This window comes from Dermacentor andersoni, chromosome 3, assembly GCF_023375885.2.
Source record: "Dermacentor andersoni chromosome 3, qqDerAnde1_hic_scaffold, whole genome shotgun sequence".
Lineage (NCBI taxonomy): Eukaryota > Metazoa > Arthropoda > Arachnida > Ixodida > Ixodidae > Dermacentor > Dermacentor andersoni.
In genome coordinates, this window is record NC_092816.1 from 126,521,717 (window position 1) to 126,593,805 (window position 72,089).

At 45.5% G+C, this 72,089-nt stretch overlaps 3 protein-coding genes across 3 annotated transcripts in view; all 3 read right to left on the bottom strand.

Annotated features, from left to right (window-relative positions):
• Window positions 1–14,426: 14,426 nt before the first annotated feature.
• Window positions 14,427–20,907, bottom strand: LOC140216401 (neprilysin-1-like). The gene is made up of 2 exons (XM_072286755.1): window positions 20,749–20,907; window positions 14,427–15,164 (listed from the first exon to the last, which is right to left on the bottom strand). Exons 1-2 carry the CDS (start codon window positions 20,890–20,892, stop codon window positions 14,826–14,828), a joined length of 483 nt encoding a protein of 160 aa, XP_072142856.1. The 5' UTR covers window positions 20,893–20,907; the 3' UTR covers window positions 14,427–14,825.
• Window positions 20,908–25,768: 4,861 nt separating this feature from the next.
• LOC129386194 (uncharacterized) lies at window positions 25,769–33,252 on the bottom strand. The gene is made up of 4 exons (XM_055073736.2): window positions 32,968–33,252; window positions 31,651–31,749; window positions 29,032–29,316; window positions 25,769–25,989 (listed from the first exon to the last, which is right to left on the bottom strand). The coding sequence occupies exons 1-4, from the start codon at window positions 33,095–33,097 to the stop codon at window positions 25,769–25,771; spliced, it is 735 nt and encodes a 244-aa protein (XP_054929711.2). The 5' UTR covers window positions 33,098–33,252.
• A 32,271-nt stretch (window positions 33,253–65,523) lies between these two features.
• The window catches only part of LOC126537904 (membrane metallo-endopeptidase-like 1), a 7,368-nt gene continuing 802 nt past the window's right edge, over window positions 65,524–72,089 (bottom strand). The window contains exons 2-3 of the mRNA XM_050185012.3: window positions 67,362–67,508; window positions 65,524–67,184 (exon numbers count right to left, since the gene is read on the bottom strand). Of these exons, the coding sequence (XP_050040969.2) occupies window positions 66,840–67,184; window positions 67,362–67,508 (492 nt within the window). The 3' untranslated portion in view covers window positions 65,524–66,839. The remainder of the gene's footprint in view (window positions 67,185–67,361; window positions 67,509–72,089) is intronic.

A 72,089-nucleotide genomic window follows, 5' to 3' on the forward strand; every position in this document is an offset into this window, starting at 1 on the left:
GGCCTCTCCAAGTTACCCCTGACCTACGCTAGTTGATTCCAAGCTATGCCTGCAAATTTCCTTTTTTTCATTACTCCACCTATTTTTCGGCCATCCTTGACAGAGCTTTTTTGTTTCCCCCTAGCACCTTCTCTGTATTCCTAATGGATCGCCGATTATCTGCCCTCCGAACTACATGGCCTGCCCAGCTACATATTTTCCTTTAAATTGCAACTACCACTACTCCTGTTTGCACGCTGATGCACACCGCTTTCTTCTTCTCTGTTAACGTCAGCCCTGACATTTTTCGCTCCATTCATTGCTTGAGCACTACTCAAGTTGTTCTCAAGTTTCATTGTTAACGTCCTCATTTCTACTCCATGTGACAGCACTGGAAGAATGGAATGAATGTAGGCTTTCGTTTTTAATGACCGAGGTGAGCTCCCAGTCAATATTTGGTAATGCCGGCCGTGTGTGTTCCGGCCCACTTTCATTCTTCGGTAAATTTCCTTCTTATGAACAGGATTCCGTGTGCGTAATTGACATAGCCAAACCTACTCCTGCACACACTCTAAGGGTGACTGCCCATCAGAAGCGCTAGTTCACTTGACAGATTATTCAACATTACCTTGGTGTTCAGCATAGTGTTACTCTTAAACTAACTCGGTTAAGGCTATCATTCAATTGTTGCAGTATGTCGCCAGCGTGGCTGAACAGGTCAATGTCATCGGTAAGCAGAAGGTTGTTGAGATATTTGGAGTTGATCGTCGCTCTTAATCTTCCCCAGTGTAACAGTTTGAATATTTCTTCTTAGCATGCAGAAAAACATGGAAAAACTTGTCTCTGCGCCCGACCACGTTCTCAATAAGTATATGTCTACTTTTCTTGTAGATAATTAAAAAGCTCTGAAGCCAGAACAATCACTGAGGCAGAGTCGAAGCCTGGGGACTTGCTTATACGCGCGCTGTGGCTGAACGTATAAATGAAATAAGTTTTGAGTTACGAATGGAATGCCGCCATTACCACGTCCTTGATTACAATCCATACGATATGCAGTTGTACCGGTGATTATACGCAAATTTCGTAGCTTTGTCCACGCGCGCTGAATTAAGCGATGGAATTTTGCACCACCTGGGGAGCAGGCAGGGAAGCATAGTTCGAGCGACGCAAACGCACATCATACTGATACGAAGCGCTGTAGGGACCGCGGTTATCGTCATTCACGCTTCACATTGCATGGAATTACTACCGACAAAGCAGATTGGTTGGAGTAATTTCGGTGTTTACTCACAATGTACCTCGCAACTATCACAGCCACCTTACAACCATCCGCGGCGCGTCGGAAGCTGCCGATCTGGTCAAGCAGCGTGTTGCCATCTCTCGAAGGAGGCGGCGCAAAAGCGAAACCCACACTGTGGAACTCGCGGACGCTGGCTTTGAAAGGAGCTCGAGCAACCTTGTTTCAGAGCCAAGATATGATAGCGAAGTGTTGCCTTTTTAACGTCACCTATTGGAAATGAAAAAATAAAACTTCAGCGTACTAGAAGTTGTAGCTTGAGTGATATTGTGAACAAGCATTACGAAGAACTCTGAAGCAATATCTTTTCATAACTTGTTTGGGCAGTAAGTATAGCCTATGTAGTGCTGTCCACAAACTGTTGGGGGCCAGAGACCGCATTTTCTTAAGTTTTGACTGATTGCCGGATGATCTCATTCTCTTCTCGTAACGTTGCCCGAATGTTCTCGTCTGAATGCCCGCATACAATTGTGGCCTTTGGCTCAAGGCTATTCGATGCTCATTTCATGCTTATTAGAAGAACGCGCCATCCTCGGCTATCGGTAGTGGCCTCTGGCCAATCAGCCGCAACAGCGTGTTCCCATGCTTACCCACGTCAGCTCGAGCGGCGTAAACAGACATGATTAGGTTCGTCAAACTGCTACCGTCCTGTTGTAGAAATTGCGCCTGATGTCGGCAGCTGCGGTGGCTGTTTAGGTTCTGTGAATTGACAAAAGCTTATAATTGGCGCATGTACCGAAATTCCCACCTGCGCTTTATTATTACAACAGGCCTTTTTCGACTGCGGCGCCCGTCTTTGCAGCGGCCGGCATCGCAAGCTTGCTGACCTTACTAACAGTTTTAGCTTCGTGAATACGCTTTTACAGACGATTTTCCTAACGCCAAAAATTCATCGTAAGTTTGTTCAGTGAATTCCGCACCACGTCTTCGATGATGACCTACTGTGTTCGCCGCTGCGGTTGTGGTTTGAATGGCACTTTCTTTCAGGGGCACAAGTTCGCCCAATAAAAAGTTATTTTCATCATTAAAAGTTTTGATACTGTGTCCTTGACCGTCACTACTACGTGCAAAAATATTTTATCACGTTCAAGTCCACGAATCCGAGACATCAAGCACTGCGGCGAAGCCGGCCATTGCGTCATGCGGTCCGCGTAAATCTATCGAAATCATTTTTCAGAGATTTGATTGGTGAGCAATGCCTCGTTGTTCGCAAATTGGACTTTCGGAACTTAATACCAAGAACTGTCCCTCGCTATATGTCCCGTCTAGTTGAGTACCGCAAGTTGGATTTTTTCCTAAGACTCTTTTGTAGACCCGTTGAATATGTATGGAGGGATTTGTGAAATGCTGATCGTAGCGCAGCGCGACTTCATCCGCTAATTGCACTCTAGAGGTATAAGCGCTTTGGCTCACTTTATACGCAGGCCCACCTTGGTTTTATTCCGCTCGTTATTTTTTTTTTTATGCCGCGTTTTCTTCAACCACTGTGCTGGAAAGCAGTACTACAGGGGCAAAATATTCGTCTTTCGTTGAATTGAGGGGAAAGAGCTTGTCCATCATGTTAGGCTCACGGACTCGAATGTGCAGCTTTGATGCAGATTTTCGCCTTGATGTATAGGAACAATGACACTCTCATATTCGGCAAGCAGCAGCACACGAAATGGCTCTACGGAGGGACATTCAGGCATTAAACCCGGCGACGCGCGCCAAATTTTTCTCAAGTTTCGACGCATGGTAAAATATTTTCGGTAATATTTGGAAACAATTATTAAGTAGGAGGTTAACTCATGAAAGCCAATCAGTAGCTCCAAAGGATTATTGAGCAATTAACTAAGTAAGTACACAAAAATGCTAAATAATAGGACTATATTAGAGGTCACTAGTTACTAAGGCACTATACTAAGTTCTCTCGGTTTTGCACACCACTAATGTCATGGGTGTGAATGAAATTTCATGAAAGCAGTGGTTTAACCATGAGACCGGCTGGTAACTGGCATGAAGACGCCAATAGTTGTATTGAATCATGTATTTAACTGGTTACGATGGTAGTTTTGATTCGTATTCGTCATCATTGGTATCATACGCGCTGTAATTAAATGAGCGTTTTAGAATACCCTTGCCAAGTGATAACGCCGAATCTAACTTTCATAGAGCATTGCGTTGTGAATATCAAATTAAAAGGCATTGAAGCAGTGACTCATTTATGTTAACTAGGAGTGGAAGGACTAAGTTACTAGCGATCATGAATCACTTTGTTTAGTATGAGGATGGTAACCTTTATTCATATACGTCGTCATTTATATCAATACGAATGTCATTAAATGACTATTTCTTCGGGTAATGCTGCGCGGATTGATCATGCCCGCTTATTAGTAATCACTAGTGACACGCTCAGTATGATGTTCTCGCATTTTATACAATGTGCACGTAATTAATACCAAATGGAAAGTCATACTAGCAATGACTCAGTATATTAACTAGGAGATGCGAGGACCGATTCACTAGTGAAAACAAATCCCCGTGTTTACTGTGACAGTCGTAACCTTCATTCGTGCAAGTCGTCAATGGTGTCAATAAAAGGTGCATGAGTATGTGCGTCACCATTGTTATTTGGTGATGCCAAGTCAATAATGGTAAACAGTGATATGTTCTTTTGAATGGGCTCGTACTTATAAGCAGATTAGGGTCATAGATGTCAAATAAAAGGTCATAAATATGATGATTCACATATTATAACCAGAAGATGATAGGGATGAGTCACTAGTGGTCGCGACTTAGTTTGCTTCAATATGAGAGTGGTAGTCTCCATTCATTCATATTCATTTCTTTGAATCAGTTTCTATGCAGTCACTCGTACTGGGAATAAATCGGCTGGCGTTTGCATTAACGTCGGCTGGAAAACCTGCAGTTTGCATAAACGAAACCGAATGTCGCTTCAAACTCACCCTCAGTAGTCCATCTGTTTATGCTTCGCAGAATTTAGCCAAAGGTATGGTTCCTAGCAAAGGTCTGCCGTTTCGTCTCAAGTGAGGCGGTGGAGGCACTCCTATGAATACCTAGATGTGGCTAGTCATGGTGGAAAAGGGGAAAGGAAAAAAGCACACCTAGCGCACTCGGGAACTGCGTAGGTTTCTGGCGACGGGGAAAACGCACCGCGCGCAGTGACGGAGGGGGCGCTTCAAGCAGTGACAGTGCTGGCTGCAGCACGCGGCCGGCCGACGTACGTGCGCTGGGGGTGCATCTTGGACGTGGCGAGGGACGCACGCCGTGCCGTTTCTATCGTCTAGGTATTGCTTCATGCCACACGCTTTGTTTATTTCATGTGAATACCTAAATCTGTATGCAAAAGCTTTTAAGGTGAATAGTTCTATTTGTCTCTCACCCACGGTTTCGTGCTGGTTGATAGTGGTTCTAACGTTTATTTATTTAATTTTATGCATTTATTTATTCACCATTTATGTTCTCATTTTTTAAAGAATGACTTAATTTGATTTGATGACGACACGGTGAAAGTTAACGAGCCAATGCGACATGGCGTAAGTTGCGATTACGCTCCTCAAACAGTTGCACCCTTTGGGGAGTATGCTTGTCCAACAAAACAAATCGTCATTCTCTTCGCTTGCGTTGCCATTCTTCAAAACACTTCGTTCACTAATTTCCTGCCGAGAATTCTGTGTCGCGCTGATAACGCGCATGCCGTTTTTCGCTAAGAAATACCGGGCTCGCAGCGTTACACAAAGGAAATGTGGGCAAGAAAGATCACGAATATTGTTGAGGAAGAAGATACGTCCCAAAGGGTGCCAACTTTTTTAATCGTGGATAGTTTGCACTAGAAAATATCATTGGTGCAAATCCGTGCGAGAAACTCATTAAACTTTCATTCCATAGTTGTCACTTTGTGTTTGAGCGTATGGTTATGTTGATGCTTCTGTTAAGGGTCGCGAATCTTAATGGGCGCTTCCGCTGCGATGCGACGGTTACTGTATATGACGGAGGTTGGCGCCGAAACGTTTGATTTGAAGTACGGTCAATTTTAAAGCGACTGCTGCGCTCTATGACATAGCGTAAACGGATTTTGAAGTTTCACTGTGAACCCTATTACAACGAAGGTCTACTCCGAAGATAAGTAAGCGAGTAGAGGAACAGTAGGTTTTAAAGCGATGGCTCTGTCACGGCTATGAGAAATAACTGTTGTAGACGACAACGGTCCGTCCGCAAGGCATGGAGTAAAAAGCTTTCGCGCTTTTGGCGCTCTCAGTGCAACATAGAGTAACATAGTGAAAGATAAGAGTGGACACTCGAGCCGTTTCGCTGCCGAGCTATGGAGCTTTGCCGATTCCGCTAGGTGACAGAGCACATCAAGAAAAATGTGGCTGTGGCTGCGGCTGGCAGATTGACAGGCGGCACGACCCAACACCTGCGAAGCCTAGTCAGGCTCTGTCGCCGGGCTCGCGGCGTCGGTATTCTGTAAAATACGCCCAAATATCATTGTTGGGTTCTTCTGCCAGAGTCTGGCATCACTGCTTCGTCACGTTTCATAGTAAGACAACAAGAAGTTCTTTTGCACGTTGTTAAATACGTATTTTCTTCGTATTTCATTATGTCACTGTTAGCCGTATGAACGAGTGACAGCGGCCTTGAAGCCGTAAACAGATGTTGCCGATTTGCAACGCTGAATTTTATTTCGCATTCTTTTTTTTTTATCATGCGCAGCAATGAGTGGTGATGCTAGCGATAACAGCGACGGGGCCGCGTCCGAGCTATGAGACACGTCCGATACAATTACGAAGTTAGAAAATAAAATAAGATGGATCGTTAAGAAATGCTGCCCATGAACACATGCCGTTCGGTGCACATATCTTTATGTTACGCGCAGCGGCTTCGGAAAAAGTATGATGCTCGACTTTTGCAAATGAAATGTAGCTATTTCTAATGAGGTACACGTGCAATATTTGCAGTATGGCAATAATGCGCGCTCTCTCAACCTCTGTAATAGGCTATGTGCTCTGGAACGTTGTTAGCTGTTTTGCATTGGGCTGAAGACAATTGTTATATGTTTCAATTGTGTATGGAGTCCGTACCGTGAAAGGTTTCTTGTTTTTTTAGAATTTATAACAGTGCTTCCTTGACCTTAGGTCAGAAAAATACGCATTACACGAAGTAACGCAGCATCTCCATGCTAAAGCTTCCAAGGCTCCAGTATAGCTTATACGAAGGAAGGTAGCTTCTACTTTCAATCGCTTTGAAGCCTCCAACAATGCTTACGTTCTGCTTGTCAGTGTTTACTCAAGATACTATTTACTCAAGATACACTCCACAGCCAAAGGATATCTTGCATATTCAAGGGCAAGTTTTCAAGCATCAGAAGACGATTGCAAGGCTTCGAAGACAGCAAGTGAGGATCCCCAACACAAAGTGCTTAATTGATTGAGATGCCAATATCTTGTAGGTGTTTAATGAAGGACGTACTGACTTACACTTTCGAGACTAGGATGCTGGTGCGTACCCAATTATTTTTGTAGCAATGATCTTTTGGCACCCAATCATTCACATAATTGTGTTACCTTATACCACCCTCCTTCACAGAAGTACAAGGAAAATCATAATATTTTTTTTTACGTGTAAAACTCTATTTTGAGCAAATTAATTGCTAGCGTGTATGTGCAGTTCTTTTTTCATTATCTGGATAGGCGCAACATGTGTTACATGTGTTTTGCTAGTGTGAGGTTATTGCAATCACGCCATTCATTTTGGACTATTCTCCTTTATACCGGTGTCACACGCCCAATTTTGATCGCTATCAATCCCCATCCCCATCGAAATTCTCAACTGTTATTGGCTCCCTCGCGTAGCGTGCGCAAAAGAGCCAATCGTGACCGGGAAAGTACTTGCATTTAACAGTTTCTTCACGTTTTCAGGTATTTGCCTATTACAATCTTGCAGCAATAAATTGTTGTCTGATATTATTGTGTTCTTGCCTGTGCAGCAAATTGATTTATATTGAAGGCACATGACACATGCAATTACGATACTCCTTTTGGCGTGAGTTTCTGCACGTACAATATCTCAAACGACGAAGTTCTACTTCCTCAACAGTTGGGATGATTTCGGCGCAAAGTGACAGTTTGAAACTGAAAGTATGAATTTAAATAAGACTAATGAAGTGAAGCACCTTTGCGCACTCGTCGTCGCAACATATAAACAGCAGCGCAAGTGCCTGCATGAAATCACTCGATTTAAGGAAGGTTATGGGTCACACGCACAAAACAATAATAATAAAACAAACGAAACTTAAATCATGGCCTCCGAGATTCGGCGGCGTGGGGCGACCATCTTGGTGGCTGGTGATTCTGCTTGGTGGGCTGAGAGGCAAAATCGGCCTCAGGCGCCTACGGGAGGGTCCACTCTTTACGTTTACTATATTATTCTATGAGTGTAATTCGTGCAGCCCCGGTACGCGGCACCCCATCGCGCTCAGAGATGCTGCAGACACGGTATAGCGCGGCGACGAGGGTGAGCGTGTATGCTGCTCCAGTGCACACGATAAAGTCAGACCACTGCTCGGGAGGGAGCGGTCAAAAGTGCTACGGTACGCACAAGCCTTTGCCGATACAGATGGCATAAGCGCTGAAGCAAGTGGTGTGAAGGCGTTGCTTCCGTCTGGTTGGCTTCTCTCTATTGAGTAGAATGATCGATATCACTTTTCAGGACGTGCTGACGCTCGGCCAGCGGTGGTGTGAGTGGCGCGAGGAAAAGAAAGACCATGCGATGGCATTTAAACGGACACTATCCTCCAGTATGCGTAAGACCAAGTCAAAAGTACTCTAGCTCGCATAGGAGATTTGAGATTGGACATTCGGTTTATGGTAAATGAAAAAGAAAAGGAACTGAGTGCCCTTCCACTCTGTGAAGAAGGATGACAAGCGAAGCTCTGTATGTGGGTCGCTAATGGCAGCCTGCACTGCCGGCGCGGCAAGACCCGCCAATGCACTATGTTCGGGATCGGCGCACGTATGGGGAGTGCTTAACGCCTGCTTCACTTTCTCCGCGGGTCGGCTCGGTATTGCACTATATTCGAGATCGGCCTCCGTATGGGTAGTTTTGTGTCTACACGCGCACACGATCCTGGGGAACTAGCCCTCAACAGCTTCGCTGTAAAATTGGTTTTGCCTTTGTGTTTCCTAATTAATGTATAACTATTTAATTAATGACGACAACGAATGCGGCAGCACTGTCACGAGCGCGTACGCACGGTAGCGCCGATGGGCGCCAACGAGCCAGCAACGACGGAGTTGGAGCCATCCTGATGATGGCAGTTTTGTATTAACACACAGACACGATCCTGCGGAACCCAGCCCTTAACAGCTTCGCTGTAAAATATGCACGATAAGTAAGTCACAGAATTTGGATTCTACGGCCAATCCCCATCAAATCGACAGCCGTGCCACATATTCAAGAGATGAAACGTTTTCTATAAATGTGAAGGAACATTCGCGTCCTTTGTATTCAAACACTGCGTTGTATCTTACGTAAAGTTTCATCGTTGTTCATCGTTATTCATCGTTATATAATAATAATAATAATCGTTAGTAGTAGTACTAGTAAATATTGTTGTCACCTTCATTTATGACATGATCATGGAAATGGTCAGTGGTTGTTGGTCAGCGAAGCGATAGACCGTTGAGGTTTTTTCAAGAAAACCTCAACGTGCTTTCAATTATATTTGATCACGTTGATCAATGATATGCAATACGTCTTTATGAACTTATTTTCCAAGGTATGTGCCTAATCAGTCGATATCATTGAACGAAGTTTGCGAAAATTACCTTTACGGATAACTTCAAATGAGAATTTTGTCGATCGTTCTAGGAAGCATTTATTTCTGCACTTTCCAACTTGTTACTTGATACATATTCATCTTTTTCTTTGCCGTGTAGAAATGGTGCGATATATGAAACAAAACCTGGCAGATCCCACGCCCTGCGCAAAACGATGTTATACGAAGCAGTTACTAAAGAAAAAATCAGACATTCACTCGTTCATAGCAGTTGCTACAAAGAAAACCCATACGGGTTCCTCGAAATAAAAGCCTCGTAGTTGAAGAAAAATTCATCGTCGTCCAGGACTCGAACCCAAGAGCACCGCCTTTGCGGGGCAGCCGCTCTAACATCTCAGCTAACCAGGCGGCTAGCAGATGGCAGGGCGAAGTCGAATTTGTCGACAACACGAAGCAAAGGCAAGAGCTTACGAAGCAGTATCTGGGTCTATCGTCTTCTCGGACTTGCGCACGGTGGTTAGGTCCTTCTCGTCCGCCCTCGTGTCTGAACAGGCCAACGGTGTTGCGAACAAAGAACTTCAAAGAACTAGGGAGAGCAGCGGAGCAGGATACTACATCTCGTGGTTCCCCGCCCATCTAGATGGCAAGGTGCGCTGCAGTGACCATAGGATGGTAAGAACTCGAATTAGCCTAGACCTCAGGACGGAACGGAAGAAACTGGTACATAAGAAGCCGATCAATGAGTTAGTGGTAAGAGGGAAAATAGAGGAATTCCAGATCAGGCTACAGAATAGGTATTCGGCTTTAACTCAGGAAGAGGACCTTAGTGTTGAAGCAATGAACGACAATCTTGTGGACATCATTAAGGAGTGTGCAATAGAAGTCGGCGGTAACTCCGTTAGACAGGATACCAGTAAGCTATCGCAGGTGACGAAAGATCTGATCAAGAAACGCCAATGTATGACAGCCTCTAACCCTACAGCTAGAATAGAACTGGCAGAACTTTCGAAGGTAATCAACAAGCATAAGACAGCTGACATGAGGAACTATAATATGGATAGAATTGAACAATCTCTCAGGAACGGAGGAAGCCTAAAAGCAGTGAAGAAGAAACTAGCAATTGGCAAGAATCAGATGTATGCCTTCAGAGACAAAGCCGGCAATATCATCACTAATATGGATGAGAACGTTCAAGTGGCTGAGGAGTTCTATAGAGATTTATACAGTACGAGTGGCACCCACGACGATATCGCAAGAGAGAATAGTCTAGAGAAATTCGAAATCCCACAGGTAACGCCGAAAGAAGTAAAGAAAGCCTTGGGGGCTATGCAAAGGGGGAAGGCAGCTGGGGAGAATCAAGTAACAGCAGATTTGTTGAAGGACGGTGGGCAGATTGTTCTAGAAAGACTGGCCACCCTGTATACACAATGCCTCAGGACCTCGAGCGTACCGGAATCTTGGAAGAACGCTAACATAATTCTAATCCATAAGAAAGGGGACGCCAAAGACTGGAAAAATTTTAGACCGATCAGCTTACTGTCCGTTGCCTACAAAGTATTTACTAAGGTAATTCCAAATACAATCAGGAACACCTTAGACTTCCGTCAACCAAAGGACCAGGCAGGATTCCGTAAAGGCTATTCAACAATAGATCTATTCACACTATCAAACAGGTGATAGAGAAATGTGCGGAATATAACCAACCATTACATACAGCTTTCATTGATTACGAGAAAGCGTTTGATTCAGCCGAAACCTCAGCAGTGATGGAGGCATTGCGGAATCAGGGTGTAGACGAGCCGTATGTAAAAATACTGAAAGATATCTATAGCGGCTCCACAGCCACCGTAGTCCTCCATAAAAAAAGCAACAAAATCCCAATAAAGAAAGGCGTCAGGCAGGGAGATACGATCTCTCCAATGTTTACTGGAGTTATTCAGAGACCTGGATTGTGAAGAATTTGGGATAAGAGTAAATGGAGAATACCTTAGTAACTTGCGCTTCGCTGATGATATTGCCTTGCTCAGTAACTCAGTTAACCCGCTTGGATGTAATCCAAAGGAGCAGGCCCGCCGGAGTGCGCGCGATTTCACGTACCGCACTGTCTCGGGTAACCAGGCTTGGAACGAGGTCCAGATCAACAAAGATCCATTATGTACTTTCCACGAAATTGTTTCCCATTATCGACTGGGCTGGAGGACACTTCCACCCCCTCACCCCAAATTGAACAAACCTCAGGCTAGCGCACTCAGACTTCGTATGCCACCCGTCGGTGCGTTAACAGGATAGATCCTGACCACTCACAGTCGTGCCCCGAATGTGGTCATGACTCATGCGCTTTTGAACAAATGCTAAGGCTGTGCCCAGCCCTTAACGCCTTTCCACACATCACGAAAGAACAGTGGCAGGAATCCCTCAAGAGTAGCGATATCCCCATTCAACTCCAGGCTGTCCAGAGGGCCCACGACATTGCGGCGGGTCTTCATCTCCTGGTCCCATCGTGAGCGGAGCCACCGACTTGATCTTCGGCTTTGGCTCCCCAAGATCTCAGTCCCTCATGACTCAAATGAAGTTCTTGTCATCTCATATGCGGGAATCCTGCCGGGGTAACGAAACCACCATTAGAGCACTAAAACGTAGGCGGCTCCTTTATGACCTACATGACACGCATTTCATGTGCGTCATGACTGTTTTACGACCTCTGATTTATGTTCATCACGCAGCCTTGTGCATACTGTTCTAATTTTCCCCCATACCAAGTTAACGCAACGACCATAAGAACCCAAAGACGTAGGTGGCTGTTTCATGAACTACATGACACTCATGTTACGACATTCATGTCACAACTTATCATTTATGTTCTTCATACACTCTTGTCCTACTATATCAGTTTTGCTACATACCCAGACGTATAGAGTTGTTTGAAGACGTACATAACACGCATGTCATGGCATTCATGTCATGACCTATCATTTATGTTCGTCATACACTCTTGTCATACTATGGCCATTTTGGTACATACGAAGACGTAGGCGGCTGTTTGAAAGCCTACATGACATGCATGTTATGACATTCATGTCATGATCTATCATTTATGTTCCTCATGCACTCTTGTCATACTATCACAATTGTTATACGTACCAAGTTAACGGAACTACCATGAGAGTGCCAAGATGTAGGCGGCTGTTTCATGACCTGCATGGCACATTTGATGATATTCATGTCATGGCCTATCATTTATGTTATTCATACGCCCTTGTCATACTACGCCAATTTACGTAGATACCAATTTAATGAAACGACCATGCGAGCACCAAGACGTAGGCGGCTAGAACGATACTGCCAAAGTGGCAAATGTTTGCCAAGAAATTCTTCGCATTTAAAAGCTCGTGACATGCTCTCATGCGCGACGCAATTGGGGCCTTTCATCAACGAACAGGGAATTCAACTTGGTGCGCTGACGCCTTAAAGTGACAGGGCAGTGACGCAGGCTTTGGCCGCGGGATTTACGTGCTTTCTCCGCATTAGTTCATGGTACCACAAAGAAAACCAGGTCGCAGACGAAGATAAAATGGATGTTCGTTTGTACGTGGTACGTTTCAGAGCACTGCCACCAGGGTGCGCAAGTGGACATGCGATATTTTTTTTTTTTTTGGTACTACGCTGGCTTACTTTAGAATGGCGATAAAGGGATTAGGTATGAGGTACGAAGATAGAAAGTGCTTAATTACGTGCTTGTTAGGACGCTCTAGAAATTTCTCGTTTACCCGGTGCGGTGGCTTAGTGGCTATGGTGTTGCGCTGCTAAGCACGACCTCGCGGAATCAAATTCCGGTCGCGGCGGCCCCATTTCGATGGGGGCGAAATGCAAAGACGCCCCCATCCAATTGCCGTGCATTAGGGGCACGTTGGAAAACCCCAGGTGGTCAAAAAGTTTCCGGTGTCCCTCACTACGGCGTGCCTCATAATGACAATGTGGTTTTGGCACGTGAAACCCCATAATTTAACAAATGTCTATATGGAAATTTCGCGTGAAACTTTTCTATGTGCAAATTTCTATGTGGAAAGACAACATCAGTGCGTTGGCACCCGAAATTCTGTGCGGCACTTTCATCGTACTGGGAAGTGTTTTTAGAAGGTCAAGCCCGTCGTGTCTTGTCGTTGAACACGCTTTGATGCCGAATAAAAGTACCACCTTCTCTGCAAAGTGCGTCATGGCAGCTGAGGGACGCATTCACCCCCAAAATCGGCAATGCCTCCCTTCTCGCTTTACGCAAGCTTTGATTTACAATGAAGTGAACCAAATGCTCCTTCTGCAAGCCCTTTTTAACCACATCACAATCACAACTTCCTTGCCCCCCTTTTTTTTGTGCTTACATCATTGATCTGTTTGCTCCCTTTTCATTTACTCTGCCTTGTTTTTATGCTGTGTTGGTGCTATTTCCTTAAAAATTAGGGAGATAGAATCATATCAGGATGGTTCCACGCGTAACCTAGTCCAATTCACACTCGTGTTCACGTGTCGAAATAAAAGGCCGCCCCAAAACTCAAAACTAAGCACAGAAGCTGAATATGTTGCTTCTCCCCAGCTTACAGAAGCTAATGAGCACTGTGCGCATAAACCTTGTGGTCGCAGGGTGTGGACCTCTTCTGTTGGATTCGAAATAAATTATTGGTGAAAGATTTTAGGCTCGAGGCTCTAAAACTGTTGCGCAACGATGTTTAGGTATTTGAGTTTTCTCCAAAAGCGACTATAGTAAAGTAGACTGTCAATATTTTTTAGTACACATGGCTATGAGAAGCCCACAAAGGTTTCTAATATGCTTAAAGGGCGTCTCGCAAGTATAACCGTATAGGAAACAAAAGCGCAGGCAACGCTAGCCCAAAGTTTTTGCATACAGGGTCTTCTACTGTGGTAATGCTGTTGAAAAAGATCATTCGCCGAACGGAAGCTGTTTTGCTAGCTGTAATGCGTGTGCCACGGGCGGGAATTCTTTAAAAAACTGAATTAGTACTTCCAACTCTCACGACTTTCCACATGACTCCAGCTAATCTAGGGCGTGGTGCACCTTCATGTGGGTCGCTGGTGACGGTTATTTGTAGGCCGTTTGTAATTTGTGAGCTTGATTTTGAAAAAGAAATTCATACCCTAAATGCACAAGCACTTTTTCATTAGTTATAAAAAAATCGTACGGGGAAGGCTGTAAATATTGTTGTTTGAAAGAAATCAGCTTTGCAAGAATTGAGATATCGTGCGATTTCTTAGGAACTGCAAGCACGCTTATTGTACTTTACAATTTAGCGTCTCTCGAAGCATGGAGAATGTGGCAACAAAAATTACAGAAAACTGGATCTTCAATAGAGGTGTTTTAATACTTCGAAAAAATACATATCAGACGCATAGTCTGGGTTTGCTAGTGCTTTGAAGGCATCGTTAACCAACTCGTGGGGAGTTACATAGTTGGCAGGTTAATAGCTGCTTGGTGCATGTACTGAGACGTCATAAGCGGGCTAAGAACATCTTTACTGCATTTTCACGCTTCAGTTTTACCTACACGTGACCGACCATCTAGTCTTGAGCGATCACGCGAATATGCGGCAATGCTCTTTGTTGTCGGAATTCCCGAAAATAAAACTATGCTTGTTGAAACGTTCGTCAGAGATAAGGAAGCGATCACCGTGTAGCCAACAATATTACTACCGCTCGTGTCGGCGCAATTGAAAAATTTAAGATAACCAAATATATTCACAATAAACATCGATACCGCTTCCACTACCAAAAACTGCACTTCTCTTGCGGGTTCATGGGCGTCCCTGGAGCGCAGTCGAACGCGGCCGCGAATTGGGGCATGTTCACCAGGGGTACGAGGCAGCGGGAACGACTCGGCGAATACCGCCCTCCCGTTAAGGACTCGTCATCGCACCACTTGACGCAGCTATTGATGAAGAAGAGGCGCTCGGCCGTCATGTTGAGACCGGAAAGCACCATGTCGCGCTCCTGACGGGGCAACGAAGCGTAGGCCGCGTACGTGCTCACGGTGCCCACGAAGTCGGCCAAGTTCTCCGAGTCCAGCGTGTCGTCAACCATCTCCAGACGAGGCAACCTCCTCATCTGCGAGTGACGTGGCGGGAAGCGTTAATGGGTGAGTTCCCGAGCGCAACTTCCTTTGTGATTGAGTCTACACAAATGAAATTGTGACGTTTAGCATCCCGAGCTAACTCGTGGGCCATGGGAGTCCCCGGATTCACTTTGCCGCTCTAGGGCTTTTCAAATGTGACAGAAAGATGGTAAAGGAAGCAGAAACAGAGGGGGGTCATTGCGCGTGCACAGATGAATGCGCATAGTGAGCGCTTAACTTTGCCAGTCCACAACCAAACTCACCTGCAGGCACTCCCGTACTGTGTCACCACTGCAGTAAACGAGAACAGGCTGGTGGGCTAGTTGGTACGGCATAACTTGAGGCATAGGGCAAGATAGAACAATAGCTAAATAGTGCTTCCTTCTGTTGTTCCACGTGCTATTTAGCGCTTTGGCGCAAGTTCAGCACAACACGCAAGCGCCGCCGGCTATTTTTTCTGGTACGCCTTAGCACTACAGCTATTCGTCAAGCGAACGCGTGCCGTCTCCCTTGACATCCCTATAAATACATAATAAACGGTGTATGTTCGACAGCTCAGCACTTCTTATTTTGGGGGCTCAGGCCGGTCAGGTACGCTAACAAGGCACATATGCGGTCTTTATGGAATGGCAGATAGTAGCAAACATAGCCTCGTTCTGTCTTACGCAGAAGCAGAGTACTTGAAAGGTCATTTCTTCGGCGCTGCTTGGCACCAGAACAAAAATCCCGCTAGATCTGTCGCGTGGACACCCACAGCCGACTATAGCTTGCAAGCGCGAAATTTCTTACCATTTGTTTCCTATGGAACGGTTGGCGAAGAGTGTCGTTGGTTCAGGTTTTTGCATAACTCATAATCTGCTCCTGTGGTGCACTTACAAAAAAAATGAATCGGCTCCACGCGCAATATCTCTTGTCAGAAAACTATCCGGTCCTGACGATAACCTCGAAGCAGTCGTGCTTTACTTTCACCACACAAATGTATTATCGTAAAACGTAGTTTACGGGGCCATCAACAATGAAACGGTCTAAACGCGTACTTCCATTTACTACGCATAGAGAAGCATGCGCCCTTACTTGCGCCCAAGCAGTTCAAAAGCACGCCAAAAATGCTACTGTCGCGCGCACCTGCCTAGCACTGAAGGCACAGTTGCGGAACGCTTGACGGAGAGATTGGATGTGGACTGCAACATTACTTAAAGCGAAGCTTTATATGGCTAGGCAAAACGAAAACGCGTCTGTCCGCCCCTGTGTACAGAATATTCTCATCGTCAGCGATTGATCGAGTATCGGCATCTTCTCGCACAGCTAGGTCGTTGGCTACCTTCGGCGCAACCTCACGAACGCGCTCGTGCCACTGCTCCCGCGTTCCTTGTCGTCGTCGTCCTCTTTCACAGCTGGCTCCGATGACGCTTATCATTCCAACGCAGAACTTCACTTCTGTCATCGTCACAGGGAGGCCGCGTTTATGGAGTTATGAGCCATTGCTTAAGGGAGTACGAGCCATTCATTGTCTTACGGCCTTATTCTATTTTGAAGCAATGTAATTTTGAGGAGTCCCAAGCGCCAATGGCGGGCGGACGCTGCTAATCAGGCCGCCGAACAAACTGGAGACATCGAACGTAAGCGACAACGGAGGACTGTGGGCATACCGTCACCGACGTCGTTCTCTCCGTCACAGCCGAACGTGTGTGTAATCTCATTATGAAACATACAGACGTAAGAATAATTCAAAAATACTTCAATGAACATTCGGGATTAAACCAATGACAAACACCGGAGTCGCACGCCTCAGCTTCACTGGCTAACCATCTGCACGGAGTGCTTGGGCCGTGATTTCTTTTTTCTCCCCTCAAACAAAATTGACTGACATTCAATGTTATTTGTCGATTGAAAGGGTAGAGCCGTTTAACGAGCTATTTCACATATTTTGACCGAAAGGGCCTTAATGCTTAACTTAGGTCTGAAACATCGTGAAAAAGTGGATATTTGCGAAATTCGGAAGTAATTTCATGGCAAAGTACTTCACTTAAAAGTCGAAAATTATTTTATCATGAATAATAGCAACGGCTAAGAAGCAGCGGAAAAATATTATGGCTGGAAGGCTACCGACGTTTATGCAAAAAAATTTTGTGAACGCATTCTTTGTTCATTTGTTGTTTTACTGAGCCAATAAACACAGAAAATTCATAAACGTGTTCACCGCTAACATCGCATAAAATAACTAAGTCGGTATAATATTAAAAATCAGATTTTTGATTTAACCTAGTTTCACACTGAAGAAAATTTAACTCCTATCAACTTCTGCTTCTTCACCAGAAACGTCAAAGTGCGCTCACGTCACAAACACATCTTTTTCGGGAACAATACTTTGGTGGAACCTTAGTAATAAGTGCCAACCAGCCCAAATGTTTTCAAGATAATGGACGTTGATCATTTTTGTGGCGTAGAACGTTTCGCATGGAGCGACCCAAGGACCTAAAATGTTCGATTATAAGGGGTACTTTTTTCGTTAGAATGCAGATATTTTAAAAACAAACCTATTTCCGTAGGGAATGTGGCGTTTAGGCAGATGAGTTACTGGAGAGGTGAGCATGCTTTTATCCAAAAAGATTAGTTTGAGAAGACGAATGAATGAAAATCTGTTAATTAACTTTGTATCAGAATCTTGAGAGCGCTTCTTTGAAAGACGAACTTGGCGGCAATCATATTTTACTGCACCCTTATGTTTGAAAAGCGGACCGGGCTGGGAAATAAACGGAGGACGCTTGTGCTTCGCTTTTAACAGTGGAACGCGACAGACTTCAATGATAATAATAATAATAATATTTGGGGTTTTACGTGCCAAAACCACTTTCTGATTATGAGGCACGCCGTAGTGGAGGACTCCGGAAATTTCGACCACCTGGGGTTCTTTAACGTGCACCTAAATCTAAGCACACGGGTGTTTTCAGATTTCGCCCCCATCGAAATGCGGCCGCCGTGGCCGGGATTTGATCCCGCGACCTCGTGCTCAGCAGCCCAACACCATAGCCACTGAGCACTGAGCCACTGATGCCCGACTGCTTGTCACGCCTCCCGGCAACCGCAGCTTCCTTGCGGATGCGCGGAGCCGGGCACGATGTTGTTGTTCCAAGAAACCTAGCGGGCCACGATGCTCAGAAAGGGGGTTTGTGTTTGCGCTTCCGCGCAACCGAATTTCGTTTCCTGGTATATTCAAATTAAACTGCGACGCTATCATGTCTGTAGGTTGTGTTTAGATCCTACTTTCCAATTTTTCTACGTACTTTGAGGAACTCAATTTGTTCAATTGCGCATTCGCGCCACGAAGAGGGCCTGCGTGGTTGTGGTTCGGTATGATTTTTCGCCAAGCGACGTCCGACACCGACATCGGCTTTGTTGCGGCACGAAACCCTTAACGCTATCGGGTTAATATTGGCGCTCCGCTTTCTACGCTCAATAGAGACAATTTTGGAACCAAGTGTCGGGACGTGCTTCATCATTATTTGTGGTCACATGCCATCATTCAAATTTCGTCACAGACTTCGTCACAGACAGAAGCGGCGTTTCCTTCTGGCGTAGCAACCGAGACGCGCTCGGTTTCAATATTGCCGGGATGGAGTGTAGAGATTCGATTGTGAATATTTCCGATTAGGTGCAATTTTCAAAAGAAAAAATTTTGAGGCGGACTAAAATTTGACAGCCTCCAAATTTTCCTTTAAGTAACTGCCACGAAGGTTCTCATCAAAAATGTATTTCGATGAATTTTTCGCAATTAGTCTTCTGAAACTCACGCTGTGGCGACGAAGTCTGGCGCCTTCGCATGGGAACGCCTATACCAAAACGCCACTTCCGCTACGCTCTCAGCCTTTTTATAAACATCTCTAACTTTGAACGAGTGATTCCCAAAGTATAATGCATGTTACGCTGAGTTTCATACCTCGAATTACCGATTCAGACGGGAAATACTTATTGCAATGCCCATAGTTGCGTTATTGATACGCTGGAGCATTGTTTCGGCATTGCATAGTTTAGCAAACCAATCAGTAATCATTTGATTATTGCAGTAATGTAATAACAAAAAAACTTATTTGCTCTGTTTCCGCGAGTGTACTCCCCACGGAGGGAAATAAATACCGACAATTTGTCGCAATTTTCGTTGACGCGAAAATATGTTTGGGTATTACGGGGCTAAAAAAAAGTTAAAGAACACGTTGCATACATACGCGCATATAATTATGTACCGAGGATGATAAGCAAGTATTTTACGATTACACGAGCATGATGTCAGGCGCGCACCGGCAAACACGAAGAGTTCTCAATCGACGATAGCGATCGCTCGCTTTCACAACGCTGGCGTAAAGATTGCTGGCAGCCGCGATCACGCGTGCTTGTCTCAAAGCTGGAGCTTCGGGATACAGCTGCTCGCTTCACTGCATCCAGCAACCATTCTGCGAACGCTCCGTGCGCAGCATCCGGACCAGCGCGTCGCCGCGGGTGCGTCACTTCGACTCCTCCCCCGCGTGGGCTTCTCCCGGGCGGACCGCTCTTTCCTGCTTCGCCTGCGCGTCGGCTGCTACAGGACGGCTGCTAGAACGCACAGGCTGCAGGGAATCGGCGACCCCGCGTGCAGCAACTGCGCCGATTTGGAGACGTTCGACCACTTGCTACTTCGCTGCCCTGCCTTCGATGTGGAGCGCACGGACTTGTGTACAGTCTATCGGCGACTGGGACTGACTTACGATACGACGACCGCGCTGCTATTCCCTGCAGCCCACTCGTCCATCGTGAAGCACGCTCTTTCGGCACTGCTAGACTACTGTAATGCGACGCACTTGAGAGCGCGGCTCTGAGCCCCGCACTCACATTTTTTTTCCCCCTTGCCACGTTCGACCTGTCTTTCTCTCCTTCATCTTTTTCTTCCCATTCCCCCTTCCCCGTGCAGTGCTGTTGAGGTGTCCTCCTGTGAGAGACAGTTACGGCGCTGCACTCATCTCTTCCGTTTCCTTTCCTAAAATCACTTCACACACACACACACACACACTGCATCCAGCGCGTCCGTTTCGAAAACTGAGATTGCTGAGACTGAGAAAGAGGTGAAACACCGCGCAGCGCCATGCTTAAGCTGTGTATTCTGCTGTCGCCGGCGCCAAGCTGTCCTTTCTTCCAAGGTAATTTAACTTTTCATTATTACTCTTAAACTTCGATGAACGAAGAAAATCGATTTCACAACCGTTTTACTTGGCTTTGTACTCAGTTGGCTTGTGTGGTTGCCCCTTTTAAAGCGTAATGGAATAAGGATGAGAAATTCAGCACTAGGCATGACGTGCAATGCAATACGCTTTTGCTTTAGTCGATCACATGCTGCGCCCTTTGCGCAGACTTCTTCAAAACTTTAGTAAGCGCGGTAGTTTAACGTAAAACGTCGATCGTCGTCGCAGAACTCCCCATTGGAAGGTTAAGGCTGCTTGCGGATAAGACAAGCGGCTCTCACTTGAGCGTGAATTTTTTTAGAAGACCTTTTGATCTGACTTCAGGAAAATTCTTCCTACTTCAAAACGTGAAGACGCATCTACTCACGACTTTCTTGTGTGATTTTCGTAGGCATAAGGTTCGCTTCGCGTACTCCTCTCCAAACTTCTTCGTTCTCCAGGGTTCGAAATGGCTTCTGTCGTCGTAATTCGAACCCACTATGTCGTAAGCGTGCATTATTTCGTGGCCCATTATCTGCGAGCAAAAAAGAAAGAGAGAGAGAGAGATAGAACGTCGTGAACTACATAGAGGAAAAAGGAACGCGATGCATTCCAGAAAAAAGGAAATAAGTAAGCGCCGTCATTGCAAAGGATTTCACCGCTTTCGGTTTCACTGGTTGAGCCATGTGCATTCGCTATGAATGCACTAAACATACATTTTTACAGCACAAATGATGGCGAGAGGGCAACTGAAGCGCAAATTTTTGTCCTTCACAATCGTATGACGCCAACAGAAGCAAAAGGTAGCTTTGATGCCTTAAGTTATTATACGCAGATTTTTTGGCCTGTGCGCTTCTCCCAAGTTGACGTGCTACGTGACCGCTGCGGCGGACAATATTTCGTAGATTCGATGCATTGACCGTGACTGTGCAATACCACCTAGATAGCACAAGGCCTGCTCACTCCGATACCTGGCCCGACTGTCATAGAATCTGATGGGGATGCTCCCGAGAAAGCCGCGGCGAATTTGACGTCACCGATTTCGTCACGCCTGCCTTGGCAAGGGAAATTTCGGGCCAGGTAGCATGACGTCGATTGGAGTGGACAGGCCTTGTGCTATCTAGGTGGTGTTGGACTGTGGCGCGCACTAACACTTCAAGAACCAGACTTATTACAGTGGCACCAGTTCCCAAGAAAGTGGATGGGAAATCGGCACCGCAGTAGCAGTACTATAAGAACATTAGTATGAATTAGTAATGCGAAGACGCAGGCTTGAATCCCGCCTGCGGGAAGTAGTTTCTCGGACTCTTCCGTTAACCTTTAGTCATCATTTGTACCTTTCAGTTAAAAAGAATCAACTGATTTGCCCAATGTTTTCCATTTTCTCATTGTTTTTGTATGATTGTGGCTACATATGGAGAAAAACAGCATACCTTAGCAATTCGATCACTTCTAAACTGAATCACGGAACCATTATTCCGCAATGGAAACATCCACCTCGTTTCTTTGCTTGCTTGTTTGTTAGGTAATTACATTCACACCTGACGGGCTAAGAAGGCGGAGCCCCTTTACCGTGTGGTGGTCGTGGTGAGAGAGTCGGTATTGAGGGTGGGGGCGATACGCAGCTGCGAAAGGTTAAAGTAAGTAGTGTTTGCAACATTTCTGCACTTCCCGGTGCTAGTGTAGCAATAGAAATTCATTCGAAAGCGCATAGTCACTAACGCGCATGGATACATGAACACTGGTATTACTGGGGAAGCACGGCGAATATGCGCGAGATGCAAATTCAAGAGGACGAGCAAAACGAGAACAAGGTGAAAAAAAAAAACAGGAGTCATCGTTTCAGCAAGCGGTCTTGTCTTCGGACAAGTGGATATGTCGCCTTGCAAATGACAAGTCCACTTGCCGAAACGTTGGCTCCTGCTTTCACCTTGTTCTCATTTCGCCTAACACTGGTATTGAATTACGGGCGAAAACGGGTTCCCAGCATTTCCGATTGCCTCAAGAAATCGTTGTACAAGCATGTGGTTCATGTACGTGCTGTCCAGTGCTTACCGTGCCAATGCCACCGTAGTTGAGGGCGGCCGGAAAACCGTAGTAAAAGAAGGGTCGCTGCAATATCGCTGTCGGGACGATAATGGCGTTCAAATGCACTGTGTATTGCGCGTTCACGTCTGCCTCGTCGTACAGCCAGGTCGATTGGTCAGCCCACATTTGGTGACGTGAAAATGAGAGCGCCGTCCTCCACGAGGTGAAGAATCCATCCAAGAGCACGTCTGGGAAGGAAGCTGTAGCACGTAATACAAATAAAAAAAATACGCCACTTAAATCAAATTACCCCGCAATCTTACATCGGAAGCTAGCATACGCAGTCTCCGACGGATTGTATACAGGTCAGTGGCATGGGCTTGTGAGCTACGCTAGGTGGAGGGAGGAGGAAGAAAACATCATCCAGTGACACAGATGCTTAATTGAAAGAGGAAGGACACAAATTAAGAAAAAAAAAACATGTAAAGATTCCATAAGTGTGTGCTTAGGTACGAACAAACGTTTGAAGAACGGAACGTGAGTAAAAATTGTAGTCATGAAAATCAAGAACTGGGAAGACAGAGAGGTTAGGTTGGGATGCGAAATCACGCCATCTACAGCAAAAGAAAGAGTGAACCGTTGAGCATTTTTACGGATATAGTTTTTTTCTATGTGCATTCACTCTTAGTTGTTTGGAACTGCTCCGCCTGTTCGTAATAAGTTCTTAATATTAGGTTTCCCCTTTGAAGCTCTTCTGCAAAGTCCGCACCTATTATTGTTCAATTCACAGCTCATTGAAAGACTAGTGTAGTAATTTTGGAGTGTGATAAGAGTTTTATCAAGGTGTTAGCTCATATTTTGTTGCGTGTTGCGGTGGTGAACGAGTTGGTTAGCCGTTAAGCTGATCGGCGTGGAGGAAAGACATCAAAAATGAGGGTGGATAAAGGTAAGGGTTGCTACGGTTGACTTAGTTGCTGCGTATTCTGGTTTTTGTTGTAGAACATGGAGAAGAGTAATTGGAATTTTTTTTTTTTTTTGCACCCGATTTCTTTAGGCTGTCTTATTTTCTTCCCTTCTTTTAAAATAATTTGCGACTTTGCATATATTATATCTTTAAATATTTGTGTTTTTCATTTGCAAGTCTCTGAAGATTCATTGTGTTAGATAATGATTACAGTTTTCATTGAACATTTTCCATATGCGCAATATTATTATGCGCAACATGCGCAATATTATTTCCCCTAGATTACCATTGCTGCCTTCACAATGGCCGGTTATTGTCGGTTTGCATGGTAGGACGACGAAAAATATTTTAGAATACCTTTGGTGCTTCTTATCTATTGATATGTATTAAAACTTCTATTGTGCGTATAGCGTGCGGGTCACGTACGTTGATGCCTTATTTCAATGAATATTATTTGATGAAATTTGTTATGAGTAGGTTGATTTATGGGCGGTGATGTGGTGCTTCCTCAGCTAAGGCATCGATTATTTCCTTTTATTTTATTCCACTGCACACTGTAGCATAGTGGATGGTGATTCTAGGCGTTCGTGATATATTACACGTTGCATTTCTGATGTTTATCAGTAATAAAATAAAATTATTGCGATATCTTATCGTTTTTAATAAGCCTACCATATCGGTAGTGTTGAAATGTCCCTTGCTTTAAGTTTACATATGAATCAAATGCTATTTTATTTGCCGCTATTTCTGATTCAATGTTGTCATCGCGTTTCCCTCGCGCGTACGTTTCCTGTTCTATGTTCTCATTGGTGCTGAAAGGTACCAATGCTGCTGCAACGGGTTCTTCCTAGTATGAGACGAGCGTGTATATGTTTACTTTGGATTTTTGTTAGCGTCTAATTTCAAACACTAAGACAAACACTGCTATGATTTCTTATGAAAGTTTCTGAACATCAGAGTTTTTCATTCCTTTGAAAGGTCAACTGCAGAAAATTTTCGGACTGTGCAGAGAGCCTAAATGCGCATGGTGTACATGCTGAACAGCTTCGTTGCAAAAATATTGCGGTTGAAACCCGAGTGTAGGCGTACCGAAAGGCCCACCTTACTACATGTTTTTTTTTTTTTTTTGTTTCAAGGCTAGAAAGGAAGCACCGCCAATATTGCGCTTCGGAAATGACGCAAGGCTAAGACAGCCTGCATCCTTTCCATGACTTCCGAGATCGGGAGATGTCTTCTCGCGGCGCCCTGAAAGATTGTCGAAGGTCGCGTGCTATTACTTCATTCCGTTGCCACCAACATGCTAGTGCACTCTTAGTCTGTTTGCGTGTCACTTGCAGGCTGCCAATTAGAAAATTAGGCACCTACCAACCCTGCAGCGGCAGCGAAATTGCTTCACTAGCATTTACCGTGGCAAACACCTAACTCAAATCAAGCTGAAAAAAAAAGTGCCTACGAGATACGATGATGGCAGCTACTGCGTTTTGTTAGTAGTCACATTACACATTTGGCGAGTATGTATGTTATCACTCATTAGCTGATCATTAAATGTTAGTTCCGCAAATTTATAATCAGTTGCACAAATGCACAAGCGCGATTGGCAGAATGCATCGCATTTTAAAACGTCAAATTGAACGCTTTCCAGCTAACTACATTTGCCGCATTGCATGCTTCTAAATTGGGACACAAAACGCGGAAAGAACGCGGAGTGAAAGCAGGCCGGTGCGTTCACAGCGCTGCACAGCAGTGCTCGTAAAGTCGGTTTCAAATAATCAACACGGCTCAACATAATGAACACGGCTCAACACTACTCGAAGTTCTTCCTGTACTCCGTGTTGATGATGGTGATTTACAGGCATCCACTTTGCAACAAGGCTGTGAGAAATAGTCACCTAGCCTGCTTGACCTAATGAGGAAGTCTACATGCTTTCCATTTGAGAATTTTTGTATATATATCCTTGGTCTTTTCTCTCTTCCTGAAAATTTCATCTGCCTTGTACAGCTACATATGCCGGTAATGAATCCGGTCGTATGAAACTCTTCGCTGCATTTTTGCACCAATACTCTAAACGTCTCTTGCTTATCTCGTCTGCTGACAAGTGGATGGTTCCGTCCAATTTAAATACAAGCGTTTCAGGAATGCGTACATTACCTATGGGTCTTACTGGGTGAAATATTTCACAGTCCATTAGTATGTGCTGAGTGATCTCAATATTTTTTGCTGTGGCACACACAGGCATAATCTTGTTCCGACGATTTTCCCCATTGAATAGAGCATGGCGCCATCTCTCGACTGACGCTATGCTTCTCAAGGACTACCATGGCCGATCTTGAACCACGGTGATTACATTTGTCTGGGAAAGGCGCAGTTATCTACTTTCTCGAGTGGAACAATGCTCTACAGTACGCACATTAGTCCTTAAATATGCAAAAAGCCGTCACCGTAAAGCTCCTCCACGAAGTCAGGCTCCAGCCGGCGGCCCGGGCTCCCCACGTAGTACTTCATCTTGTCCAGCTTCCTAATGGTAATGGCTCGCGCTTTGCCATCGAGCCAGGTAGATGACACCAAGGCCGCTCGAAAGGCTGCCATGATGTTCTTCATCATTCTCTCAGCCTCGCTCACCATTTCCGGCTTGACCCCTGTCAGCGGGAAGAAAATATCGGTGCACAATGCTATCCTACTCCAAATCAATAATTTATCCTCTGTTTTTCTTTGCATGCCTGTGAGCTTTACCTGGTTATTACTAACAAACATCGAGCCCTTCGGTTCCCAGGTACCACCCTGCTTACCGCAACCCATAAAGGGTTCATTCTAAGGATTTGATTCGCTTCTCTTCGAAATATAATCGCAGCATCATCGTGGCCTTAGAATCCGACGTATCGTTGCGGGAATGGCATACCTTAGTGATCAGGTGTCCTAACGTTGCGCCTGCTTTCTTCGGTTTGTCGACGACGAAACGGGAATACACTCCTTACTATCATGGCCCAAGTTTGATAAGCGTCGCATTCATGAACGATGTTATCTCAAGTAGTAGGAGCAAATAACAAGCCTGGTAAAATGCATGTGCTGTTATTCAGAGTTCTAGCATATCAAAATGTGGCTCTAGGGGCTCCTTTAGAAAAATCACTGAACTGAAATACCTAAAGCTCGACAGCTTGAATTTTATTCGATCTGCAAGCGCGACTAAATGTTTCACAGTGTTCAAAGAAGCATATAGAAGTATAGTCTCGCATACGGTAAGCAGAAAATTATTCAAGCACTTATTAAAAATATCATCATGGCTCCATCATAGTGGGATTATTTATTAGGAGCGCAATTTTAGTGTCAAGCTGCTTTTGTTTACACTCTGTCATGGCACTGCGCATGTGCATGTTTCATTTTTCTTCACGCCGGAGTAAGCACCGCAACATTTCGAACAACTTCTCACGCACAAGGAAGTAACTCTTCGTAACTGAATAAATGTGGTTTTTGACTTTCTACAGACTTGACTCGTACAAAAAATAAAACACACAAAACGAAAAATGAAGCCTAGAACCGGTGCTCACATATGCATGGCAAGAATGGGACGAGCAGATCATGCAATATAAACACCTCACGTGACGTCAACTATTTGTTTGCGTGACGTAACGCGTGCAAACAAAAACTACAGTTAGAAAGCCTGGGTGGGAGCACGCTCTCAGTGTGGAGAGTTCATCATGATTCCTGGCTAATACATACTGACTTATCCACTTCTCAAGCTACTTCCCTATATGGCCAGGCAGGGGGACATTAATTATCTTGGGCGCGGTATCGCGTCGTAAATGAAACTTACTTTTGGCGATGTGTTAGTGAATTGGAATGCTACGTGTACCACCCACTCAGAGCTGAGCCGGAACTGCAGGTTAAAAGTGAGGCCCATAGCCAAACACCTTTGGAACCCTAGGAGCTTATTGCAATATTCACATAACGGCACGACAAAGAGGAAACTATGACAGGAACTACGACGTTAGGAAGATTACAACGGTGGCGACGTAGCGACACTTTCTTGACTAACACCCTAGACAATGAATGAGGGGATTTTCCTAGAATGGAGAGAAAAAGCGCTGCACTTAGAGCTGCACTGTGAACCACGCTTTATTTGCGCGTGCAAGAGAATATATCAACATTATGATGCATGAATGTGACAATCATTACACGGAATTGAAGTTTTAAATGCAAATCATTTCTTGCCTCTTTGAGAGTATACATCTAGCCGCCAACATTTTGCTGCTCTCATGGTCGTTTTGTTAACTTAGTGTGTACTAAAATTGGCACAGTATCACGAGTGTATGACAAATGCAAATGATAGGTCATGACAAGAGCTTTATGAAATGCGCGTCGTCTAGTTTATGAAACAGCTGCCTACGTCTTGGTATGTCACAAAGTTGTCAGAGTATAACAAGAGTGTATGACCAACTGAAATGATCAGTCATGACATGAATATCATGACAGGTGCTAATATCTTGATAGGTCATGACATGAATTTCATGAAATGCGTGCCGTGTAGGTTATGAAACAGCTTCCTACGTCTTGGTATGTAACAAAGTTGTCACAGTATAACAAGAGTGTATGACGAATTCAAATGATCGGTCATGACATGACTCTCGTGACAGGTGTGCCATGTGGATCATGAAACAGCCGCCCATGTCTTGGTGCTCTCATTATCGTTTCGTGAACTAGCTACGTCCCAAATTCGCATATTGCTGCTCGAACTATTTCTCCTGGAAGAGTAAAATAAACCCAGACTCTAGTGATTAGCTTTCCTTACTCAACTAACTACTGCCGAAACCAGAATGTAGTTATAGGCACAATTATTCACGTCACATAGAGACTACTCATGCCTGTCTGCCTACATAGAATTTTCACAAATACAGAAGATTAGAAAACTTGAGTGAATCTTGAAAGACAAAACTTTATAATTGCTTAAGATGAAGTTCTTGAATTGACAGATTCGGCATAATTACATGTTCATTGCAAGCATAGCTTTTCGAGTTCGTTTTCCAGCAGCCCAACTTGTCGAGCACCCGCGACCATTGCTGTGTTACATCTCGCGGTTACTCGTCCATTTGTACCCAACATGCCGGGGTCTTTCCCGACTTGGACCAATTCTCCGTGCTTCGCGCAGCGATAAAAGTTCCCCTAGATGACAAAAACCCGCCTGCTACCTCCCAAACATCTGGGAGTCGGCGGGGGCGCAAATCGTTCTTCCGAATGGAAGAATGAAACCACACATTCACAACCTAACCCTTGTCCGGTTCCCCAAATGTAGCTATTCTAAACCGAGTGATCGAAAACAGGTCGACGAAAAATCTGCTAATTAGCTATTGCTGCCATTTGGCAGACTGATATATTCGCGGACGCGACAGAGCATTTCCAAATTCGATTTAATGATGCGTGAATCATTCGCATACAGCGTAAATCACAATTTAGAGTGGGAAGCTTGGGACGGCATTGCCGATACAAGGTGTTCTCCGACTTTTCTTTCTGAAAAGTGAAAATGAAGTTATTGATCGCAGAAGTGTAATCATATAGACCTCCCCATTTTGAAAGAAAATACATTGAGGCACTTTTCCGTTCTTTCAAGCACCTAATGTTCTAGTTGTATAAGTTTAATGTTACTCTAATGAGAATCGTGTAATTATTAAGCAGGCACACAGACGCACTCGACTGTAGGAAAGGGCTCACGACCGCCAGCTTCATTGCCTGGAGGACGTTACTGTAGCAGGCTTCGCTCCCGCTCGTTTTGTCCAGCAAGAACTTTGGCTCCGTATAGCGCACCAGCTGCCGGAACATACTCCAGGCGATCAGGTGCCGAAGTCCCTCGGTACCCACAGCACTAAGCTTGATGAGTTTTACGAGAACGTCCAGGATGTACTGCTGGTACACAATCGTGTTGTTGCCGTTGTAGGTGTTATTGGTGTACTTGGAAAACATGGTAGACCACATGCCTGGTAATTAAGAAAATACAGAGACGTTAACTATTTGGTGTGTATGAAGGTTACACGTCTGGTGGACGATGTAAGTAACGAAAGCTACGAAAACATTTGCTTCAATCTAGTGCGCAGATCACGTTATTTGTGAACATGGCTTTGCAACTCTTGCCGACAGTGCTGGAAGCCTGCGTCTTGCAAAGCAGGCAATAAAAGTCGCGAAAACTGGAAAGAGGCGGCAATTTCAGTTTCATTTTGCGACTTCTGTTCGATGTGGAGGCATCTTTGGGAATGTAACTATATGCCCAGAGTACGGTTCAGATACATGAAACGTACAGGAAGAAAAATGCTCAGCAAAACTAACCTTCAATTCGAGAACTACAGAAACGTTTCGTAAGGACTCCCATGAAAGAGTTTGAGTCTTCAATGCTGGTGAAATCACTCGTAATGGTTGATGCGTGTACTGTTATCGCGTAGACATTTGGTCATATTGCACTCGAGTGCAACTTTTATCGGCCATCATCGTTATCCCGTGATACACCCAATGAACCAGTATTATAGAACCTTAAGATGACAGTCTACTACTATGGTTATTGCGGCGTTGCGAAAAATTTGTACGGAACCTACATAGCGCCATGCTTTTTTGCGGGTGTTTCTAAGGTATAAGTTTGTTCGCTTGGTAGTGCTATGTTCCAGCTTAGGCGTAATAGCATAGGCCACCTTTTATTTTCAAATGTATGTACTAGCATACTAAGGTTCGTTTGAGGCATAGAACCAAGTACGAGATATCACGGGCCTGTGAATAAAGAATGGTGTGTACAGTGTACAGTGGATTGTAGAAAAGGTGCTTGTGTGCTGTTTGAGAAACGCAAGTGCACTGCTTGCAGTTCGGAAGCAGCGTAGCCTTCGCTAGTTCAGAGATGAGGGGTTCCTAATCTTTCATCTCGCAAGATGGTAACAGCTACTCTAACAAGCACTTAAGTGTTTTATCCTACGCTAACTGGGAGGGGTGTGGAAAATAAAAGAGAAATGTGCCACACAAAGCAAGCCTACATAGTGAGAAAAAGCAGTGCATCATTAGGAACGAGTTAACAATGTAAAAATACGAATACTATCTTCATCGGGATATGTACTGTTAGAAGGGACCATAGAGTGTCTGAAGATGAAATTATACTCGGCTTTATCGTGCCTACTTATGACTGCATAACACTTATACAGTGAGGTAAAGAAATGAGTACTGGTTGTTGGTAAATGCTTACGTAATCCCTGGCTGCGAATCTACCGCTTACTAATGGCACAAGCTAAATATCAACCGATTCCGAAATAGTTCACTTGTGAAACTAGCGAAAGGTTTTTTTGCAGGCCAGCTTTCTACCGATGATTAAGGCTTAGGAAAAACAAGACTTGCCCGCGGTATTGTTGGAAACACAAGGAGGCATCAAGACAGCTCACTTGTGAGGGCAGTGTGGAGTGCTAAAAAGCTGCGTTTGCATGAATGCGTTCGCGGTAAATGCAGTGCGAATGAAGTTTTCAGCGCATGAAATTCACGAACGCGCAAATGTCGAGACAGTAGCTCCCTGTAGAGTCCGTGACTTTGTCAAGTATATAGTTCTGTAATATAGCACCAATTCAAACATGTATACCTCTATTGCCCTAATAAAATCAGAATCTGACGCCCTAGGAACGCTGAACCTTAGTTTGCTAGCCAAATGTGCGTGAAGCCGACAATGTCGCCATTAGCGAAATCGTGCGAGTGTGTTGTGACTACGTATTGGGGGATTCATCAAAGGCGTGACACTTGGTGTTTGCATTCTACCTAGTTATGGGTGAAGCGGACCCACTGTATGTAAACAAAAGCATATCGCATTGCCAATATACGCAGGAAATACTCTGATTAAGACTCGAAATCTTGCACAAACGGTTAAACGTTGGCCGACGATGCATCTTGTCCTAGACACTTGCGTTGTTCCGTAGACCCAACTTTCTTCGAACTAACTGTGCAGAGCATTTTGAATCGAGTGGTAGACAAAGGTTCAAGGACCACATTTGAGCGTGGTTAAGCGGCGGCAATCGACGTACAGGTGACACTGGGTGGGAGGCCCCATCTGACAACTCGCTTGGCATGAATTTTTTTTCTCGCGTGATGGGACTGCTCGGATGACTGACTGCTTGGCAAGAACCCTCTCGCGTAAGTTGAGCGATCTATGAAATTCAAGTTTCACTGTGCCCTAGCAAAATTACCATGTATGCTAGCTTTGGCGAACTCATTCGACGATGTTTCTCGATCATGCTGCATAACTCCGTGCATGCTTAAAAGACAGCGGGGAAAACCAGTACGAATGGACTACGGACCTGGTGTCACGTATGGTTTCGTCGTCTGTCCCATGCCACGGATTGTTCCTGACACGACGGGGGCTTCTGGCGGAGTTGTGTTTTTGATAATTCCATGCACTGCAGCAGCAAGGAAATGAAATGTTAATCAGCAGAAAGCCACGCTTAAATACATAGACCCCGCAGTGTCGCGTCATTTAGGCAGAATCAAAGGAAAATTCTGTAGTTTCTTTCGAAGTACTAAGGAAGCCCAACTTGCAACGAGTTTGCTATTCATATCCCAAGAAAAACGCATTCGCGAAAACACTCGCCAATGAAATTGCTATAATCAGAGTTGTTTCTTATTCGAAGAGACTGGGAATAAAATATTACCTAAAGGATACCGAAATTTTTCTTCAGTATGGGAATTTGATTACACAGGTTGCTGCGAGAACAGCATAAGGTTTTGAAAAGAATTAAAAAAATGTCTTTTGGTTTCCAAAAACTCAATTAGATGCATGGAACAGGACGCAGCTTTAGAACTCATGCTGACACTTCATTTTAGTTCTTTAATTTCCTCCTTGACGGCATGAAAGAGACGTAGAAAGTAGGATGCTGAGCATATATTTTGCAAACACGGAATCGACGCTGAGTTTCGACACATTATGAACTGAGCACCTTACGTTGAAATTCAATGGTATCCCAATTCAATCAAATACATTGAAGTGGCGCAAATAAATTATGTGCACTGATGAGAAAATTTCGGGCATAATTTCCTATGCGCGCATTGAAGAGCCAAGCGCGAGCGAGCGGTCTTTCTCTCGGTTTTGATGCCGCTGTACCCCACAGACACTAACTCCTGCTCCTCCGTACGGCTCTAGAAGACGCATGCGCGGAACTTCAGCGCCGGAAGCCACGTCGGTGCTACGTTATCAACACATCGCGCCGTCCGGCTACACGCTGTTGCCACCACACGTACAGTGCGCAACGCGCTACACGAGTTGAAATAAGCAGAGTCTGCACGACAGCTAAGCGAGGCGGGGGCCGGCGTGCTGGACGACGGATCGCGACTGAAGTTCCTCGCGTCTAGACCAATCGGCAGCTTTTACCCTCGTGGTGGCGTGTGAATGATGCTATTTGTCATAGACGCACAAAAGGACCAGGAAAGGCAGCAGCGCGCAATTGCTTTCATGGTGATAGCAATTTTCGCAATTTTCCTTCGCACTTAGCGAAGGAAAGAGCTCTGGCGTGCAGTATATCCATGTGTGAAGAATCGCCGCTGACGCAATGCTTTCAACGGCAATAATCATTCTTGCTGTTATTTTGGAGTGAAAAGAATTAGGAAAATGAGTCGCTCACGTTCTTCCTCGTATTTCATAATCTTGGTAGCGAGTTGTTCGTCGCGGGTGCTCGTCATCCCGTATAAGCGGAGTAGCTTGACGTAGTCGCCAGATTTCTCTTCTCGTGCCTTATTGCGCTGCGACGCCATCCACTGAGTTTCTTCGGGGCTGCACTCTAGCTGCGTAGAAATGATTGAACGAGAATCTCTTCAAGGATTTCACACTGTGGTTACACATGTCTTTTTTTTTTTATTGTCTTTCTATTCCAGATAACTATGGCAAAATTCCTGTTTTTGGTTTTTTGCCTTTGTAGTCTGTGGGCGTCATATGATGAACTAGCAAAATCAATCTTCTCGGTTCCCCTTATTCCTCTCTGTCATTTAAAAAAAAAAGGTGTCGTTGCACGTTTGCCGTGTGAGTCAACAATGCATTGCTCTCTAGCCTAACAATTGGTAGTATAAAGCGTTTGCAAAAGAGAAAAAAGCCTCATATACTTCTGCTTTCATATTTAAATACTCTATCTCACGAGCATCCAAACTTTGCTTGATCAGTAAAAGAAATGAAAACGAACAAGCACACCGCGCATGGCAAGCACTACCTACCAAGCCTTTCCAGGTAGGAGCTTTAGGCTAGTTGGCGTAAGGTATGCCGTGAAATTTTGTAGATAAGTTCGACCAATGACCTGAGGAGTGATTTGTGTGTGCATGTGCAAAACGCGTCATTATTAGCCAGGTGGTAATCTATTACGCTTAATTACGGAGATGCTGGCTATAGGGAAAGTGCGGACTCTAAGGTCATTTTACGTCGCGAGATAATTAGGGGTAGATATGTACAACGTGGTTCTGGTATCGAGGTTATAGCTTTTACAACATGATTCGATTACTGAATATTTGCAAAAACATTTGAGCAAGGCGTACTACAGCTGAAAACAAAGATAAAGAAGACTAACAATTTCTCGGTAGCCCTTAAATGTATTTATCAAGAGGAAATGAAATGTCCACCCAAACGTACCTAAGTGCTGCAAAGGAAACCCATATGGATATCTCGAAAGAAAAGCCTCCAAGTTAAAGAGAAATTCGTCCTGGTCCGGGACTCGAACCCAGGACCACCGCCTTTCCGGAGCAACCGCTCTACCATCTAAGCTAACCAGGAGGCTAGCAGATGGCAGGGTGAAGTCAAATTTGTCAACAACTCGAGGCAAATGCAAGAGTTTGAAGTAATAGTTGTGCGGAAACCCGCAAGGTGGATAGAGATAATTATTAAGGGGAAATGAGTCGTTCACCTAAATGTAGCTAAGTGCTACAAAGGTTTTTTTCTTCAAGTGCGAGGCTCTTCTTTCGAAGTTTTTGTAATCCTGAAGCCGTTTCACCATTAAACCTCCACTATTAGCAAAAGTATTTCGCGCCTGTGCCCATTCAACCTGTCTCTGACAGCATGTAACAATAACCACGAAAACTCACCTGCAGTAAAGATGCAGTAAAGATGCAGTGAGCGTTCATTATTAGGCCGAAGAAAACGTAATATTTTGTGAAAGGAGTGGGGATTGCCCAGCCCCGATTTGAATAAAAGATGGCTACCCGCCAACCGCTCTGGCACTGGCTACTCGGTGCTGCAAGGGAGAATGTGATTCTCTGCGTATAATAAGAATTTAGGTGTGAAAGTATAACGTTGCCTAGCCCTTTCGACACGTTTACAACAGCGCTCTGCCAGATCTTCCTCGCTGAGGAAACGTCTTAGCAGATTTTTTGAACGTCTGTCGCATGTCGCCGCCATTTTTAACCAGACACCACGACCTAAGCAAAGGGAAGCTGAACAACCGTAGATGCCGGCACCGCTTTCATTATCCGGTTGTCTACTTTCACTATGCCGATTAGGATCCATAGAAACACTCTCTCCTTTTGCACGATCCTCGCCTCTTGTAAGCCACTGAGTTCAGAAGAACTGTCAAGGAGAACGGACTGTTTGCTTTCAAAGCAAGCAGAGGTGACCGCTTATAAAAAAAAAGCGTTTCATTAGGCTGTTTAAACCTCTCTGAGGGTCACCGCCCATTGAAAGCGTCGGCGATTCGTACACTTGACGTCAGGAGAATGCAATAAAATAAAAATGGAATAGTTTCAGGTTATATAGAGCCTGTGCTGCATTTAAAAATAACGAGTTCCATGCTTTCGAATCACACACGTGTGCTCAGTATTATTGCCGCATTGTTGAGAGCAGAATTATTGCCGTATTTAAACGCCCCAAACTTCCAAGCGTCGCATGACTTGCCTTTAAGCGCAGGCATCGCTGTAGCGCATACCAGCTGTGAATGATGCAAATTGAGCAAGCACATAATTAAACCTAGATATGCATGCATGACTGTTTTCTTAAACAACAAGCTTAACGAACAAGGAAAACGTGAGACAGATTTTAACGGCAAGCCACCGACTTTATATTACTTCATTATACTAGAGACCGTCGAATAGCTTTTTCACGTAAAGCGAAATGACAAGAGAGTGGCAAATTGCGCATACCTGCATCGCTCTCCTGTTATTGAGAAACCATGTGGCATGGAAGGTGATGGAAAAGATGACTTCTATTCCGAAGTCTAGGCTGGAGCGAATGATCATGTCCACTGCGTCGACAGATCTCAACTTTGTCATGTTTTTCAGGTCCAGGTTCAGGGAAGTCATCCACGCCACAAGGTCTCCGGTCTGCAATGTGTTCATAAGCCCACCATTTCAGCATTACAGGTAATATCTTTTGTAGAATACACGCAGATCGTGAAACGCAATCGCGCTTAGTACATCGAATATCACTTCCAGTGTAAGTGAAACTGCATGCTTAGAAGTCTTCATTACATGCTCAGGGTTTAGCACTACCCAGAGGCGGGACTGGTTACCAAGTCGGTCCTCATTACCAACATCAGGCAGTCCATCATAGAGTGTATAAGCGCGAATGAACGAGGACGTAGAAAGAAAGAGATACAGAAACCGCAACCTAGTTCACTGAAGTGCTTTCCACTTTGTCTTTGAAACATTGGCAATTTCATAAGGTTTTTAGGCTTGGGATTGTTCTTTTCCCCACAAAAGGCCTGCAGGAGTTATCAAGCGAGAGGCAATAAGCCAGTCCTACCATTTCATTCCGCTCGTTAAAAACTTGTACAACGCGCAGTAGTAACATCGTGTTTCAATAATTCTCTGATAAAGTCATGTGACCACAAAGTGGAAACCGGTTTCCGAGATCAGGCTAAGCGCCTGGCAGATTCTGGTTACCCGATGCGTATGCTCACCTCTGTCACGGAGGGCTTAAGCAGTAAGTGGAAAAACACATCGAATGGAAGCAGCGCCAATGCTACAGCAAAGAAAGTTGCTGTGGTACCGTACATTCCTTGCATTTTACATCATCTCAGAAGAATAGCGTCTACAGAAGCTATGGAAACAGGTTAATACGGAGAACAAGAAAGGGCACGCATGTTATATTCAACATCGCAAGTGATATGCAACCTGCACTCACAACGTTCTCTATGCTTTTCCAGTTTCGTGCGGAAGAACGTGTGTTGGTCAAACCGGCAAATGCATCAATGGGCGAGTAAAAGAACATCGATATAGCGTAACTAGGGTAATCTAGGGTCATTTGGGAATTCATTGCCGAGATTATTCCTGCAAATCCATGTTTGAAAGTACTTCGATTCTGTATAGGGCTCATATAGCAGGATAACAAGGGAGATTGTGGACACCTACGAAATTGCAAAATTAGAGGAAAGGTGCGTGAGCAAGCCTTTAGTGTAGCTCTCTGAAAAGGAGATACGATTCCTCGGTTTATCTTCGTAACCATTGCAGTATATGTTTTCGCCATGCCTTGCACACGTGTGCGGTCCGTCGAAATTCACCACTGAATGTTCTTTTTGGCTGTCACGTTTGTTTCCACTAGTACGGTATCTATTTATCGATGCGTGCGAAAATAAAACCTATGGTTGAAAGGGAAGCGCTGTCTCTGTGTATCTGTTTCTTTCTACGTCCTCTCTCAGTCGCGCTTATACACTCTATCATGGGTTCTAGCCAATTAGCCCGCCAACGTGTTTTAATCAGGCAGTGATTCTTCGCAAGGCAACTTCCTCTCACGCAGTTCTCAGCCTGATTTCAATCGCCAAAAAAGCACGTCGGGGTATCAATTAAAGAAAAAGCACGCCTTGTTCCGTAGCTTGATTCGTTTTTAGTCTGAATGCCGCTGGCGGTCACAGTTTGGCGACAAATTTTCTATTCTATGCCGCCCGCTTTGTCCTCGCTGCGTCAACCGTAGAAATATTATCGTCCTTGCATCTGCGGTTTTCGCCAGGTGTCTTCGGTGCACATCGTAGTAGTATTCTGCGACGTGCAGTTCGTTGGAGAGTGCCGCGGAGCTCTTTCCTCTCAGTTTCTGCTGTGAAATGGCGGCGTTTTCTGACACTGTGGCCATGCGCGCCACTGCTCCTAGGAAGTTTTGAACGGACGGTCGTGCTAGTGTATCGCAAACCGTTTACAAAACACGAAGACGTACAGCTCCGCCTAGACATGCTAAGTAATAAGTAATAATGCTAAGATATATATATATACAGTGAGCACCATATTGGGATTTCATCGACTCAGGTCGTCATCGTATCTTTACGTATAATCAGAGCCGCGACTTCTTTGTCGCGGTAGCGCGCGGAATCTTCGAGAATAACGAAGTTCCTCAGAAGTCGTGGAGGTTGTTCCTTGTTCCCCATGCCCGCCGTGGTCGCTCAATGGCTATGGTGTTGGGCTGCTGAGCCCGAGGTCACAGGATCGAATCCCGGCCACGGCGACCGCATTTCGATGGGGGCGAAATGCGAAAACACCCGTGTACTTAGAGTTAGGTGCGCGTTAAAGAACCCCAGGTGGTCGAAATTTCCGGAGTCCTCCCTTACGGCGTACCACATAATCAGAAAGTGGTTTTGGCACGTAAAACCCCATAATTTAATTTTTGTTCCCCAAGTCCTCTCACCAGGTCTCCCTGGAGCTACGCTCCACCGTGTGCTGCAATGTCTAGTCAAGAGCCACCCTGTACAACTGACGCCGCCGTCTCTGCGCTCTCTTCTTCCGTTTGGACAATCCACAACCGTCAGCATGACCCCAAGTATTAGCTGGCTTACTCGTTGAAGACGTCGAAGACTGCCTCGATAACTACGATCGAGTCATTGACTACAATATGTGAGAAAATTGTCATGAACTGCACAACGTCCCTTTCTACTTCTCTGGCGTAGCTAAAGCTTGATTCTTGAACCATGAGCCCGACTTCTTTGACTGAACCACTTTCACGCAGAAGTTTCGCGCTTTTTTTTGATGTTCTTGCTATTCGCCCTTAGTTCGCCAAAAGAAGCTCGTCAATGGTGTTAAATTTTTTTTTTTTTTTTTTTGGGGGGGGGGGGCTCATACACGTTTTACATTGAAGATGTCCTCGTCCTTTGCCGACGTGTAAACTCCGTTATGTCTGAAAGCGGCCGCTTCCGTCACATAATCAAGGGAATCAATACTATTGGCTTCAACGCCCTGTCTTCAGAGAACCCTACCACCATGCCAGATGTCGTAAACATGTGCCAGTGCCTACAGAAACTGCAATCAAGTCGCGTTAACGCAGATATGTATTGCAGTCGCCTTTCCCGGAGCCTACGGACCTGCGCATGTTGTTCCGTAGCATCATACGTGAGGAAATCCACGCGCATTGCTCTTCCTGTGCTTCTGGCACCGTCGCTTGTCCTTCTGCGGCCAGCTTGCGCACAATCAATCAATAAAGAAGAGCTTGCGTTTACTCCTCGCGCCATGTGTTCTGACGCTACCGGTGCCCCTACTGAAACTACATGTGCCGACGTCGCCACGATGTCTTACGACCATACCTGGGACCACACCATCTGCACACACGCCGGTGGCTTTAGTATTGGCGCAGGTTGGTGCTCAGCCATCCTGCAATGCTTGGCGTCCTACCCGTCCTCTGTTATTACTGCGGATACCGAGGACATGTTTCCCGTTTCTGCCGATGGCTCCAGCAGGATGAGAGGCGCAGTTGCGCTCCTCAAGAACGGTCAGATACCCGCCTACCTATGACTTACCAACGGATGACATACCCACCTTCTTTGCACCTTCACCGTCTCGCCCATACGCAGCCGACATTTCTGCCAACTACCCACGCCATCATTCGTGCTGATTTATGCTCCCGTTTACGAAAATAGAGCACGCGATATTGCGACGCTCCTTTGCGTGGTGCAAACAATGCCAGAATTTACATGATCGTTCAATTTACAGTAAGTGTCTCTATCGATGACATCCGACATCACATATTTGCGGTGCTACGTGAGTTCACTCACAAACTTATTTTCGGTTGAGATCTCTGTCGTCCGCCACCACGTTTATCAGCTGTCGCCAGCGCCTCCTTTCCCTGACCGACACCAATCAGCAAAGCCATTCTACGAATGATGCGCATAACCGTTTCGTAACAGCTGCAACTTATAGCCGTGTAGAGACCAAATAATCGCCGTTCATTTCGATGAGATTGTACACGGCGACGTGTTCACTCGCCCTTACGCCCGCATTTCATCTAGAGGAATCGTAATTGCTCTCAACCTTCTTCGTTTTACGGATGGGTGCGCAATGGTTACTGCAGTGAATGCCACTCCCGATCCACAATTGTTGCCCTGAGGATCAGCTATAACATTCGTTGTTGATGCTCAACGCGTTGTTCTTGTTCCTTTGAATGTTGCACTGACGGAGTCAACTTCGCCTCCACTCGACTCTTCTTGCTCTTTTCTGCCAATTACATCAACACAGACCGTTCACCTACTCAGACACTACATCTAATCGATTTGTTGAAAAAACACGATGCCGTATTTGACATCCGTTCATCAGTCCTCGGTAAAACGCCTGCCGCTCCTCATCGCATTCAGACCGATGGCTCCCGCATCGTTTACCGCCGTCCATATAGACATTCTCTTACCAAGCGCAAGGTTGTCGAAAAAAAATGTGGGGGACATGTTTCACCGAAATATAATAAACCCTTCCTCAAGTCCCTGGTCCCTTCCAGTCGTTCTTCTGCAGTACGCTTTTGCGTTGACTACCGCGCCCTCAACAAAATCATATGCAAAAACGTTTATCCCCTGCCACGAATTGATGACGCGTTGGAGACACTGCAGGGCCCTGAGTACTTCTCCAGTCTTGATCTTCGATCTCACTACTGGCAAATACTTATGTACAAGCTTGACAAGGAGAAAGCAGCAGTTGCCACCCAGGACGGGCTCTACGAATTCAACGTGATGCCTTTCAGACTCTGAAACGCGCCTGCCAGATTCTACCGCATGATAGACAGTGTCTTTCATGGTCTGAAATGGAAGACCTGCCTATGTTACCTTGACGATATAGTTGTCTTCAACATTATCGCAACCTCTCCAGCACCTTGATGAAATTTTAGCCTGTCTGGCCAAGGCTGGACCGCAGCCGCACACACAGACACAAAAAAATGCCACTTCGCGACCAAGATCATCAAGGTTCTGGGACACTTAGTAAAGAAGGACTTGGGCCGGACCCGGAGTGTATTGCTGCAGTCCTCAACTTTCCCCAGCCAAAATGTCAAAAACACTTGCGCAGTTTTCTCGGCCCCGCCCCCTACTTCCGCCGTTTTATACATAACCTTGCGACGCTTGTTTCTCCGCTCCACCAACTTCTTGGAATTGCCGTACCCTTCGTTTGCACCGAGGCCTGCGAAGGGGATTTTAAGGCACTAAAGTGAGCCCGCACGTGCGAGCCAGTATAATGCCATTTTGACAAGGCTGCACCTACCATCGTCCACACCGACGCTAGCGGTCATGACATGGGCGCTGTTTACTACAACGTGACCATACCTCTCGTGAGCGAGTCATTGCCTAAGCCAGTCGTTTCCTCTCCACAGCAGAAAAAAATTATACAGTTACTTAGCAGGAAAGCCCCGCTGTGGAGCTTGAAGTGCGTGGCAATGTACAGTGCCAAGGCTGCTCCATGCCGAAGACTTGTGGCGAGTCTCTGTAACCTATCGCCTGGGGGCAAGGCGTTGATCATTTCACTCACGAATGAAGTCGGCCGTTTCCATTCCAACCGACTTACAATCAAGAGCATTCACCAGGGCAAAGTTCACCAGGGCATTCGCAAGGCGGTGAACTCAGACCACAGTTTGAAGTGGCCGGGGGTTGTAGCGGACCCTTGTAATCCAGCCATGGAGGCCTCAGCTTGGAATGGTGTCCCTGAGCTCAGACTACAGTGAGCTCTCAGTTGTACGAACGCCGCTTTATCGAATATTTTAGAATAACGAACTTTTTAAAAATCCCCGGCAGTTTTCTTATAGTTTCTATGCAAAAATATTTCACTTAAACGAATTTCGGAACAGTCAATATCTCAGTTTAACGAACTCGTTCAGAGGACCGAGCCTTGCACTGCAGGCGCAAACGATACCCGCCCTCACCAAACCGCCGCTCTAGCGGCAATGTAACATCGCTGGCGCTACAGCGCCCCTGGGGCAAAGCGGCGGCGCGGAAAACGAACGGCAACGAGGCATGGCCTCCGAGATCGCCCGCACAAAACGAGCAAGAGAGAGAGAGAGAGACAACTTTACTGGTCCATTATGAAATGAAACGCGTTAAGCGTCTGATGGGGTGGCTCCCTCTTCGCGGGCTCCATATGCTTCCAGGGCCACCTGGCCCCTGTGGATCAGTCGGAGCTGGTGATCCAGGGCGGGGCTGGACAGCATGATCTCCCATCGCTCGTAAAGGGTGGGGATAGCAGGGGGGTTAGTTATGGGTATAGGTGGGGGGGTGGTCTATGGAAAAATTGCACTCTCCTAACCGTGTAATATCGCAGGCCATGAACAAAGTAACATCGCTGGTGCTTACAACGCCGCCAGAGCAAAGCGGTGATCTGTCACACCACAAACCACGTGGGGTGTGTGTGTTTTCTTTTCCGACCGGCTAGTCCGTGGCATGGTCGTCGTCTCTTTCTTTCCAGTCTCGTCGGTTCTGCGTGTGCACACAAACGACCTACTTGGTGTGTTTTTTATTGATATGTACAAATTCCATTTCACACATTTCTAACACTATGGATGCCATGTCTTTTGCTCCATGAATTGCACTTCAAACTTTTGACTCTCTATGCCATGTCTTATGTTGGTCTAGTGAATATTCAGTTTAGTGAACTTTCCGTTAAGTGAACTATTTCTTTCGGTCCCTTGAAGTTCACTCAAGTGAGAGTTCACTGTATTGTAAAATGGCCGAGGGTCGTGGCGGACCCTTGTAATCCTGCGTAGGGGAGGCCTTAGCATGGAACGAGTGAATTAACCAGACCAGCCTGAAGTGGCCTGGGGGCATGACGGGTCCCTGTGATCTAGCTGCACGGAGGCCTCAGCATGAAATGGCGTCCTTGAGAGAGTTCATAACCGTACTGTTAGGGCCGGGGGCGGGTTGTGCGCCCACACACACACACACACTACTACATATGCATGCACGTCATCGGCAGTAATGGGCTTCACTTTCACTAGACCTTCTCTGAAGGCAAGTGCGATAGCATGGCGCCTGCTTGTGTGCTAAACGCAGGATGATCTCAACATTTGCATTCAAGTATGTATAGACCGAGCTGAACTGCCTCCGTCTTCAACCGCAGCCCTCTCCTGGTCAAATAACAGGCATACACACAGACGAGCCTTATGGACAATGCACCATCTTCCCAAAACTTTGATGGCACGTGGCAAGCACTTTAGCTGTGATATGCCTGTATCTTTTCATTGTAATGGAGGTTGTGCGTACTGAATGTGGCCAGGATGCTGCGCACCAAACAAATGCTGTAGTGCCATTGCATCCCATACACTGGCTCATTGAGGACAGGCTAGCTTCAATGTAATTGATATTTATCCCCTGCTGGGTATAAAGTGCCATTTATCGACACTGCAGTAATCGCCATCCACCATGCCTATAGTATGACAAAATAAATCTGCTCACTAGACCTCGTAGTTGCTGCTTTAATCTTTGATCTGTGGTGTCTTCCCATTGCTGTGTGCTGCTGTGAGCGAAGCAAGGGATCTGTGGCAACACTGGCAACTTGCTAGTAGTTTTTTCAGCAGCAAAATGATCAAATAGAAGTCAAATTCGCATGCAGTACAGTTGCTCACACAGTTGACGTTGCACAGCGAGTGCTGTTATTAGCACGTAGAAGCTTAATTTAACTTCAGACCTATTTCTGTCATGTCTGGTTTACTGTGTGGTGCATAATAGTTCCACAAAATATTTATGCTGTATTACTTCTCGCCACATCATCTTCGTTCACATTTGAGCTCAAGGGTAATGCTAGCTTCCGTATGAAAAATGGCTGCTATAAGCAATTATTATTTTTAAGCACGAAGACTCTACTAGCACATTAATCTTCTTTTATGTTTTGAGCATTTGAAAAAGCATGAAGGTCCTCCATCTTTTTTGCAGTGCAATAGGATGTTCTGGAAGTCGATTTAGAAACATGTAGCTGGTTGTTGAGGCATACACTTGACAATTTTTTAAGGATAAATATTAAGAAAACTCCAAGAACAGAAGGCTATCTTCACGAAATGGTTACAATGGTTCATACTGAAACACAAATGTGCTCTGTTGCACTAGCATAAGTAAGTGTACAGGGCGGTACAGTTATTACAATTTATTCACTGAAGTTAACACACTTCAGCAAAGTTCATGCAGATATTGCCAAAAAAAATCTGTTAGCACATTGATGCACATTGCCACTGCACGTCTATACAGCAGTAAACAAGGCCCCTGTGCTCTACCCCCAAAATTCCGCCCGTATTTACACGGCCACCGCTTGACGGTCGTTACAGGCCATCTCGCGTTGCGCTGGCTCTCTTCCCTGAAGAACTTATTGGGTCGTCTTGGGCCCTGGGTGATTTTCCTACAGGAGTACGACTTCGGCATAATGTACAGGTCTGAAAAGAAGCAGCAAGACGGCCGACGCTCTTTCCCGTTCCCGCTTCCGATCTCGCATCACCCACCCACGGCTCCCAAAATAGCTCATCTCGTGAGTCAACTTCATCCCCTTTATAGATAGCAACACTGGACTGGCCAGGCACTGACTATCATCATGTCCTTGTCCAGCATGCAGACCCATGCTGTCGAACCATTCTTGACCGTCTAAGCGGTTCCTCCTTGCCCCCAAACTCCCATCTGCGTCGGAAACTTGACCAATTCCAGTTGTACAACGGTGCCTTATGCAGCTACACTTACCACCCCTATGGCAACAAATGGGTTCTCGACATTTCCCGTTCTCTACAAAGCGATGTTCTATAAGCTTTTCACGACGATCCAACGGCAGGGCACTTCGGATATCACAAGACGTACGACCGGATTCGAAGCGGATTCTCTTGGCCTCGCCTCTCCTCCACCGTGGCCAAGCATATCCCCTCTTGCGTGCCTTGTCAAGGCCGCAAACGCCCTACATTTGCACCCCCTGGGCTCCTGCAACCCCTCCTTTCTCCTGCCTCTCCCTTTGAGGTCGTCGGAATAGACTTCTATGGGCCTCTTCCACTGACCACCAATGATAATCGCTGGATTGTGACAGCTGTTGATCATATTACTCGTTATGCTGAGACAGCTTCTCTATATTCTGGCACAACTTCTGAAGTGGCGGACTTTTTCCTGTGAAGCATCTTTTTACGTCATGGAGCACAGGTCGTTCTCCACAGCAACCGTGGCACGGTCTTCCTCTCACATTCTTTCCGAAGGTGTACGAGCTACCGCAACTGTTCATAAGACAACTTCCAGCTACCATCCACATACCAATGGCTTGGTCGAGCGTTTCCATCGTACAGTCTAGGACACGATCTCAATGTACAGCAGCCCGGTCTACACAAACTGGGATGTAATCCAGCGTTGATGGCTTCTGCCTATAGCGCTGTACCTTAAAGTACCACCAGTTTTTCCCCATTCTTCCTTGTCTACGGCCGCTCACCAAATTTCGTCCTTCATACATCTTTCTTCTCGGCTCCTGTCTCATCGGCAATGCCCTTTTCCGAACAATTTGTTTCCCGCCTCGCCCACTGCCGCTACCTTGCATTGACCCTGGGATCTCCCAAGGTTTTTGCAAGCACCGCTACGACTCCACTGCGGAAGTGTGATTTTCTGCCCTGGTGACGAAGTATTACGGGTTCCCGACGTGTTCCCGTTGGACGTGTTCCCGGTTTGTGTAACAAATTCAAAGTCCTTTTCTTGGACTCTACTGGATTCCTTAACGAACTTCGCATCTGAATTACCGCATTTCACCTCATTTTACTCTCTCTAACCGTAGTTGTGATCGTATCGAGATAGTGCACGTGTCTCGTTTGAAACTTTGTGTCCGGCGCGTTTCGTAGCACACTTCTGCAGCCAGCGGGGGAAATGAGTGTCAGCAAAATAGGAGCATCTCATTTTCCGCATCTGTACATATCATGATCACAGCCATGACTTGTAAGTCATGGTAGCGCGGAATCTTCGAGAATCTAGAAGTTCCTAGAAATACACACACACGCATACATATATATATAATACAAACGCTTGCTTGTCATGAGGTAATCAAAAATCTGTTATTTCTGATCAGTTTCTAAGTGTCACTGAAAATGTCCCGTGGGCCTGTATCACGAGCATAGACAATGAACCCCGCACCTGCGTCACTGTTTCCTCTAAATTACGCCGCGTTGAGATGCTAGGCAGCAGCCTGACAGCAAAAGTTCATACAACTTATTTATCGATAGATGTCTACATCGAAAGTAACTGTCCTCAAACAATTTTCTTATACACATTACGATCACACCAAACGTTACTTTACGTTAGTATCACGGTCCTATTTGTGTAAGTGGTTTTGTAAATAAAATGTGAATTGCTTTGGGTTATAGAATATAATGTCAACCTGATCTAAATTATATATATTTAAAGAAGACAGGTATTGAGAAAAATTCTTCGGCTCGCAGCGGAGTTTGCATCACTTCAGGATTAAGTAGATACTGCACGTTCATGCATTTTGAAAAGTACCAATGCGAACGCTGATACATTTACCCGGTAAAGGAAAATTTAGATATGAATGGTTTCTAAGCAATTCGCAGGTCTGCTTAATGAGCACCACAAGTAATATGTTTCGATGCGAAGAATGAAACGTGATGTAGATTTATTAGAAAAAAAAACGATTTGCTAGGCAAAATTGCTTCGATCGCCATTTAGCAAAATCTTGGGAAACGCTACTATTTCCAAACATATTTCTGCACTAAGAACTGCCTTGATCATACTAAATCTATTGCACGTACCTCGCTGCGATTCATGTCTAACATTGAAATGCACGTCTGGAACAGCCCAGCTACTTTCTGCCATGATGTTTGACCAGTGGCTGGGACTTTGGTATCGTAGGCCTGTGAAACGATGGTCGTTGAAATGGTGTTCGCAACCTGAGATAGAAGAGAGGACGATGAGACGAAATACCGGGGTTTCGCACTTGTTCCTAGAATTTCGTAAGCTACTCTATATGTGGCCACTTTTTACTCTTGTGTAGTGCAGTGTGGATGTTGCAGTATTTTGGACTCCGCAATTATCTGCACTGTACCGACCAAATTCTGTACCGAAGAAATTCCATACGAGCTCTCGGAGCTTCAGCTTTATGTTCGCCGAACAAAATAGTAACTGCCCCGAGAGCTCCGGGCTCGGTCGATAGTGACTCGCCCCATTGTCCACCAAGTAAAGGCCTTAACCGAGAGACACTGCACCTTTTCGTTACGTACCTTAGCAAACTCGTTGTAGAACGAGAAGGTGCCACACACGTAGCGGTAGAAATCTTGGCACGGGTCCACGCTAGAGTCCAGCTTTGATCGCAGCCACTGCGCCACGAAGTGGCAGTCGATGGCACTGCACACGGGGTCTTTGACGTGGTCGTCCCGAGGCGGTGCAGCAGCGGTCGTCGTAGGCTGCGGAGACATGGCGCTAGGTTTGGGCCGAGGATGTTGGGTTTGTCTGCTCTGGACCAACGTAGGGCGCAGTATCCGCGATGAAACCTCTGTGTCAAGGAGGGGGCCTATTGTTTCCTCCATGGGCTAGTCAATAGAGAGAACAAAATCACACCGCTAAGCCTCAGCTGCGGTGGCAGCAAAGTAAAAACTGAACATCTTAGCTTATTAAGTACCTTTAGAGCTGCCTTCGGGCAGTTACATATAGCAGGAAATAATCATGTGACTGTCGAAGGTGGTTAGCCATTAGCGGCTTGAATTAATAACAAAACAATTAGCAATGAACAAATCTTCCTGTTCTATTGGAAGTTACACGTTGAAACTCAGAATAATTTCGTTTAACATTACACAATTCCGGCTCAAGTAGTGTGAACGTCAGAAGCATTTGCTTCCATTGGTTTCAACTGTTGGCTTTATGTCAGATTCAGCATTCTATCGCATATATTAAAACAACCACGATTGTTTTTAACGACGCGAGAGAAAGGAGACAAACTGATGCAGATCCAAAGCACATATTGGTTCTTTATGTTGCGACACTTTCATGAATGGGTAAGTTGATTACTACACAACTGTTCATCTTCTTTACAGAATTTTGTAGCTTATCCATAACGTGCCTGTTCGGCAAAAGTTGACTATGCGGAGAACTCCACCAGCTGGCCAGGCAACCACCTTATGAAGGCCTCCGGGATCGGCCCACTTAGCTTTGTCATTGTCTCCTAGTTCGGTCCACTTTACTGTTTTACTGCATTCATAATGCGCCCACTTCGCGAGAAGGCAATCGAGCAAATATGTGAATTTAGTTGTGAAAGATGACGGCGTGTACTTATAGACTTAGTGGGTATACGTTGTCAAGCTATATAGGCCCACCTAGGTAGCACACAATGTCTTCAAAACGTTGTATCACTGGATTCAATGTCTCAAACAGATTTTTGACGAAACTCGACATATTAAAAACGAAGAAAGCAGGATAGCTTAAAAATTAGCGTACTAGATTTTAGACGCGCTGTTCTTGGCGGGAGAATTCTCCATTGATCAAGCGGAGCTCGCTGTGTCCATTACTGCTGTATCCGCCTTGCACTAGCATGAAGTTGGCTAAGAAAAGAAAAAGAAGCTTTTTGTTGTCTTGACCTCACGTCAGAAGAGATGAAGGATTCCAAATGATGCTGACACCGCAACAAGCCACGAAGAAATCGTGTGTGAACGCGTTAACATTGAAGACACTCTTTGTCACGCTTGCAACGACTAGGCATCGACTTCAGAGGAGCGCTGCCAGTCAGTAGACCGTGCTGGTGGTAGTGCTGATTCTGACAGCGCATCGTTTACTTCAATAGTTTTCGCTTATTCATAAAGGTTATCATCATTAAATTTTTTCTGACGATTTCTCTCACTGCCCTGCAGCAACTTTTTTTACGTGACCACCAGTGCAAATGTGAAAAGGCCGGTATGTCACTCTCATCGTTTTGTAAATTCATTCGTACCACGCGCTATCGTCAAATGTAACCACTTGCCATCGCAACCGACTACTGAAGCATAGGCAGCAAAATTGAAAGATCTGCTACACACTGAGCGCAGTGCCGGGCCTAATTAAATTACGCTTACTTTTACGCATTTCGGCTTCACAGTTTCTTACACAATTAGATATATTATGGGGTATTAATTCTTCTCCTGTTATATTTTGTGAGCATTCATGTGCGCTGTATTTATAAGGCTCTTTCTTTATGACGCATAAATAAAGGTATCGAGGTAAAGAGCGATGGTACCGAAGGCATACTTAGGCAAAGCAGTTACTAGGAATGGAGCTCTGCAGACAGTCTTTCGGTGAATTCCGCTGTGAGCAGAATGTACACGAAAACAATGTGCACAAACAACCGTCGATGAAGCGAATAGACCGAATGAGCGAGCGAACGAATGAACCCGATAAAACGTGCGAAATATAGTTGGGGATAGAGCGAAGAAACGAACGGACGTCTTCCTTGGAGATCAACAGTACGATGACCGACCACCTATTTCTGTGATCAACCATTAAAACAGCCGGAGACCGAAACCTATTCGCTTTAATATTCCTGGAACTCAACGGTACGGGATCACCACGATTCGGTGCATAGCTTGGTGTGATCGCGCCTGCTCAGACGGGCCGATCGTATTTTAACATGCTGTAACCAGAGGCCGTAAAACGTGAAACTATTCCAATGTGTTTTTATTCCCATCTCCTGATGTCAAATTCGCGTAACCACCGACGCAAGCATCGAGCGGTCACCCGCAGGGTTGTCTGAACTGCCCAATCAAACGCTCTCCTCGTTAATAGGAGGTCACTTTTGTTTGCTTGAAAAACGAATAACATCACTGAGCGGGTTGTCTTATCTAATTGGCTGACAAGGGGCGAGGAGCATGCTCAAGTGGACAGGGGCCGAGCCACTGCACTGAAAATCGATAACCGGATGAAGAGGGTAGCGTTGGCGTCTGCGATTGGTCTGCTTTCTCTTACTTAGCTTGCGGTGGCTGGTCAAAAATCGCAGCGGCATGCAACGGAAGCTTAAGAATGGTGCAGAAACGGAACCTCAGCAAAGAATAGTTGGCAGAACGAAGTCGTAAACGTGCAGAAAGTGCTCGAAAACGTTACGGGACTGTGCAAAACGTTTTAATATACACAAATAAACCCATGATCTCCGGTAGGTGCGAGTAGCTAGTGCCTGAGAAATCGGCGGCAGCCATCTTTTATTCCTTTCGGAACGGGGCAGCCTGTGGCTATTCAGAAGCAAATTAAGTTTTGCTCGGCATATTATTGCATCTTTAACGCGTACACGTCACTTTGACGCGCTGAGTTTTCGCGGTTTTGTGAGGTCGCGTGACAGGCAGGTGAAGTGGGTGCAGCCCGAAAGCTTTTGACAAATTGCCGACGTCTAATGGCAAAAAGGCATCCAAATCAGAAATAACTATTTTTCTTTTGTTCGGTCAAGTCATGCATAATCAATGTGTTCACGTCATATAATATGGGGAGCTAAAGTGGTTTTCGTGACGTCGCGTGACAATAGTGGAGGGCTGATTGCAAAATAGGAACAGAAATGTTTGGAATAGTTTTACGTTATAGCGCCCCAGAATGATGCGGCACTGACGGCGTTCGAAATGAAAGGGGGAAATGGAAGGGCAGTGAAATGCACAGTGGCAGCTCCGAGCTCGCCGCTCAACAACAGAATAGTGGGCGGCGTCTGGCTTTGCGCGACATAATTCACAGTCGACAAACAGAAACGCGCAACACGCATGACACCCACACCAAGCCCACACCGGGCCGCTTCAACAACCCAACAACATGATCAAACCTCACGCAACGTGGCGATACTGTTGAAATATCGGTTGCTTGACCAACCGTGTGGCCAAAGCTACCGTGTGAAACCTGCCTGTGCACCGTTCCGTAATTGCGCTCGTTTGGGCAGTCGTGCGTTCCTGCTTTCGGTTGCGCTGTCCTTTGTCATGCAAGTATTGTAGTGTTTGTTGTCCTACTTGGTATGCGTATGTAGCGATTTGCACTATTTTAATTTGGATAGCAGCGGAGTTTTTCATGGAGAGCGCCGAGTGAAAGGCACTAATTCGCTCTTCAAGATCATTGTCATGTCGCTATGGCTATATCAGGCGCCTCTGTAGTGTCATTATAATTAGGCAGTATTAAGATGAAGGCTGGAGAGACGAAAAGTTCCTTTTGACTGCCTGGCATCGGAATCAGCCGTCATAGGTGAAACTAGCAAGTTTTGCAGGATGCAAAGAAAGGCGGCAAATCGCTGCGTCTGCTCACATGCCTATATCCTCTAGACAGCAGTCATCGTGGTATTTCAGTGTCCCGTTTAGCAAGAAAGCTGCACACATGAGAACAAACAGGCGCTTGGTCAATGATTCATTGCGAGTATGGTAGCGTAAAAGAATGAGTGCCCGTCCTATTTGGTTGCCCTGTGCTACAGCGCACTCACAGAATATTAGATTATTCCGTAAACCACACCCTGCTGTTATCGCTTGCGATTCAGTTTCTTCGATTGTGGTTTGGCCCCTTTTATCCCACGTGATTGGTATTTCATGGTCTTAAGAGGAACTTTGAGTGCAATATGAGACAACCGAATTCGATTTTCTTTGGCGTCTCGCAACGGTAGGAATACATTGCGCTGCTTGAAGCTTTGTTCTTATAGTGTTTACTAGTTTTTGTTTATAGTTTTGCTGTATAGAGAGAGAGAGAGAGAGAGAAAATAGTGCAGAGAAAGGCAGGGAGGTTAACCAGAGGTAGTTCCGGTTGGCTACCCTGCGCAGGGGGAAGGGTTAAGGGGAATAAAAAGAGAAACAGAGTTTTCTGCGTAACTCGCTAGTGGATACAGAATTCGTGAGTCGGGAATCCACTTGGCTTAAAACATGGTTTGTTACTCAATCCGATCACTATTCTTTGCAGTTTGTGACTGCGGCCGGTCTCTACGCTGCTCGGCCTTCGCGGCACTTAGTCGGCTGCCTGCCGAGTTCATGCGTGTGCCACGTGTACGCACACAGTTTGAGAAGTGCTGGGGCGATTTTTTTTATTTGTGCACTGTTTGTGCACTTCGCACAACAGGGCATCCACTGTTCTTGGTCCTCGTGCAACAAATTTTCCAAGCGTATGTCAGACAGAGGAACCTCGATTTAGGCATTCAAGCATGTCAGTGCACTATATTGATGGCTAAAGATACATAGCATTTCAGTTTCAGCACGGAAAATCAGCTTCAGTTAAATGAAAGAGTTCTGCAAGGTTCCATATTGCGTCCTTTACTCATCCTGCTCTACATGAATAATATTATCTGTATACCAGCCTCCCTACAGCTTACTATGTACTCAGATGACATGGACGTACTCTCTACATCACGGCACGTAGAAATACTTGAACAATATATATAAAGGAGTTTATGGTATCCCTCTGAAACAGGCTCAAGAAAAACAAGCTACATTTTGGTGCCAGGAAAGCCACGTATATCGGATTTCGGCAACTAAATAAACATGCAAAGCGTGACTTAAACATATACTTTGAAGGGAACACTATAAATTGAGAAAAAAGTCAGAAATTCATTCGGGTGTGGTAGAACGAAAACTTACCGTGGAACGCTTACATCTATCATCTTATTAAACAGCTTGCGCGAACAGACTGATGCCTGTAGAGGATTGGTTCGCTTATTCCTCCGTGGTTGAAGGAAACTGTTTATAATTCGGTCTTCTATTGATGATTTTATTACGGCGTATTAGTATAGTGGACATGTAAAATATATATAATACGCGGATTGTGCTAGGAAATAAATTACTTCGCTCTTACGAAAACTACCATGGTACTACCGACGGCTCACGCACATCACCGCTCTTTTATAAACATATCATGTTCAAGGCAAGCCAAACATTTTATTTTACACTACTGAAAGAGGTACAGTCAACCACAAAATTTTATGGAACACGAAATCTGAGGAAAAGCTGAATATATATGCAGCCGCACAATGCAGCCTAGCATTCGCATTTACAACCACTACCAGTATAAGTGAACAACATTTTGATGTTCGGTTTTAATAACTAGTCTTAGAAGCTGCACAGAAATTGAGTGTTTTCCGATATCCCGTGGTCCGTAAACATTTGTGGTTGACTGTACATAAAGGTACTTTGTACATGCGCAATGAGAGCAGTCGGCGTTATACCGCAAGAACAACTTTACAAGAATTGCCAAGAATGAGGAGAAATTATGGAAAATAAACGATGCAATACCAGGCCCGGAGATTAGTTAATGAATTGGAATATTGCTCAGATTTCGGCGCTATTCCACAGGCTTTTAAAACTCATGCTAAAAAATTTCCTGGAGCAACACATTTTTATTAGCACTTAGCAATCTTGCAAAGAAACTATATGAAAATTATAATATTTTTCTCAAATGTAAGCGACAGTGCATCGTTTATGCGGTATTTTTTTTTTCTTCTACATTAGTACTGTACGAAAAGTGTCCGCCATTAGCTGCCTTTGTAAGTGCTAAATATGATTTGTTTGCTTACGCGTCATATTATGCATGAAATGTGTTCTTGTGTAAGACGTGTATCTTTTGCGAAGCACAGGGGCAGAAGCCTTTGCCAGGCGTATACAACGCTTTTTTCTTCTTTGCCGTGTCTTGTTTGTGTAAGAAAGAAGTATATGTACATACAACTACAACTGCTGGTACTACTACTTATGAGTGTTTAAGAGCCGTAAATCAGGCATTGCTATTGCTTCTCGTCTAATATCACTGGAGATTCCTCGGTTTCTACGTGGCAAAACCATGAGATGGTTAAGAGGGAGACTGTAGTAAAGGACCCCGAAATAATTGCGGACAATATTTGAGCCTATTTTGCATGCACCTAAAGCGAAGTACACGAGCGCTCTATTTTTTTTTTTTTTCATTTTGCCCCCATAAAAATTCAGCCTCGTATGCCGTGATTGCAACCTCAAGCTAATTTTATTTCTTTGCTAAGTAGAACTGTTTTCGGGCTCACGTTCTTTATCATTCTTCATTTTGACAGGCACAATTTGTATCTCGTAACTCCAATACCTTCACTTATTTGAAGCTTGTAATACTGCAAAGCCTTTTAGTATGATTGTGAGATTGTGAGCTTGCATGTGATAAGCGCCACTTGCAGACGCCTCGAAGAATTACAAATTTCTTGCTCGCGATCTGATTGGTCCGCAGAACGATGGACTCTGGCGGCCGTGCCGCCAGGAACTTTTGCGGAACCATGTTCACAGTTAACGCTTCCTCGCACAGGTTCACTTTTTGTATGACCGCATGTTTTGCTACAGAAGTTCGGCGGTCAGCAGTTTGAACACATTAGTGATTTCGGCACTAGATACAACTACATTTATGTCTGATTAACCTTAAATTTCTTAATTTAACGACAGGTGTGAGATGAGAAGCGGCGATACTTTAGCGACCTAAAATTTGGGAATGTTCCTTCGGAAATAGCATTTTTTAACTCTCCTTCTTATTAAAAAGCTACATTGCAGCGGTAAAAATTGGTTGTATTAGTAGCTACTGTCAGTATGATGTAGCTATGATTATTTTTTTACTAAACCAACTTCAATGAATTTTAACCCTCCGGGTTCTGCAGTTTCACGTGAACCGTTCAGTCAATAGTAGATGCAGTCAATAGAAGATGCGAACCTGAACACTGCTTTTTTATCGCATAGGTTCTCGAATTACTAGTGCGGAGAGCCTTCAGGTAGACCAAGGAGTAGAAACGTTGTACCTAACCTGCGTAGAGGTCCTGCAATTGTCATCCTCATGCTAATACGCAACTTTGCGTGTCTTGCAGAGTTTTGCTATATTTTCACAACCTGAGAACAAATGCGAAATTTCAGCTGTCGTCGTCTGTTGCTTTCAAAGAACAATAGCGAAGTAAAAGGCCGCTACACAGAGCTGGTAAAAGTAATGTCCGTTGCTCATTCACACCAACCCTAGACAAACGTAAGCCGTTTAGGTAAATTCTTTAAGCCAGTTTAAGCCGTATATTATAGTGTTTCAAAGCGCCAGCATTGCCTAACATCTACTCAGGTGGTTTACGGTTAGCTTTAATGACTACGCTGCAAAATATAGCAAATATGTAAGAATTTTTTGTAAATTAGCGAGACATTTAAAAAAGCTGGGGTCATCCTGAGGGTAAGCATCACTGATGCAATGAACTTTACGCGAAGTGATCTCATTATTGCATGTGCTCACGGAGCACTCGCTCTCGCATTTAGTACCAAAACGACGCAACATAACGTTCATTCTAGACGGTGCTCTCACCGCGTTGGTGTCGTCGTGTGACATCTGACTGGACAGCAGGAGTATGGTCAGGAGAATGCCGCAGCAAATCACCGGCAGCAAGCCGAACACGCACAAGAGCGCCAACCTGACCCAGCCAGGATTGTGCTGGTGGTCCCACTCTTCTGGGATCTCGTTGCCAAGGCTCGACCTCTTCCTCATCTTGTATGGCCCTTCCCACCCTTCTGTGGTCTGGTCACCAAGCCTCAACCTCTTGCTCATCTTGTACGGTCTTAACTCCTGGATTATCCCCATTCAGACACGTTATGGAAGCAATGTACATTTTCTCTGAAATTCACATCTACATCTGGAAGCATGTTAGATATTTTATTAACGAAAATAAACACAGGGTATGAAGCTGGAAATCAATTGACTACGCTTCGCATTGTCGTCGCTTATGCACACAAAGAAAAATAAAATGCTTGCAAAGCCCAAGTGATGGGCACTTTATTAATAAAGCTACTTTAGTTAAAATTCGTTAGCTGGTATCGCTAATAAAATTTTACAGTATATACCGTCGTACACGAACTTTCTTCCTAGTTCGTGGCAAGAAAAGAATGCAACAGAAACTGCATGAGCAGGTCAGGGGGATTTCGATCCAAAGCAAAGAAATGAGGCAATGAGGCAATAGCACTTGCCTCCGAAAGGGGCAAGCCTATGCTGTTTGAGTAGCTAATACGTGGAAGGGGGAATTAGGATGGCTCTAAGCCTTTAGATGCACTATGACTTGACTAGCTCGCACTAAGACAACACAAGCTTTAACTATGAAATCACTCACATTTTAATACCACTGCTGCATGCAAATGTGTATTATGTCCCTTGCATTCACTAAAAGCCGGCACACCTTCAGATAACCCTCCTCAGGTTGGAGATATAAAAACTTTTATCGCCATTTGCATAGAATCATAATGATAATTCTTGAAATAAATAGAAATATATTGTTGTCATTGTAAAATAATTGAAACGCACTTAACCTATTTCGCAAAATGTTTATTTTGCTTTCGGCTCACTCGGAAAGACAAACATTCACTGAAATAATATTCCAACGCTTTCACTCACTTTCAAACACTTCCAGAACAATCCTAGTCAGGAGAACTCTGATTCAAACGAACTAAAATTCAACAGAGCCAGACTCATTCAAACTCTGACCGTGGAAGGCTCACGCCCACTGAATCATGCACCAAGACGCCGCCAGGTTGTATCCGCCTCACAATAAACTGCTCAAAGAACGGGTAAGAAAATGGAAGAAAGTAGTCATGCATCATACGTCACCATAGTTTTGTTGTGTTTGTCATGAAGGGGGCAGAAGCTGAAATATCCAACGAGGTAGCGTCAGCGATGGAATGTGTGGAGCAGCGTAATGGGGTCCCGTTGCTCTATCGAGGCTTCTTCTTCTTCTTGCTTCGAAACACTGACCCATTACCACAACGGGGAGTTGGCCAATAAGCAGGTGGGTTTATATCTTTTGTTCAGCCTTTGATCAGGAAAGTGAAGTTAGGAATTACGAAATAAAATGAAGGAAATGAGGAACTTGATTAGAATTTAAGGAAGGTAATTATTTTGTGGCATTAACGAAACTATTAATTTCGACAAAAGCATTCCTGTGGTTCCATCACAACTAAGGCGCCCCCGAAGAAATCACTCGTCTAGAGCAACAAAAACAAAAGCCTAGTTCTTCAATAAAGTTTATTCCTCTTCCTCGTATGCACATCTCAGGCTTACTTTAAAACCATCTATGAAAACATTTATTGATTTCGCCATTACCGAGAAATATGCACCCCACACACAACAAAGAACGCAGGGAGCACTGAGCTAAAACAATAACAAGAAGAATGAAAGATAAAAGAGCTGATGAGGTCGACGCAGCGTGCAGTAGACTGTGGGCTGCAGTCTCGGCTGTCGTAGACGGTGACGGAATACCCAAATGCAAGGTGCAAGTACGGCCGAAGAAGTCGCAATAGCACTTGCTTGCACTGGTACAAAGGCGAACATAATCATTAGTGATAGCAATACAGCTATTTGGATGTTTTGTCAAGGAGAATATCGGACGAACCTAGACGCATAGTCCTCGGTAACCCAATTGATAGAAAATATCCATTATATGGATCCCCACGCACGAATCTGTCCCAGGCAATGAGGCTGCACACGAGCTGGCCCGAGCTCTCTTCCAGCGGGCGGCTGCTGAACAGCCCGAAGGCGTGGGATGAAAGATAATGTAATCACATGTCACGAAATCACTGAACACTACAAACTGGAAAGGAGGAACCTCCCTCCTCCGGATCGGTCTCTCTCCTACAACGAGGCGCGTATATGGAGGTAATTGCAAGCCGGTAATTACATCAGCCGGTTTTGGGGTTAACTCACGCAGACAGGGGGGCTAAAATGACGACACATGCAAAGATTGCGGCGAGAGCGGTACGCTAGGCCACATAATCTGGGAATGTGCCGGCTCCCCAGGGATCATCCAAAGCATAGATAGTGTAGAAGCCTGAGAGGTGTGGCTGCGGAGCGAAGACCGCAACGTCCAGCAGCAAGCCATCCGCCTGGCAGCTGAGTCCGTGAAGAAGCAACTTCACTAGTCCTTAGTCTGCGGGGCAATCCCTGATTCCCCCTCGGCCTTCGTGCCAGGGTCGGGCTCTGACAGGCCCTTTCTGGTGCAAATAAATGTTTTTCATTCATTGGACTGGTTATAGATTGTAAAGACTTCCGAAAGAAAGTACGAGCGTATCAGGAAAGCATAAATGTTTTAGATACTGTTTACATATATTTTATACTTTGTACATCAAATGTATCGGCGTCGACACCGCAACTAGCAACTCGAACTCTGGATAAGGAGCGTGCCGGTGAGACAGCATCTTCAGTGACAGCGAGAGCGCGTGAAAAGTTAGCAGGTTGGTCGGCAAGAGGCGACAAGAAAAGCTCGCCAGTACCGCAGTCAACAGTGGCACTCCACTGTTGTAGGATATCGAGGCCAAGAATTACGTTGTGAGTGGATTGAGCAAGCACTGCAAATTGGGCTTGATACATGTTATCGGAGAAATAAACGTTCGCGGTGCACACACAAATAAGTTGGAGCAACTCTCCACTCACAGCACGAATTGCATTAGCGTTATCCTAGCGAAACACCATTTCAAGGCCTAGTCGGATTTTGATATCCAGGCTGATAACGGACACACTCGCTCCTATGTCCACTAAGGCCAACGTAGCAACATTGTCCACTAAAACACGAATCTTGTTATGACACATGGTGACTGGCGGAGGCATAGGGGCTTGTAGTTGATGATGAAAGGCGACCTCACCTCCATTCGTCGCGCCGCCTAGTTTCCTGGCGGTGGTGACGTGAGACGTCGTTGTGGAGATGCACAACGACGTCTCACGTCACAACGACGTGAGATGCACAACGAGACCTCACAGAAGCTGGTGAGTCGCTACGGTAATTCGCCTGATGGTTTGTCCTGCTATCGGAGTCAGAAGACCAGCGTGTCCCGTCGCCGTGCCGGTTGCTACGCTGATAAAAAGTGCACGGTCGCTCATGGGACGGTGGTGGCGTGCGACGGCGATGGGGACAAAATCTGGTGACGTGACCACGAATACCACATTGGAAGGAGATGGGGCGCTCACGGGACACACCAAAATTGTCAGTAGCAGGATAACTCGCACGGCCGTCCCACCCTTGAGAAACTGCAGGTGGTCAGGGTGAGCGACCGTCGTGGAACTGTTAAATGGGATGCGCGTTCATAGTAGGGTTTCGCACTTTTGAACGATGAAAGATGTTGTAGGCGTCTACGTAGGCGGCGTTGATGGTCGTCTCACTGAAGTCGCCGAGAGAAAAGGGCTCTCGAGCCCGCGGAGTCGAGAGGGAAGCCGCCTCACGTCGGTCAAGCTCTTTGCGCACCACTTGCTGAATAACTTACGCAAGGTAGGATGCAGCTGGAACCACGTCAACACTGGCGACGTTAGTTACGTTTCACCATTGAATGAGTGAATACACCTATCTTGCATGCGCCTTTCTTTGTCAGGAGAGGAAATTGGGAGGGGGAGGAAGAAGCACAGAAAAATAAAAAAAAATGGCGAACGATGTGTTATGATCAGCAACTAATATTCCTTGTTTTTGTTATTGTTTAATAATTCAATATGTTAACGCTGCTACGTCCGCCACAAGCTCCTTGGGATGGCACCGCGTTCACGGCGCACAGTGCCCTCAAGTCGTCTGAGATGCGTTTTCCCCGTACCTTTCACCCACTATATGCCTCAGGACCGATCTTTCAGCAATGCTTTCTTACTAGTTCACCGACTCGTCTTGATCGGTTGTCGGAACTATGCTCAGTCTTATGAACGATTGCAGTAAATTCAACCAGAAGCTACTGCGGAAGTTGTCTAAGTATGCGTAAGCATTGTGCCATGTACACATCTTTACCCAGACTGGTGTGATTATCAATGTTATGAAACTTCATCCGACCTGCATAAACCCTTATCAACCGTTATTGATTGTTATCAATGTTGTAGGACTCGATCGCAGCCTTCTCAGCCCTCACCGGCCGGTGTCAACCTTTTCGCGCTCAACCCTTACAAATCTTTATCTGTCCATTTCAGCCTCTACATGTTGTCCCAGAAGTGGCATTTATTGATGTGAAAGTATCAAATGGCCCATTGAGCGAGAAAGCTAGCGCTTTTGTCTGTAGCAGCGAAACGGCACCTAAATTCCCATCGACTGCGACGTCAAGTCGCGATCACGCCTCGACAAATTGCCACTGGCTGCGATGCCCCGTCACTAGCGCGCCTCGACGGAGCGAAGAGGGTGGAAGGGAACATGTCTTGTTGCGCTGGCGCGACATGTGTTGCGCGAGTAGAGAGGGCATCGTAGCGACGCAAGTCACCATCGCTGTCGCTCTCGAAAGCCGGGGTGCGGCCCACCCAGGAAACCCCGCTGAGGTTAGCTACTGCGCATGCCTACCGGCCTTGGTGGTGCTTCCTTGGTCCTCGTCGCGCAGGACATCGGTGGCAAGCGGCGTGGTTGCTGCAGTCTGCTGCTAATTGCTGGCTCGGGCAGCACGCACCGCTATGGTACATCACTAGCAGCACAGAGCTTGACGTACAGCTCGGTAGCGTTCAACTGTCCCTTAATGCTTTCGCATTCACAACTAATAAGCGCTTACCTTTCCTTGGATTTTCTACAATCACCAAACCTTTATACAAAGACTTCATAGTAACTGCTCTCCTGCGACATTTATTTTGTGGCACCGGTAGAATGCATTCATGTGGTCCAGACGTATTCCTCTTCTGCAAGCGTAAGACACTCTGCTTCCGAGCATTGGGTCGTAGGTTTGGAGTTCATCAACGCCAAAGTTCTTCTTTTCGAATTTATTTTGTTTTATGTGTTTATATCGTTATAGCTATTCGTCTTACGTCACAGAAGGACGACTAAATGGGCTTCCTCGTTGCGTAGGCATAGAAACGCTTACGCAATAAAAATTCACTGTTAGGAGAACACACGTATACATTACACCGATGGTTGAACTAATTTAATAGTTTTTATTAATTGCAGAAGCTGCTTTTCTCAAGGCATTCCGCAGACTTCCCTTTCTTAGAAGGAACCGACCATAGTGAGGCAGCCCCTCTACTATAGCCATGAATAAGATTATAATGACGGCATAACAGAACCGCGGCAGAACCAGTGCACTGGTGGAATTTTTCGTCTATTTCCACGGTGCTGCGCCAAAGCGTTCCGCCAATGAATGTGGGCTACTGGGTTTCAATCGCACCTTCGGCAACTTCTTTAAACAGTACTGCATTATTTCTTTCCTCGTTAGACTTCGGCGCTGCTTGTACTTCAGTACTAATTGTAACCGTAACACCTGACATGGAAAGCTACTGCCATGGGAAGCGAATCGACCCGCTGCGTAGCCCAGGGGCCCTATAACGTAAAACCATTCCAATATGTTTTCATTTCAATCCCTTGATGTCAAATTTGCATAACCGCCGACCCAAGCATCGGAAGGTGTGCCGCGAGGTTGTCCGAACAGACCAATCAAACGCTCTCCTGATTCATAGGAAGTCACTTCTGTTTGCTTGAAAAACGAATAACGTTGCCTACACTGAGCGCCTTGTCATATCTGATTGGCTGAGAAGAGGCGAGGAGCACGATCAAGTGAAGAGGGATTCAATGCGGTGGAGCCAATGCACTGAAAATCGATAAACGTATAACGTATAACTTTGACGAGGCGAGTTATCGTGGTTTTGTGACTTCGCGTGGGAAGCAGGTGAAGCTGGAAACTTTTTACCAATAGCCGAGGGATAATGGCGCAATGGCGTCGAATCAGAAATAATTATTTTTTTCTTCTGTTCAGCCCAAGCATGCATAATCAGTGTGTACACCTCATATCAGGTAGGAAGCTATCGCGGTTTTCATGACGTCGCGTGGCAGACAGATGAAGTGGGGGCTGGTCCAAAAACTTTCTGACCAATCGCGGAGGGCTCATTGCATAATTGGAACAGAAAAGTTTGGAATAGCTTTACATAACAGCGCCCGGGGGTGCGGATGCCGCATCAGCAGCCGCAAGCCGTAATTAATGGCGCGTTGTTACGTTGTTACTGTGTGCCCCACTTTGACTGGGGCACACCACTGACAAGCGAAACTATGTGCGCATTATTAACGATGGAATCAAAACCGGCCCCCTCAATTTAATAACTCTATGGTGATGAGGCCCGTCACAGTAGTGTTTAGATTGTCTCTATGGGCTCCCTCACCGTAGTAAGTGCCCTATTGAAAACGAGGTCATCGCCAGAAACCGCGTCACCCAGCAGAGATGGCTTCAGGCAAAATCGGCAGCCCATTTTAACTTGTTTGCCCCGTTATGAGAACTGAATGATGTTATTGGCTTACCCTACCTCCCATTTCGTGTCGCCGGTGAATTTCCTGCATGATCTATGCGGTCTTCTTCATATCGCTTCAGGGAAGAAGGCTTAACCTAGGGTAACCCTAGCAACACCGAGGCAACTCGCCATTGCAGCTCTCTTAAACTGACGTGACTTTAGCAGCACGTGCTGCTTATTAGTGTCAGGTGACACCTCGTGATGATTCACACATTCGATCCAGGCACGTACACGTGAAACCACTTTAATTTAATTCATACAATGCTGCAAAACTACGACACAAAGGCATACGTCCTGCGTTCTATGAGTCTCGGTACTAATACGAAACTTAAAGCCCCGTGCATTGAATACGTGAACGATCTCAGCTAGAGCTCTCTATTGCTTGCAGAAGCTCCTGTCCTGATACATTTGACGTATGCGCTGCCATTCAAACGAACCTGCGTTTGTAAAGCATCGGACTGGTTATGAGGTAAGGTGTCAGGCTGGCGTGTTTCAATTTACGCCCAAGCCCAGTGCTCGGCCGCTGCGCCGCCCGAACGTACCACATTTCTAGGTACATTTTCACCGAAGCGCCCCGGTACACTCCCTAGATCCTTCTAGGTATTTGGTTTTGCGTCCCTGGATCTGCCTGGGCGCGCAGTCTGCTCAGCCTAGCCCGAATTCGCAGAGTTTAGGCGGTGTAGGTAAGTCTTAATTTTAAATGCGTAAGTGTTTGTATACATACGCAACGAGAAAACTTCACTGGAGGTGGCGCCCGCAGCAGCGACCGAATTTGCCTTGGTACCGCCTCTCCCTTCAAAGCCAACGAAGGGGCCAGAGTGCAGTGCTGACGGCGCTTTTAGCAAACGCCTCACTCTGCCACTGTGGTTTCAAGTTACGGGCGCGCGTGTTTCTTTAACACTGAGTAAGCGGCGAGAACACAGCGCGGAAAGCTGTGAGCAGTCGACACTCTTCGTAGGCATCGCATATCGCTTTCAAGCTGCGGCCGGCGCGGCGGTGCAGTACGGAGTCGCCGCCTGAGTACGCGCATGGTTAATACTGGTTTCATGTGGATGGATAAGGCGCTAAAGGACGATAAAGGCTTGAGTGATCGGAACGTCATCAACGCACCTGGCGCCTCCACCTGCAGTACTTGCTTGCATCATCAATGCTTCTTCGCTGCCGTCGGCACCAGTTCGTGTCGCCACGGGGCTATCGTTAGTGGTGGCCTAATCAAGTTACATAACATTTGTAATGACACCGGGCTGAGTGGAGATGAGCAAGTGGCCCAATGCTTACGCTGCTAGCGCATACTTAGTCTAACTCCCAGAGGAATATCTGTGATTTTTTTTTTTGTTCCTGGACGCCGCTCGATAGTTTGTTTATTATGTGTCGTGTGTGGCGCCTGCGTCTTGCTATTGTTCCAGCTGGAAGAGAGATAGTGATTTAAAGAAGGAAAAGACGCTTGATTGCAACGATCACATGGCTCACGGTGCTAGAAACGCTCCATGCCCTACGACTCTCCCAGCTTTTGCAGATCGAAGCGCTTCGCACACCACGACCAACTTCTTATCACAGCCCTTTATCTCATTACCTAGATTCAAAAATTTCGTACAGTGTTACTTCAGCTTCCGCACGCAACTTTTATTTCGAAATACCCTAGGGGGCGTGTGTTGAAAAAAAACCTATTTTCCTTTAGCGACAGCTGGCTGAGCAGTTTGTGCGCCCAGGAACAACATCTCTCTAGTCCCACCAAGTACCTACACCGTAAAATAATTGACACCCTTAAAATAGAAAAAGGCTGTGAATGTGTCTATAACCCACAGCCCGAGGGTGTCCGTTATATAAATCACACCCTAAGGATGTGCACGAGTTATAGACACATCTACACCCTTTTGCTCCTTTAAGGGGGTAAATTATTTTACAGTGTGGAAGGATCTAGGGCGCTCGCCGTGGCGCTTCAGGGAAAAAAAGTACCTAGACAAGTGGTACACGGGAGCGGCGCATGGCGGCGCCGCGGTTGAGCTCTGGACTTGGGCGTAAATAAAAACTCGCGTTAGGCTGCAGCACTTCTAGTACAAGGCTCTAAAGAAACCGTCCGACTGTGTTGGGTCGCTGCGTATAGGAAATTCGGCATGTGCCGCTCGGTCTGCGTCGCCACGAGAGCTCCCATCATGCTAATGCAGCGCGCTTTGTGGCCCTCGTGAAATTGATGAGAAATCTGAAGCTACAGATGAGCTCTCGGCAGGGTGTTTTGTGTTCAGCGCCCCATTAAGCATAGTAGCGCCGAGCGGTAGCAAAATATTGATGGCCATGGGTGCTAATTTGCGTTGTTTGAAAGCATGCCATTTGAAGTAGTCCTTGAAGGGAAAGCAATTAAGCAAGTTGCATACCATCAACTCTACGATGACTACACCAGAACCGTCAACACGGGCTAGATTGTTTCTTTCACAATGTGAAAATCACACGATGAGCTAGTGCTCAAAATACAGTTAAATCAGCGACTGCTAAAGTCGTTTTAATGGTGGAATTTATTTATATTATACGTGCTATGACGCTATATTCTAAAGAAGCAATGCGAAAACGTACACCCTCGATATTAAGTTCGGCTTTAACGCATTTCTGGGAATATCGCCATTTTTTTCACAAAATGTAAGACATGTGAATAACCTCACTTCATAAAAGTCCCAGAATAGTGTAGGTATCGAATACCATTTATAACACACATGCCTGCTCCGGGTATCCATTGGCAGAATCGAAAAGAGTAAATACGCGTTACAGAAAACGGCGTTTATCTACGTACGTTTTCGAAGTGCGGCATTCACTAGACGGGAAATCTTATCAAAACTCAGGTAAAATTAAGCAAGACATAGCTGCAGGTATGGAAGTAAACGTTTAACGTGGAAAAACGAAGCTCAGTATTGTAAGACTTTTCAGACCGTCTTGGGAGGACACCCATTACTATTTCGTAGGAAACGCAGATCATGGAAGTCCGGCGACAACTTGACAGCGCAACATGCGGAACCTTGTGATGAACAGCCCGGTTTCACAGGCCGTTGTCAACAGCCCAGATTAGCATGACCATTTAGGGATCCACACACACGCACACACCACCTTTATGCTCGCCCCTGTAGCACCCGCCCAAAAGCCCGGGTCCTTTGTTCCGACGGCAATGCCACTGTTACGTTCTTGACGATACGCTGCTGGCATGTAGTGTGACTGACAGTTGATGCCGGTGTCACGGCTTTGCACGGGACGTACTGCACATCTGGCTCCTGGCAAGTTGTATCACCATTGGGACTGCTGTGGCTTCGGTGAACCAACCGCACGTTCCAACGATGACATAGCTTACGGCGAGAGAAACCCCCCATGCCCTACGATTATCCCAGTTTTTGTATATCGAAGCGCCTCGCACACCAAGACCAACTTATCACAGCCCTTTATTCCCTAATGTTGTCATTAAGTTTTTTGTATCAAGTGGGAACCAAGATATTTTTTTTACAGTCTTCGAAGCTTGCTTAACGTTCATCACTATCTACGAGACCGGTAAGGTTAGCCATTCTTTTAGTAGCGCTTTCATGGATAGTGCTCGGTTAGGTACCACATTACGCTTTTTCAAAATATACTACGGTGAGGAGGCCTGCCATAATAGTCTATGCGTTAATAAGACGGGCCCCCTCACCGCATTATTGCTAGAATGAGGAGGCACATACTATCGGACGGCCCGTTTCACTGGTAGGTACAGTCACAACGTAACAACGCGCTTTTATTCGTTGGTCTATGGCCACCAAAGCCGCATATACCTAAGCCCTCCCTCCTACACCTGGGTAACTCAACTCGTCACTTCTCTCCCCATGGAAGGTACCTCCGTTTCAGGCTTGTGGTGAAGCATAGTACAAAAGAACAAACAACGCTGAAGTCTAAAGGGGAAAGTAATAATGTTTAATGTTGTCGAAGACGCCATTGAAACACACGATCCCACTATCATGAGACCAACAATTTTATGCATGGCCATGAGACCAAACGGAGTGGTGCACTAGAGCACAAGTTCTGCATCCGCGGCTGTTACCCCGTCACTATAGTGCTATGGTTACATTAAAGAGCTCCCTTACTCAGTCCGTTCTTTCCCAGAAAGAATTTAGGTGCCATGCTATAGCCGCCGTGGTGGTCACAAGGTTTCTTTGAGTGAACATTCTGCGCCGCTTCCGAAAAGAATAAAGAGACAAGAGTGAACAGCAACTATGTAAATAGCGCTTGTTTGTATATTTTGTTAATTTTACTCTTATACGGGGTAAATTCAGCTGCGTCCTCTACAACCAGGCTGTATGCTCACGATAAGGTCAGCTTTATAGAAAAATTTGTGGACATTGTGAACGATAGACAATATGTTGTATCTACGTTCGATGGTAACTTCCGTCATTTTCTTTGTGTCGCTTCTCATAGATGTCTGTTCATGTACCTAATGTTGTCATTAAGTTTTTTGTATCAAGTGGGAACCAAGATATATTTTTACAGTCTTCGAAGCTTGCCCAGTAAACTGAAGCATGACCTTTACAAAAGAAAGTAAAGAACTTGTGAATGGGCCGGGTTCCTTCTTTTTTTTTTTTTTTTTTTTGAATGCTGAAATCTCCACGCCTATACGTTTAAATATATTTTCTATATTTTTTTTGCGAATGCATAACATGGTAGACGAAAAAAGCGAACATCTGGCCCGTGTAGATTAAGGACGGATGTGTCAAGGCGCCACACCTCGTGCAGCACGCTCTAGCGACGTCACCACTCAAGGTGCCTTATACCTTATGCGTAAGACTCATTTGGCCGTTCGACATTTAGTTTTATTAATTTTTAATAATGCAGCAACATCATTTGCTGTCTTCCACATGCCCGGCAATCAATTTCTCTATATTTCTGACAACCATGCGAATTCACCACGCAGACAACTGGGTACCTGTCTAGCGCGTCCAGGTACGAAGAGCAAAGTAAGTTACGCGAAAGCGGTTCGCGAAGCAATTCAGTGTGGCGAGGCACTGCGCAAATCGTTACAGATTTTGATTTACTTAAACTGAAAGTGAGGCTCAGCAGAGTCAGAACCCGTTGATACGGAAGCGAAACAATATTTGCTTTTGTTTTTCGGTAATACCAAAACGGAAGTACAAGTTATTTCTTCAAAGAGTAAATAGGAAAGAACACACGAAACGCTTGTGTTTCACTGCGACATACACCGACCAGTGGCATCCATACTTTCACGACCAGAAGGTGCACTGGCTCTCCGGGTTCATGAGGGACCCCGGGGGGCAGCGGAAGGCGGTCGAGAATTCCGGCATGTGCATGAGTGGCGCCACGCAGCGTACGTGGAATGGCGAGTGGCGCACGTGTTCGGTGTTGCTGTAGTGGTAGCAATACTTGACGCAGGTGCTGATGAAGAACAAACGTTCGGCTGATATGTTGAGGCCCAACAGCCAAGTATCCCGTTCGTGAGCTGGCAGTGACGAGTAGGCCCAGTACGATGCTGTAGTGCCAACGAAATCGGCCAGGTTCTCCGAGTCGAGCACATCGTCCGCAATCTCCTGCCGTGCCAGCTGTTTTCGCTGAAAGTCAATACGTCAACCAATTAGGTGATTCAGCAAGCGTTTGCTGTATGAGCGACTTCGCTCACAGCATCGTTCGTAGCTGGGCGGGCCCAGCCGATCCTTAGAGGCACTTCATGGCGCTGGCGATGAAGGGACCAGCGAAGCACTAATAAAATTAAACGGGCGTCCACTCACGAGAGCCATGGCTGATCTGCGCAGGCAGACCGCCCTTTTTCCGTACTCCGTTTGGAACTGTGGCGTTACCCAGACTCGCTCCTCGGCATTTTCGTCCAATGTCAAGCCCGATACGTCGTACATGTGCATAATCTCATGGCCAATTATCTGCGAAAAAGAAAACATAAAAACAAAATGTCGCAGAAACATCTTATATGATTGACAAAGGCAGCGTCAGCTATCATATGCGACCGCGCTGTCCAATTCGACGCCGCCGCTTCATTAACGATACACTTTACCCCTATAACCTGATCAGAGGAGGCTGTTTTAGCGCTGAATCAGCAACGGCACAGTCAAAATTTCGACATAGTAGGCACCCGTGGGCCAAGCTAGAACTGCATAACAGTACTAGGAAGGTGAAATGAGGTATAGCACTACTACGCCTCAGATATCCGGTGACATACAGCGCGCTCGTCGAGGGGCGCGTGCATTTTGTGAAATCGGTGACGGAACACCACGCGCAGCTGTGGTCGCTGCGACAAACTAATTAGGCGCCCCTCCATCTGCTTCCGCGTAACATGGCTTTATTCTCCACTCCTGTACGCTACTCATCCTCACTTTTCTAGAATTTTACAGTGTTGTTTTTAAGTTTATGTTGACGTAAAAGAAAATGTTGCTCTCTCAAGATTATCATGTGAGAAGGTCTCCATTCTAAACGTCACATCGAAAGAAGTATAACGCTGTAGAGGTATTCAATCCTGAAACAGGTTAGCAGTAATAAAGCAAAAGCAGTAGTGAGTTTCCTGGCTCTGCCGAAACTCGTTCAACCGTTCTTGCAGATTTTTTTGTTTATAGTAGAGATGTCGTGGGCACATTGAGATGCTAGAGCTGATGTAACAGCGGATAATCAAAATCATGTACAACATGGGCCAAGCTATTTACAAAACGGACTGCGAGATAAGATACAAATATGGGACCACTGATGTTCTGTCAGCTGTCCCAGTAGGCAAACCACACTTTTTCTGTAGATATTGAATAACGGATCACCAGAAATTATTTGCCTTAGGTATAAAATGCATTTCTAATTTCGCAAACTACTAAACCATAAAATGTATTTCTAATTGCGCAAACTAGTTCGAAGGCGAAAATGCGGATCTGGTTCAAAAAACGCCATCATAAGTTTATTTTTATGTTCACAGCAGCACGAGGGCCTCTTGCAGTAGTTTTAATGCGTCCCTGTCGTGGCGCCAGCTGAATCCAACTGGCACCTGCAAATTTCCTTATTTCATCACCCCATATTATTTTCTGCCATCCTCGCCTGAGGTTCCCTTCTGGTGGCACCCGTTCTGTAAAATTAACGGCACACCAGTTATCTGCCCTAAACATTACATCGCCTGCCAGGCTGCATTATTTTTTCTCCTGATATCGGCTATTGCCGTTTCCTTTCTTATCCACACCGTACTTTTCCTATATCTTAATGTTACGCCTAACGTTTCTCGTTGCATCGCTCTTGCGCAGTCCTTAATTGCTTCCGAGCTTCTTTGTTAACGTCCAAGTTTGAAAACAGTGAGCTCTCCAATTTCCAGTTTGTCACACCTATTCCTTTTTTCTGCAGTTCAGTGTTCTGACGCAAAACGTAAACACCGATACAACGTGAGCGCGCGACAGCGCTCGCAAAGTGTAGCAAGCAACTCTACAAAATGGTTGATTAGAAGAGTGCGAAGAAATGAGAAGGCCGCGATGTAGCTGTCAGTTTCTCTTACAAAAAAGCAGCTGCCTGACCGATAGCAGGTCACTGCGCTCCGGCTTATGTCCCCGATAAAGACTACGACTGAAACTAGGGAAAAAACGTAACTTTATTGCGATCGCATTTACATGGATACCACAGGCGAATATTTCGTTTTCGGCACGGCCCCAGATGACAGCGTCGCTGCCTTCTGCCGTATAAAGCGTACGTAGTCTGTATATCGCGCCGGTGCGCCGTATAGGGAGGCGGATGAGCGCGCGTCTCATTTTCTAGGCCGGCCTAGGCTGCGCATCACATGGCATTGGGTAGCTGTGGGAGCCTAATATTGAAGGCAGTCTGCGGTGGGTTCCTAGCCAAGGCGAGACGGAAGGGCTGGCGGCTTTGTGTGCGTTGTGTTCTCGCACGCCTAAAGTTGAAGGTCACTCCACTGCAAATTTCGGAAACATGCTGAAACACGAGGAAGAACGAAGCGGAATTCGCTTGCTGCTCCAGGCGTTCTCGATCAGACCAGCGTTCTGAGAGCAAGTGTCTGCTGTGATCCAATGGGATAGTTAATTTTTTTTCTCTGCGCCCACAACAACATGTTTCTTAATTCTTTTTCTAAGCGCCTTCTCACTGCTATTTAATGGCGTATAAAGCCCCGAACTTTACTACGTGTAGTTGTCTAATACATTGCTATGCTTAAATACAGGGTGTTCACGGCGAACATGTTCAAAAATTTTTTTAAGGTTGCCTGTAGCAGATAGCGCAATTTTAGCCCATGATCTGGTCTAATCGAAGAGGCAGACTTGCAGAAAAAGTTGAGATGCATTATCGACTAACTTCCAAAAATTTCCTATTGAGTTTTAACTGATTGAATTATGGCCCATATTGCAAATTAGAAATTATAGCCGAGGAGTCCGCAAGGCGCATCCACTTTGAACAAAGTCTCATGATGACGCCAGTTTTGATATATTAATTCTCGAACATTGCGGGGAAATACATTGGCGTTCCAGTTACTTTCTTAGGAAAACGTATTCTTATGCACTGAAGCATAGAAACAACAGGAACGCCAATGCATTTTCGCGCAAAGTTCGGGAATTAATACCTCGAAACTGGTGTCATCCTGATAATTCATTCCAAGTGGTTCCGCCTTGCGAACTGCATGGCTAGAATTTCTAAATTGCATGAGCCATATGCTAATTAGGTAAAACATAATTGGTGAATTTTCGTTAATTCGCCGAATACGATACAATTTTTTTTTTTCTGTAAGTAATGGCTGCGCCTTCGAGAAGACCGGCTCATGTACTATAATTGTGCTTCTCTGCCACAGGCAACCTTTAAAAATTTTTGGAAGTTTATGCTGTAACACGCCAAATATTTTACCTTTCGGACGATATTGAGATATTTCTTTTATTGATGGGAGCTGTTGTACCGTTGCCCTGTCACTTTTAAGAGGCCAACAAATAAGTCATTCAGTAGTGCGGGCTCCCTGAAAGCACTTTTCTGAGCGCTCATAATGCATGTGTAAGGAGCGCGGGCCCGCATTCACGTTGCATTATACTTCGAGTTTTCTGGAACTATGAAAGACAGAAAGTATTGCTGCGGAAAGCATTGCGAGCTGAAACCATTCTACTTCAAAGTATGTTTCCAAATGGGACGCACAATGTGATGCTCGAGCTTACGAAAAGTGAAATTATCTTTTATAGATTTATATATATAATTTATTTCATACAAGTCGGCTAATAAATATGGAACGGAAGCAACTACCAAGTTTGCGCAAGGTGTCCGCTAACAAGACGCGGTTACTGATTACCTCGTATTTTGCAGCTCTGTCTTTGTAATAAGTTTGCCCACATTATCTGCGACGCCACACAGAACAATACTGAAGCAGCCTCCGTGTAAAATAAGTTAGCACATTAGCGACGTGATCACGAATGGCGTAAATATTTTACACCACGAATGAAGAGTAAATATTTCAGTATATTTGGTATGTTTTTTCAAGCTTATCTAGAGAATCCCAAGACACTTTCGTGCAATTTTCGTGGAGCTTAATTCTGCAAAAGATTAACATGCGCAGACACACGTTATCAAAATCATCCTTAGCGTGCTCTCAGCGGTATCTGCGAAGAACCTGGTTGACATTTAGCGACAATTTACCCATATACCGGAACCAACCAATTTGGCCACACTTTCACCTGTGAGAGCTGCGATCGACAAACTCGTGGCGCTCGAGTACTCGCGAACAAGTCATCACAACTGAGTGATCAGAAGAATGCAGTGATGATGATTGCAGGACAAAGTGTTCACGACGACGAAACGACAACGTCTCCGCGATGGCCACGCTGTACCACTGGCCAATTTTTTCAAAAGCGTAGCCTTTGTTTGCGAACATCGCCGGGTTTAGTGACCGTGGGAGCTGGACCCTGGCTGCTCCCTTTCTGCACCCTGGCCAACCAATCACAGCGGAGACGCCCCGACCGCTGCGCTGGGATCTCTTCAGCAACATCACATGTCGCTCGCCTCCGCGCATCCACGGTGGAGCCGGCTTTGCGGGGGAAAGAAAAAATAAGAACGAGAAAGCTCGACTGCGCGCATTCGCGACTGCAATGCAATGAGGAATTAAACGCTTATTGCGTGCAGAATGGATTCGAATCGCCGTATGTAAGTGTGCGCCTGCTGCCTCTGAAACCATTACATTCAAGACGGCTGTCGCAATAGTACTCCCTAATGGTCAGGAACTCGGCTTAACAAAAGGTAAGGTTTAATTTATATGCACCGACGCTTGTATGTGTGTGTTTCGTCTCTTTAGACACTCGCACGAAGCTTCACTGCATGAAGATTTCAGCTTATTGGATCTTCTGCAAATTTTTTCACGTGGTATTCAGCGCTACAGGAAAGAGGTTTCGGAGGTAGAAAGGGACAAGAAGTTGTGATTTTTTTTCAATAACAGACCGAAGAAAAGAAGGACACAAAAGGACAAGGACAACATAGCGTCTGTGCTTTTCAGTGTTCTTTAGGCT

Bases quoted from the DNA above. Each gene is read 5' to 3' on its own strand.
- LOC140216401 (XM_072286755.1), bottom strand. From the start codon at position 20,892: ATGGGCCACGAAATAATGCACGCTTACGACATAGTGGGTTCGAATTAC. The intron at 15,165-20,748 runs GTGAGTAGATGC...CGTCACTCGCAG, and splicing joins GAAAATCACACAAGAAAGTC to ATGAGGAGGTTGCCTCGTCT.
- LOC129386194 (XM_055073736.2), bottom strand. From the start codon at position 33,097: ATGGCGTCGCAGCGCAATAAGGCACGAGAAGAGAAATCTGGCGACTAC. The intron at 29,317-31,650 runs GTCCGTAGTCCA...CTTAATTACCAG, and splicing joins GAAACCATACGTGACACCAG to GCATGTGGTCTACCATGTTT. The intron at 25,990-29,031 runs GTGCGTCTGTGT...TCCCGCTGACAG, and splicing joins GAGCCCTTTCCTACAGTCGA to GGGTCAAGCCGGAAATGGTG.